Source organism: Phocoena phocoena, chromosome 7 (assembly GCF_963924675.1).
Source record: "Phocoena phocoena chromosome 7, mPhoPho1.1, whole genome shotgun sequence".
NCBI lineage: Eukaryota > Metazoa > Chordata > Mammalia > Artiodactyla > Phocoenidae > Phocoena > Phocoena phocoena.
This window is the reverse complement of record NC_089225.1, coordinates 33,007,530-33,079,618: the sequence shown is the minus strand read 5'-3', so window position 1 is coordinate 33,079,618 and position 72,089 is coordinate 33,007,530. Positions and strand designations below refer to the sequence as shown.

The following is a 72,089-nucleotide window of genomic DNA, read 5'->3' as shown; positions in this document are numbered from 1 at the left end:
TGTTTTTGTTGCTGAGTTTTAAGAGTTCTGTATATATTAATTGTCATATATGTATTTTTAATCCTTGATTGGATAAATGATTTGCAAATATTTTCTCACATTCTGTGGGTTGTCGTTTTACTCTGTTAATAGTGTCTTGTAGTGCACAAATTTTAAATTTTTCATGAAGTCCAATTTATCTCTTTTTTTCTTTTGCCTGTGTTTTTGGTGTCATATCCAGGAAACTATTGCAAAATTAAATATCATGAAGCTTTTACCCTATATTTATTTATCTTAAATTTCTTCTAAGGGATTTATAGTTTTAGGTCATTTATTTAGCTCTTTGATGAGTTGATTTTTTTATATAGTGTTCATAAGGATCCAACTTCATTCTTTTGCATGTGAATATTCAGTTTCCCCAGAATCATTTGTTAAAAGACTGTCTTTGCCCCATTGAATAGCCTTGGCACCATTGTCAAAAATCATTTGACCGTGTGTGTGTGGGGGGGGGTATTTATTTTTTTATTTCTAGGTTGTCTATTCTGTTTCATTGGTCTGTATGTCTGTCTTTATGCCAGTACTATGTTGTTTTGATTACTGCAGCATTGTAGTAAGTTTTGAAATCAGAAAGTGTTAGTCCTCCAGCTTTGTTGTTCCTTTATCAACCTTGTTTTGGCTATTTAGTGTCCTTTAAGACTCCATATGAACTTTAGCATGGGTTTTTCTTTTTTTCCAAATACATCGTTGGGATTTTGATAGAGATTACATTGAATCTGTAGATCAAACCAGGTCGTGTTGACATCTTACAATATTTTAAGTCTTCTAATCCATGAACATGGGATGTATTTCCATTTATAAGTTTATTTCAGTAGTGCTTTGTAGATTTCATTGTACAAGTCTTTCACCTCCTTGGCTAAGTTAATTTGTACATATTGTATTCTATTTGATACTACTGTAAATTGAATTATTTTCTTTTTTTCTTTTACTTTTTTTTGGGGGGTGGAGGGTGGGTAGTTAGGCTTTTATTTTATTGTTTTTATTTTTATAAATTTATTTATTTAATTTTGGTTGTGTTGGGTCTTCATTGCTGCGTATGGGCTTTCTCTAGTTGTGGCAAGCAGGGGCTACCCTTCATTGTGGTGCAAGAGCTTCTCATTGCGGTGTCTTCTCTTGTTGCGGACCACAGACTCTAGGTGCATGGGCTTCAGTAGTTGTGGCTCTCGGGCTCCAGAGTGCAGGCTCAGTAGTTGTGGTGCACGGGCTTAGTTGCTCCAAGGCATGTGGGATTTTCCCAGACCAGTGCTTGAACCCGTGTGCCCTGCAGTGGCAGGCGGATTCTCAACCACTGTGCCACCAGGGAAGACACTAGACTTTTATTTTAAATTGAAGTATAGTTGATTTTAAATGTGTTAGTTTCAGATGTGCAGCAAAGTGATTCAGTTTATATATATAATTCAGTTTATATATATATGTAAAACAATATATGTATACATTTCAGCTTCCTTTCCATTATAGGCTATTATAAGATATTGAATATAGTTCTCTATGCTATACAGTAGGTCCTTGTTGTTTATTTTATATATAGTAGTGTGTATTGGAATTGTTTTATTGATTTCCCTTTCAGATTATTTTAGAAATGCAGCTGAATTTTTTACATTGACTTTGTATCCTACTATTTTGCTGAACTCATTTATTCTAACAGTTTCTTCATGGAATCTTTATGGTTTTCTACATACAAGATTATGTCATCTGTGAACAGAGACAATTTTACTTCTTCTGTTCCAATTTGGATACCTTTAATTCTTTTCTTGACTAATTGCTTGGATTAGAACTTCCAGTACTATGTTGAATAGAACATAGAAGGGGTGAAAGCAGTCATCCTTGCCTTGTTCCTGATTATGGAGGAAGAGTTTTCAGTCTTTCACCATGATGTTCACTGTGGGTTTTTAATATATGGCTTTTATTATGCTGACATAGTTTTCTTCTGTCCCTAGTTTGTTTATTTGAACTTTTAATGCTGCTTCTGCATCACTTGAGATAATTATGTGTTTTTTTCCCTTAATTACGTTAATGTGAAGTGTTACATACATCAATTTTTATATGTTGAACCATCCTTGCATTTCAAGAATAAATCCCACTTGGTCATGATGTATGATCTTTTTAATATGATGCTGAATTCAGTTTGCTAATATTTTGTTGAGGATTTTTACATCAGTGTTCATAAGAATTTAGGTCTGTAGTGTTCTTATAGTGTCTTTGGTACCAGTGTAATGTTGACCTCAAAAAATGAATTAGAACGTGTTCCTTTTTCAATTTTTTGGATAAGTTTGGGAAGAATTGATGCTAGTTCTTTAAATGTTTGGTAGAATTCCAGGGCTCTTCTTTGTCAAGAGATTTTTGACTTTTGATTCAATCTCTTTACTAGTTATATGTCTAGTCAGATACTCTATTTCCTTGTAATTTAGTCTTGGTAGATTTTGTGTTTCTATGAATTTGTCCATTTTATCTAGGTTTTTCAATTTGTGGGCATGCAATTTATAGTATTCTCTTCTAATTTTTCTTTATTTCTGTAGAATTGGTAGTACTGTCCCCACACTGACTTCTGATTTTATTAATTTGAATCTCTTCTCTTTTTTTCATAGTCCATCTAGCTAAAGATTTGTCAATTTTGTTGATGTTTTCAAAGATACAACTTTTGGTTTCTCTGTTGTTTTTCTATTCCCTATTTTTAAGAAAAATCTCTGCTGTAATCTTTATTATTTCATTCCATCTGCTGTCTTTAGGCTTAATCTGTTTACACTTTGTTTAGTTTCTTAAGGTTGTAGAGTATGTTATTGATTTGAGATTTTTCTTCTTCTTCAATTAAAGAGTTGATAGCTCTGAATTTCTCCTCTAGCACTGCTTTACCTGTGTGCCAGGAGTTTGGTAAATTGTGTTTTCATTTTCATTTATCTTTGGGTATTTTCTAATATCCCATGTGATTTCTTCTTTGATCCATTGATTGTTTAAGAATGTGTTGTTTAATTTCCACAAATTTGTGAACTGTTTTCTTTTTCTTCCAGTATATCTAACTTCATCCCAATTTGGTTGGAGAAGGTACTCGGTATGGTATCTATCTTTCAAAATCTGTTGAGACTTAATTTGTGTCCTAATATATGGTAGATCCTGGAAAATGACCCATGTGCACTTGAGAAGAATGTATATTTTATTGTGTAGTGTATTTTGAATAGGTCTGTTATATCTGGTTGGTATATTATGTTTTTCATGTCCTCTCTTTACTTATTTTCCGTATGGTTCTATCCAGTGAGAGTGGGGTATTGAAATCTCCAACTGTTATTGTAGAACTGTATTTCTCCCTTCAGTTCTGTTCATTTTTTTCTTCATATACTTCGAAGGTTTGTTATTTGGTGTGTAAATGTTTATAATTGTTATATCTTCTTGTTGTGTTGAACCTTTTATTAATGTATTTATTTGTCTCTTGCATCCTTTTTTGATTTAAAGTCTATTTTGTCTGATATTACTATAGACACCTCTGCTGTCTTTTGGTTATTTGTATGGAATATCTTTTCCCATTCTTTCACATTCAAACTATATGTGCCTTTGGATTTAAAGTTGAATCTCTTGTAGCTATCATATAGTTGCATCATATTTGTTATCTATTCTGCCAGTCTCTTTTGACTATAGAGTTTAACTCATTTATGTTAAAAACTACTTATGGGGCTTCCCTAGTGGCGCAGTGGTTGAGAGTCCACCTGCCGATGCAGGAGACACGGGTTCATGCCCCGGTCCGGGAAGATCCCACATGCCGTGGAGCAGCTGGGCCCGTAAGCCATGGCTGATGAGCCTGTGCTTCCAGAGCCTGTGCTCTGCAACGGGAGAGGCCACAGCAGTGAGAGGCCTGCGTACCGCAAAAAAAAAAAAAAAAAACCTACTTACGGATAAGGAATTTTTTCTTTCATTTTGCTATTTTCTGTATGTCTTATAGCTTTTTTGTACCTCATTTTCTGTATTACTGTCTACTTTTGTGCTTAGTTGATTGGGGGGGGGTGGTAAGGAAACATTTAAATTCCTTTGTTATTTCTTTTTGTGTATATTCATAAATATTTTCTTTGCAGTTACCATAGGGATTACATTTAAAATTCTGAAATTGTAACACTAGTTTGCTTGTTATTTAAATAACATATCAAAATCTCTGCTCCTTTACTACTCCATCCCCACCCTTTTAAGTTGTTCATGTCACAGTTACATCTTTATACATTGTGTACCCAGAGACATAAACTGTTATTTGAAATGCATTAGTCATTTAAATTATGTAGAAAACAAAATGTGGAATTAAAGACCAAATTAAAATAATACTGGCTTTTAAAATCACTCATGTATTTTTATTGAGACATTTATCTCCTTATGTGGTTTTGTGTTCCTGTCTTGTGTCTTTTTATTACACCTTGCAGGACTTCCCTATGCATTTCTTGCAGTGCAGGTCTAGTAGTAACAGATTCCTTCTGTTATTTACCTACGAATGACTTAAGTTCTCCCTTGCTCTTAAAGGATAGTTTCTTGGGATATGTGCTTCTTGGGTGACAGGTTTTATTTTTTTATCTTTTTGCACTTTGACAATATTGGCCCACTCCCTTCTTGTCTCTAATGTTTTTGATGAGGACTGATGCTAATCTTATTGAGGATCTCTTGTATGTGAAGTGTTGCTTCTTTCCTTCACCTTTCAAGACTTTCTCTGTCTTGAAAATTTGATTATAATGTGTCTGTGTAGATCTCTGTGAGTTCATCAAATTTCTAGTTCATTGAGCTTCTTTCATTAAATTTGGAGTTTCAGCTATTATTTCGTTATATATTCTCTCATCCCTTTTTTCTTTCTCCTTCTGGGACTCCCACAGTGTATTTGTCGGCCCATTTGATGGTGTCCCACAGGTCCCTTAGGCTCTGTTCACCTTTCTTCAATCTTTTTTCTGTTTGTTTCTCTGACTTGGTAATTTTCATTGTCCTATCTTCATGTTCACTCATTCTTTCTTCTGCCTGATCAAATATGCCTTATAATTCTTGTAGTAAAGTTTTCACTTTACTACAGAATTTCCTTTTCAGTTTTCTTTATTAGTTCAGCTCCAGAATTTCCTTTTCAGTTTTCTTTATTAATATTATTTCCATTTTGTTCATATTTAATTTTCTTGACTTTTTGTAAATTTTACTTTAGTTCTCTGAGAATCTCTAAGACAGTTGCTTTAGAAGCTAGTAGATCTGCCATCAGGTCTTTTTAAAGAACATCTTCTGTTTATTTATATTTTTTCTTTTTATGGGCTATACTTTCCTCTTTATACTTCTTGATAATTTTAATTTGAAAACTGGACATTTGAATTTAATCATTTGGTAACTCTGGAAATCAGATTTCCCCATTCTGCAGGGTTTGCTGGGTTTTTGTTGTTATTTTTGTTTATTGTTTTGCTTTCTTAAAATTGTGTGTTCTGTTTCTTTACCAAAGATCAACTGAGGTATATACTTAAGGTCTTCTTAGGTGCTTTTGAGCCTGGTCTTTTCCCTGGGCATGCATGGTGACTTTCCAATTTCCCTCATATGTGCAGTTTCTTTTAAATGTCCTAGTATTTGATGTCTGTCTTTCCAAAAGAGAATAAGAGTAAAATGAAGGGAGGGTGAAAGGGCGCTGGCCCCCTAGCATACTTTAGCAGGAACGAGAGGGACTTGCAACAGTCAGGGGAGATGGAACAGCAGTGTCTACCTGTCTCTGTTCCTCTGAGATGAGAAGCTGTGATCGGATCACAGATCCTTGACATATGGACAGCAGGATCCTTTTTACCCACCCTGTCACGACAAGCTATGTGTAAGCTGCTCCAGGAACATGTGCATACAACTGCCACCCATTGAACTGGGTAATGGGGAATGGGTAGCTACTACTGTGCTAAGAGCTGAAATTGACGAAAATTAATGGCAACTTGCTTTCCTAGCCTTCCCTTGGAAATTTCAAACCTTTAATATACTATTTTCTAGAGTTCAAAATAGTTTCATCAGACAGATCGTGCAAGTGCAATTGCTCTCTTGGTGTAGAGACAGATTCCTGTTGCTTTCTACTCCACCATCTTCTCATAATCTACCTAGGACATTTCTTTTTAACTATTTGTTTGTTTTATTAGATATTACAAGTACAAAGAAAGGCTCCACACAAAAACTACTAGAACTGATAAACGAATTCAGCAAGGTAGCAGGATACAAGGTTAACATAAAGGAATCTGTTGCATTTCTTTACACTAACAGTGAAATATAAGAAAGTAAAAAAACAGTCCCTTTTAAAATTGCAGCAAAAAAATAAAATAGGAATAAACCTGACCAAGGAGGTGAAAGACTTACATGCTGAGAACTATAAAACATGATAAAAGAAATTGAAGATGATTCAGAGAAATGGAAAGATACCCCATGTTCTTGGAGCAGAATTAACATTGTTAAAGTGGCCATACATCCCAAAGCAATGTACAGATTTAATGTGATCCCTATCAGATTACCTATGACATTTTTCACAGAACTAAAACAAATAATCCTAAAATTTATAGGGAACTATAAAAGACCCAGAATTGCCAAAGCAATCCTGAGGAAGAAGAACAAATCTGGAGGTATAAACCTCCCAGACTTCAGACAATACTACAAAGCTATAGTAATCAAAACAATGTGGTATTGGCACAAAAACAGACATGGCTCAATGGAACAGAATAGAGAGCCCAGGAATAAACCTACAGTTAATTAATCTTTGGCAAAGGAGACAAGAATATACAATGGAAAAAAGACAGTCTCTTCAGCCAGTGGTGTTGGGAAAGCTGGACAGCTGCATGTAAATCAGTGAAGTTTGAACACACCCTCATACCCTACACAAAAATAAACTCAAAATGGCTTAAAGATTTAAATATAAGACCTGACACCATAAAACTCCTAGAAGAGAACATAGGCAAAACATTCTTTGACATAAGTCATAGCAGTGTTTTCTTAGCTTATTCTCCCAGGGCAATAGAAATAAAAGCAAAAATAAGCAAATGACACCTAATCAAACATATAAGCTTTCACACAACAAAGGAAACCATCAACAAAATGTAAAGACAGCCTATGAACTGGGAGAAAATATTTGCAAACAAAGTGACCGACAAGGTATTAAACTCCAAAATATACAAACAGCTCATGCAGCTCAATGACAAAACAAAAACAAAAACAAAAAAAACCCAATCAAAAAATGGGTGGAAGATCTAAATAGACATTTCTCCAAAGAAGACATACAGATGGCCAAAAATCACACGAAAATATGGTCAACATCACTAATTATTAGAGAAATGCAAATCAAAACTATAATGAGGTACCACCTCAGAACAGTCAGAATGGCCATTATCAAAAAGTCTACAAATAATAAATGCTGGAGAGGGTGTGGAGAACAGAGAACCCTCCTACAATGTTTGTTGGTGGCAATGTAAATTGGTACAGTCACTATGGAGAGCAGTATGGAGGTTCATTAAAAAGCTAAAAATAGAGTTGCCATGTGATCTAGCAATACCCCTCCTGGTCATATATCCGGAGAAAACTAATTCGAAAAGGTACATGCACCCCAGTGTTCACAGCATCGCTATTCACAATAGCCAAGATATGGAAGCAACCTAAATATCCATCGATAGGTGAATGGATAAAGAAGATGTGGTATATGTACACAATGGAATACTATCAGCCATAAAAAAAATAATGAAATAGTGCCATTTGCAGCAACATGGATAGACCTAGAGATTATCATACTAAGTAAAGTAAGTCAGACAAATACCATATGATATCACTAAGTAGAATCTAAAATATGACACAAGTGAACTTATTTACAAAACAGAAACAGATTCACAGACATAGAAAAAACTTATGGTTTCCAAAGGGGAAAGGGAGTGGGAGAGGGATAAATTAGGAGTTTGGGATTAGCAGATAGAAAATACTATATATAAAATAGGTAAACAATGAGGTCCTACTGTATCACACAGGGAACTGTATTCAGTATCCTGTAATAAATGGAAAAGAATATGAAAAAGAATATGTGTATATATGTATATCTGAATCACTTTGCTGTACACCAGAAACTAAAACAATGTTGTAAATCAACTATACTTCAATTTGAAAAAAAAGATGTTGCAGAGTCTCTTATTCCATTTTGCACCACAGTTCTTATCTACATGATTCCTTATTGGCTTTCCAAAGTTTCTATGATAAACGTGTTACTTTCTAATGAGTAAAAAAAGTAAGTTTATGGTCTTAAAAATATAGATGCCTATAAAAAACATAAATTGTACAGATACACATTTGAAGAAATGGATTATCATCCTTGAACTTCTGGAATACTAGCAATTTTCTTTCAGAATGCTTCCTTCCACTGTTTTTATTCCCCTAAAGAAAAGTCCAGTGATGATTTTGATGGCTTTTCTGATGTTTACAGGGTTTTTTTTTCTCCCTTCCTCTTGAGACTAAATGACCATTGTGTTGGTGTCACTAGATCTAACAGCTGCTGCTTATAAGTTGTGATCTTGGGCAAGTCATTTGAAACCTCTCTGTTCAATTTCCACTCATATAAAAGGTAGACTATATGTTCTTTATGGTTTCTTTCACCACTAAGTCCATGAGTTTATCCCTTGTTTTATACTTGTGTTGCCTTTTCTGCTTTTTATATTCACATGTCTTATTCCAATGAGATTTTAAGCTTCTTGAGGATAGAGACCAACTTTTACATTTCATCTTTCCTGTAATGCTTGCCACATGGCCTTGTAATAAGTAAACATTCACTAAATACTTGTTAGATTGAGTTGATTGAGAAACTTTGAAATCAACTTGGAGCCCATTGGTTGTCTCGTTTAATAAAAGGAGGTGTTTATATAGAATAAGCATTTATTTAATTCCTTTTCAAAATGCATTTATTTTTTATGTCATTTGAAATGTCATTCTCAGCAACAATTTGTGTTTCAGTGTAGCAAAAATGTTTCTTTAAGCAGTATCTGAAACTGAAGCCATAAGCTCACATATATGTATATATGTCACCTATACATGTATACATAAACACACACACACACACACACACACATGACAATCAATATGCCAAAGGTATGTTGTGTGGCCCTGTTATTTCATGTTATTAACTTCTTGGGCCAAAGGGACTTAATCATTAAATGTTATCACCACATAACAATATCACCAGAAATTTTATATCTAGTTTATGTAACTGGCAACAAGTTGAGTGCCTAAAATCTGTGGCATGAAAGGACTTGTGACTTAACAGTATTATTTTGGTGAAGCAATAATTTGCTTTTGACTTAAAAACATTATCATATTAATTCAGTGATTTGTTGAGCAGCTCATTCTTAGATATAGCTGGTGGTATTCCAAAGTAAGTTCCATGATCTGTGCCCTTGTAATATTTGATAATTCTAAGTTAAGACAGTAATATTCAAAATTAGGTTGACTTTTGTCATAATATAAAGGTTGCGTTGTGAGTCAGCAAGCTGAGAGGTATTTGGTCAGTTGACTAGACATTAGAAAAAAATCTGATTTGAAGGAGTGTGTCAGGAGTCTATCCACATATGTTTTCCTTAGTTCGTTTAGTACTGTTAATCTGAAAGACAATGACTCGAACTAGCCTAAAATGAAGAGGTCAAGTTAATTGTGCATACCAAGTAGATTTTTGTTTAACATCTGTAGAGTGGCAAAACACTTTGACATCTGACTGGATATTGAACTATATTTGTAAATAAGTTATTAGTGACATTTATTTTCTAGTGTTTTTAGAAGTTAAGTGATTTCCCTAATTATTTTTATTGTTGGCCGAATAGAGTTAATCTAAAATATATGATGTAGAAACAATGAAGTAGAAATAGAGTACAGGCTTTGAACTGAGGAAGTCACCATTAGAAAAAAAAGATCTATAACTGCTCATGAAATCCCAGGAGTAGAAAAAGACATGCTTCATAATTCTCAGGGATTTATCAACATGTAGGTTTCGGAAAGCATAGGAATGGGTAATTATCATGATAAATACACCACATCAGTTGATAAGTGGGAGCCGAATATACACGTGATTGAGTCTTGAACTTATTTGTTTAACCATCCTGCTTTGGTTAACATGTTTTTAAAAGTCTGAAATTCCACATATAGTTATGGTAAGTAATGGTCAATGAATATATCTCAATATTTCACCTTTATCATCCTTTCAGTGGTAAGGGTGTAAGTTGCAGGGATCTTACTGTCATGGGGAATGTAAATAGACTGTTATGAGCAGGCAGCTTCAGGTGGCATATTTTAATAATTACTGTCATTTTTGTCCTTTGTCAGTGCAGGAATAAATTCTAAATGGTCAGTACCTTTATGGTTTATAATATATAAGTGCTCTGGAATTGGTATAGCAAGAATCTTCTCAACCATATATAGGTGTGCACCTTTATGTGTGTGTCAGAACTGAGTATCATCTAAGACAGTACAAAAGTCAGAGCTACAATGCCACTCACTTACTTGAGCCCATAGTGTAGGACACTGGTTCCTAGACCTGGTTGTATAGAAGAGTCAATCAGGGAACATTGTGTAGATTACAGATTTTTGACTGAGACCCAGAAATCATATTTTAAAAGCATTTTCCCAGGTGATTACGATGATATTTGGGAAACTGATATAGAATAAAACAAATACTCGGTTGGTTCTTTGTGTATGTTTTCTAATTAGAGTTTAATGTTACCCTTGTGTCCAAAATTTCATGAATGTTTGCTGATTTTTATTTGCCTTTTAAAAATGAAAAGTGTAATAATTCGTGAGTTTGTACTCTTGTTTTATGAGGAAGAATTCTTTCATTGGACATACCACATTAAAGGTATTACCTTGCTAGGTGCACTGGGATTTATAATAGTGGAATTCTATCATCGATGAATTGACTATAACCTAACTGCTGTACAGTTTGTCTCTTTACCATTTTACTACATAGTCCCTAAGAATGTTATAATTAGAAAGGTGAGAAGAATAATTAGAATTCAGAAAAATTTTAAGGATGCCTGTTAGTTTTCTCTGTAGCTTTGGCCATTTCTCTATTGACAACTTCACGATGAAGATAAAATATTTGAGTAGCATAGCCAGGATGCCTTTCAGTTTAGTTCCTTAGATCTGGACATTTTGAACATCTAAGGGAAAGATCATTAATGTAAAACAAATTATATCTGCTATTTATAAGTGTATGTGTGCATATTCAGCAAATGGTTTGCTTTACTTGGCTATTGTATAAATGAATATACTGGCTTGGGTAGTTCTGTGTATGCATATTTATGCATGATTAAAATGCCATTGTTCATTTTTAGTTGTCTGGTTAAGAGTTTTTAATTCTTCCAACTTAGTTTTTTAAAAGAATAGTCACTGCCATGTTTGTATTCTGAACCATTTGGTCTGGTGGTAGTATATAGAGAAAAGGTCACATAACTCAGGAGTCAACTTTAAATGTCACATAAACACATATAAAAGCAGATTATTGGTTAAATACATATTAACCATGACCAACACATTGGAACAATAAAGGGGAAGAAAAGTCATGTTTTTTGTTTTCCTGCTTTACTGCTCTTAATAGACTATCTGTGGTGGTCTACTTGGATTTTCTGTGCAGTAGTCTCATTCCGGGCAGTATTTGAAACACCTAGCCTTTGACAAAGAAAAGTATCTCTCGTCTGTGAATCTCAGTAAGTTTCTCCATTCCGTTTTCACTTCAACTGCGAGGATTTCATATGTGACACTTACTGCTCAAGAGATCAATGTCCAGAGGAAGTGGCAGACCAAAGCAGAATGAAGTTGGCTCAGGTTTTACAAAAAAGATTCCACTAACATTTACCAAGAACTCTACAGGCATGGTCTGTGATGTTAATCCTTTTTTTTTTTTTTTTCCAACTTTGACTGTATGTCAGAATTTAACATTTACTGCTTTAAAAGGGGGAGGGGGGTGTTTTCTACTCCTGAAGATTCAAGAGTGTTGCCCAGGGATTTTTTTTTTAATGAATATTCATCCATTTTGCTTATGTCTTCCTGGATACTACGAACTTTGCATCATAGTGACTGACACAGCCTGTCCCACAGTGTTACAGCATTAGTGCTTAACCAGTTCCTCATTCATCTTGTAATTCGGACAATGAGACTGTAATTTTCCGTTAGCTCCATAGAGCAAATGCCTGTCCTCCTCTCCTGAATCAAGCACATGTTTTTTGGCCTTTTTGTGTTAAAAGTCTTTCATGTTGTTTGATACCAGTCTTAGACTGGTTGATAACTTTTAAGTTTTTATTTTTTAGGTACTAATTTTTACTTTTAATTATTTTAGCCTAGGCATATTTAATTTGTCCCAAGAAATATTGTTGAATCAAAAACTGTTATTAAAACATTGTCTTCTATGCTGTTAAAATATACATATCAAAAAACAATTTAAAAATTCTTTGCAGGAAAGAAAGGACTTTTTTTTTAAATCAGGGGATGACATAAATATAAAATATCCAGGCAAATGTTTTTTTCTATCTTTCCACTCTTTTATTTTAAAAGTTTATATGAATATTTAGACAACCAGAAGAATCTCCCAAGTAGATCACAGAACTGTATACTTTTTTAGAATATCCTCAGAAGGCTCTCTAAATTATCAGCTGCTAAAACAAAAACCTTTTGTTACTTTTCAGTAACAGGAGGAAAGAGAAACTCTTTGTTTCCTCTTATGGTGTATGATTTGTGATCTCTTTATCTATCTACTAAGAAGCCTTCTAGGGCTTCAAAGCTTATTTGTTTATTTACCGTGATGAAAGTCCGTTGGCCCCCTGATGCCTGTTTTATTCCACATTCTCCTCTTTTCCCTTCACGATCCTCAAATACTTACGTTAAGCTTAGCTTGGTTTGAAGAGATGCTGTCTATACCCGTGGATTTCTTCAGCCTCTTAGCAGTTTTATCAGCTTTGATGTGGAATGCACAATAATCAAGTCAGTTTTCTCAATAGCTCACAAAGTGTGGTTCCAGGACAGGCAACAGGAACATCCTCTGGGAATTTATCAGAAATGAAATTCTCAAGGTCTACCCTAGACCTATTATTAAATCAGAAACTCTGGGGATGAGGCCCAGCAATCTTAATCACTTCTAGGTGTTGAATAGCTTTGGGCACTAGTGATTTGAAGTCTTTAGGGTCCATGTAACTCTATATAGATTGATCTGCCCATAATTTCTTATTATTACTAGTATTAAAATGTTTTTTTATATTGAGGAATACTTAGTGAATTTATACCATTGAAGTTGCCATCATAGTTCTGGTGTACCTTAGTTGGAGTTGTACTCGATACTTCATTGCACGGTCAAAGTACCCTCAAAGAAATTGTTTAATGGGAACATATGTATATGTATAACTGATTCACTTTGTTATAAAGCAGAAACTAACACACCATTGTAAAGCAATTATACTCCAATAAAGATGTTAAAAAAAAAAGAAATTATTTAGAACAAGAGTCTAATTCTGTGCTTCATTCCCCCCCAGCCCACAGCTCTAATTGTTTCTAATCTTGGTTCTTCTCTCCAATGTAATATAATAATTTATAAAGGGTATTCTGTATCACCATGCTTGGCATTTGACAGCATGGCATATCAGGTAAAACATTTCATTTAATCCCCACAGTAATCCTGTGAATTAAATAATGCTTTTATCTCAGACTTTACAGAGGAGAACACTGGGGCTTAGGAAGGTTAATTTGCGAAGGTCACACCACAGAACCAAGAATTCAAATCTATGCTTGATGACAGAACTCTTAGGGACAGTTGATATTACCATCAATCTCAGTTTTCAAGTTCTGCTTCTCCTTGACTTTGTCTGAATTTGCATTTATCTTAAATTTGATATATAAATGGCCTTTTTTTAGACTTCTCCTTGCTTACAGTTCTGATTTCAATAATATCCTCAAATATTTCTTTATTTCATTGCATGTGACTTTCTAAGAAAAATCAAAAATTTCTAGAAAGATTCTAGTGTCTTCATCTTCACTTCTTCTGCCTTCACTTTTCTGGTTTAACTTCAGAAATGAAAACCTTGAACTCTTTTTTCATATGTTCAGTATTACTATATATTAGGTTTAAAATCTGTGTTGCCTATATTTTAGACAAGCTAAAACTGGCATTCAGTAACTGCAAGTTTGAAATGAGTAGGGAGAGTATTCCAAATCACAGCAAAATTAAAATAATGAAGTTGAGGATGGCTGGAGTACTTGTAAATATTAATAAAATACGTAAAAGTGTAGATTTTGACTAGTAAATTTAATATTAATTTCAGATATTCCTTTTAATCCTCCAAGTCTTAATTGAAGGCAGTGTAAATAAGAATGAAATATGGTAGCCTAATTCCAGAAAGGAGAATATATTACTAATCTTTTTTTAATGTGTTACTAGCAAACTGTCAACCCATTATAAAAAGACAGAAATAATTGATAATCTTTTTCTAAAGATAATTGACTTTACCTTCTCTTACATCATCAGACTTATAGCTTTATAAGGTATATCATTTGATTTAAAAATTATTTGTTAAAAAACATGTGTACTTTATCTTTTGTTAATTTGGGGACTTCTCTATTAAAAGAAATTAATTTCTTAACCAAATTAACTATATTTTAACCAATTTGAATTTCCATTGATGTGACACTACCATGATAATATTATACTGCATGTATTTTACTTGAAGTATAAATCATTCTGTATTTATTTTATATAAATATTTATATAAATATATATTAGTATATATATAATTTTTCTTTCATGCTTGGCAGGGTTTTTTTGAGGGTCATGGCATGTAATTATTCAAAACTTTTAAATTTAGCTAAACAGTGATTTAAACTAACCTGGCTTCTTTTTAGCGGCTAGTTTACCTGTGGACATTCTCCACTGCCTAACATTCATTCACTTATCAAATATTTTCTTGAAAACCAACTGTATGCCATTTTTGCACTACTTGATTTGGATACAATGATAACATGATTTCTGAGTCTTTCAAGGAGCTGTGATCCAGTGGAGCAAACATAAGTAAACACAGAGTTAGTTACATCACTGTATGCTAATTAAGTTCTGTGAAAGGGGAAGATAGCACTTGAGGGACACATAACCCTCAGATTTTGCCCAGACTAGGAGTGTTCAGGGGTGTCACAGAAAGTATTCCAAAGGAAATAATATCTCAACTAAGGCCTGAGTTTGGAGTGAGTCAGGGTATAGAGAATTGTTGATTCTCCCAGGCATATTAAGAGAAGGAGCCATGAGATAAACTGGGAAATTAGTCATTCAGAACCTTCCTTTTAAATGATGTTAGGGAATTTGGAATTTAGAACTTTGGGGGTTGAGGATGGAGTTGAAGGGTTTTTACATGAAATTGGGAGTAAGAGTTGGAGGCAATAAAGAAGCTGGCATAGATTTCCAGTCAAGAAATAATGGTGATCTAAAGTAGGATGGAGGCAGCTAGTGACAGGAGTGGATTGGGTTCAATTTTTTTAGGCTATAGAATAGACCAATTGTTACTTGAAACTCTGAAACTGAAAATTAGGTTTATTCACCTTAGAAAGCATAAGTCGAGAGGAGGATTTACTGGAAACCAATAATATACAAAGTATAGGTGCTAAAGAAATACTGTGAGGGTAAGCCATTCTTTGGGATTACCCATTTCACTGCTCGTCTTAAGAGTATAAATAAAATAGTAGTTTCTACCAAAATTTCTACAACTAAATAATCTTAGTCACCTATTGTATTTGATAACAACGTGACTTAGTCATGCATAGACGTTCAGCTCCTTTTACACTTTATGTCTAGTCCTGCTATTTAGAATAGCAAGTAAAATCATGGTATCAAAAGCACAGTAGGAAGTGGAAGGAGGTGTCCCATGATCCACTGGTAAATTTGAGGAGAAATTCAATGAGTCTATTTGCAGATAAAGAAGATTTAGTTATACCACTTATACTCTCATTTTTGTCATTAAGCACTTAAAAAAAAACTATAAAATTAGAGTTTAATTTTGTTTTAACTTTTTATTTTGACATTATTATAGACTCACAGAAGTTGCAAATATAGTTCATAGTGTCCCATGAACCCTTCACCCACATTCTCTTAAGGGTGACATCTTATAAAATGATACTGCATGTCAAAACCAGAAAACTGACATTGGTATAACACTGTTAACAAGACTACAGACCTTATTCAGTTCTCAGCAGTTTTTACTAGCACTCATTTTTGTGTGTCTGTCTAATTCTCTGTGATTTTATCCCATGGTTAGATTTGTTTGAACACCATTGCAATAAAGATGCCGAACTGTTCCATCATTACAGAGAACATTCTTCATGTAACTCCTTTTTGTAGTCATACTCACCCCTAAGTTCTGTCTCCTCACAATCATGAATCTGTTCTTCATTTTCATAATAGTTTTGTCATTCCAAGAATGTTTTTTAAATGGAATTGTAAAATATGTAATTTTTTTGAGATCGGCCTTTTTTTTCTTTTTTCTGTTTACTAAGCATGATGCCCTTGAGAGCCATCCAAGTTATTTCACACATATCAGTAGTTAATCTCTCTTTTTTTTTTCCTCAGTTACAGTCCCCCTGTATGTATGGATGTTTCAGTTTCTTTAACTCCATTGGCTCTTTGAAGGACATCTGTATTGTTTTCAGTTATTTGGCTATTACAAATAAAATTGTTGTGAAGATTCACATTTACAGGTTTTTGTTTGAGGATAAATTTTCATTTCTTTGGTATAAATACCAAGTACAATTGCCATGTTACATGGTAAGTGTTCGTTTATAAGAAACTGCCAAAGCATAGGAGAGCTTAAAACGGGTTCAAGATGGTGGAGTAGAAGAACGTGCTCTCACTCTCTTTTTCGAGAACTTCAGAATCACAACTAAGTGCTGAAGAGTCGACAGGAAGACACTGGAACTCATCAAAAAAGATACCCCACATCCAAAGACAAAGAAGAAACAACAATGAGATGGTAGGAGGGGTGCAAACACAATAAAATCAAATCCCATAACCGCTGGGTGGGTGACTCACAAATTGGAGAACAGTTTTACCACAGAAGTCCACCCACTGGACTGAAGGTTCTGACTGCCACTTCAGGCTTCCCAACCTGGGGTTCTGGCAATGGGAGGAGGAATTCCCAGAGAATCAGACTTTGAAGGCTAGCGGGATTTGATTGCAGGACTTTGACAGAACTGGGGGAAATAGAGACTCCACTCGTGGAGGGCACACACAAAGTAGTGTACATATCAGGATCCAGGGGAAAGGAGCAGTGACCCTATAGGAGACTGAACCAGACCTACGTGATAGTGTTGGAGGGTCTCCTGAAGAGGCAGGGGCTGGCTGTGGCTCACCACAGGGACAAGGGCACTGGCAGCAGAAGTTCTGAGAAGTACTCCTTGGCATGTGCCCTCCTGGAGTCTACCATTAGCCCCACCAAAGGCTCCAGTGCTGGGTCACTCAGGCCAAACAACCAACAGGGAGGGAACTCAGCCCCACCCATCAGCAAACAAGTGGATTAAAGTTTTACTGAGCTCTGCCCACCACTAGTCCCTCCCATCAGGAAGCTTGCACAAGCCTCTTAGATAGCCTCATCCATCAGAGGGCAGACAGCAGAAGCAAGAACTACAGTCCTGCAGCTTGTGGAACAAAAACCACATTCACAGAAAGACAAAATGAAAAGGCAGAGGACTATATACCAGATGAAGGAACAAGATAAAACCCCAGAAAAAACAACTAAATGAAGTGGAGATAGGCAACCTTCCAGAAAAAGAATTCAGAATGATGATAGTGAAGATGATCCAGGACCTCAGAAAAAGAATGAGGCAAATATAAAAAAAATGCAAGAAATGTTTAACAAAGACCTAGAAGAATTAAAGAACCAACACCTAGAAGAATTAAAGGACAAACAAACAGACATGAACAATACAATAACTGAAGTGAAAAATACAATAGAAGGAATCAATACTAGAATAACTGAGGCAGAAGAACGGGTAAGTGACCTGGAAGACAGAAAGGTGGAATTCGCTGCTGCAGAACAGAATAAAAAAAAAAAAGAATGAAAAGAAATGAAGACAGCCTAAGAGACCTCTGGAACAATATTAAATGCACCAACATTGGCATTATAGGGGTCCCAGAAGAAGAAGATTGAGAGAAAGGACCTGAGAAAATATTTGAGGAGATTACAGGCGAAAACTTCCCTAACATGGGAAAGGAAATAGTCAAGTCCAGGAAGCACAGAGAGTCCCATACAGGATAAACCCAAGGAGAAGCATGCCAAGACACATAGTAATCAAATTGACAAGAATTAAATACAAAGAAGAATTATTAAAAGCAGCAAGGGAAAAACAACAAATAACATACAAGGGAACTCCCATAAGGTTAACAGCTGATTTCTTAGCAAAAACTCTACAAGCCAGAAGGGAGTGGCACAATATATTTAAAGTGATGAAAAGGAGGAACCTACAACCAAGATTGCTCTAGCTGGCAAGGATCTCATTCAGATTCAACAGAAATCAAAAGCTTTACAGACAAGCAAAAGCTAAGAGAATTCAGCTTCACCAAACCAGCTCTACAGCAAATGCTAATGGAACATTTCTAAGTGGGAAACGAGAAGAAAAGGGCCTACGAAAACAAACCCAAAACAATTAAGAAAATGGTAATAGGAACATATATATTGATAATTACCTTAAATGTGAATGGATTAAATGCTCCAACCAAAAGACACAGGCTTGCTGAATGAATACAAAAACAAGACCCATCTATATGCTGTCTATAAGAGACCCACTTCAGACCTAGGGACACATACAGACTGAAAGTGAGGGGATGGAAAAAGATACTCCATGCAAATGGAAATCAAAAGAAAGCTGGGGTAGTAATACTTATATCAGATAAAATAGACTTTAAAACAAAGATTGTTACAAGAGACAAGGGAGGACACTACATAACGATCAAGGGATCAATCCATGAAGAAGATATAACAATTATAAATATCTATGAACCCAACATAGGAGCACCTCAGTACATATGGCAAATGCTAACAGCTATAAAAGAGAAAATCGACAGTAACACAGTAATAGTGAGGGATTTTAACAGCTCACTTACAGCAATGGACAGATCATCCAGACAGAAAATTAATAAGGAAACACAAGATTTAAATGACACTATAGAGAAGATAGATTTAATTGATATTTATAGCACATTCCATCCAAAACCAGCAGATTACACTTTCTTCTCAGTTGCACACAGAACATTCTCCAGGATAGACCACATCTTGGGTCACAAATCAAACCTCAGTAAATTTAAGAAAATTGAAATCATAGCATGCATCTTTTCTGACAACAATGCTATGAGATTAGAAATCAGTTTCAGGTTAAAAACCGCAAAAAACACAAACACAGGCTAATCAATATGTTACTAAATAACCAAAAGATCACTTAAGAAATCAAAGAGTAAGTCAAAAAATACCTAGAGAAAAATGACAACGAAAACACAATGATCAAAAACCTGTGGGATGCAGCAAAAGCAGTTCTAAAAGGGCAGTTTATAGCAATACAACCCTGCCTCAAGTAGCAAGAAATATCTCATACAATCTAACCTTACACCTTAAGGATACTAGAGAAAGAAGAACAAACAAAACCCAAACTGAGTAGAAGGAAAGAAGTCATAAAGATCAGAGGAGAAAGAAAGTAGAAACATAGAAAACAGTAGCAAAGATCAATAAAACTAAAAGCTGTTTCTTTGAGAAGATAAACAAAATTGATAAACCTTTAGCCAGACTCATCAAGAATCAATAAAATTAGAAATGAAAATCAAGAAGTAACAACTGACACTGTAGAGATGCAAAGGATCATGAGAGATTACTACAAGCAACTCTATGCCCATAAAATGGACAACCTGGAGGAAGTGGACAAATTCTTAGACAAGCACAACCTTTCAAGACTGAACCAAGAAGAAATAGAAAATATGAACAGACAAATCAGAAGTAATGAAATTGAAACTATGCTTAAAAATCTTGCAGCAAACAAAAGTCCAGGACCAGATGGTTTCACAGGTGAATTGTATTGAACATTTAGAGAAGAGCTAATACACATCCTTCTCAAACTCTTCCAAAAAAATTGCAGAGGAAGGAACACTCCCAAACTCATTCTACGAGGCCACCATCACCCTGATACAAAAATCAAAGATACTACAAAAAATGAAAATTACAGACCAACATTACTGATGTGTATAGATGCAAAAATTCCCAACAAAATACTAGCAGACAAAATCCAGCAACACACTAAAAGGATCATACATGATGGTCAAGAGGGATTTATACCAGAGATTCAAGGATTCTTCAATATACACAAATCAGTGTGATACACAATATTAACAGATTGAAGAATAGAAACCATATGATCATCTCAATAGATGCAGTCAAAGCTTTTGACAAAATTCAACACCCATTTATGATTAAAAAATCTCCAGAACATGGACACAGGGAACCAACCTCAACATAATAAAGGCCATATAAGATAAACCCACAGCAAGCATCATTCTCTATGGTAAAAAACAAAGCATTTCCTCTAAGCTCAGGAACAAAACAAGGATGTCCACTCTTGCCACTAGTATTCAGCATAGTTTTGGAAGTCCTAACCACGGCAATCAGAGAAGAAAAAAATAAAAGGAATCCAAATTGGAAAAGTAGAAGTAAAATTGTCACTGTTTGCAGATGACATGATACTATACATAGGTAATCCTAAAAATGCCACCAGAAAACTACTAGAGCTAATCAATGAATTCGGTAAAGTTGCAGGATACAAAATTAATGCACAGAAATCTTTTACATCCTTGTACACTAACAATGAAAGATCAGAAAGAGAAATTAAGGAAACCATCCCATTCATCATTGTAACAAAAATAATAAAATACCTAGGAATAAATCTACCTAAGGAGGTAAAAGACCTCTACTCAGAAAGCTATAAGACACTGATGAAGGAAATCAAAGATGACATAAACAGATTGAGAGATATACCATGTTCTTGGATTGGAAGAATCAATATTGTGAAAATGACTCTAGTACCCAAAGCAAACTACAGATTCAGTGTAATCCCTATCAAGATACCAATGGCATTTTGTACAGAACTAGAGCAAAAAATCTTAAAATTTGTATGGAAATATAAAAGACTCCAAATAGCCAAAGCAATCTTGAGGGAAAAAAGCGGAGCTGGAGGAATCAGACTCCCTGACTTCAGACTATACTACAAAGCTACAGCAATCAAGATAACATGGTACTGACACAAAAACAGAAATATCGATCAGTGGAACAGGATAGAAAGCCCAGAAAACCCACACACCTTTGGTCCGCTAATATATGACAAAGGAGGCAAGGATATGCAATGGAGAAAAGACAGTTTCTTCAGTAACTGGTGCTGGGAAAACTGGACAGCTACATGTATAAGAATGAAATTAGAACACTCCCTGACACCATACACAAAAATAAACTCAAAATGGATTAAAGACCTAAATGTAAGACTGGACACTATAAAATCTTCGAGGAAAACATAGGAAGAACACTCTTTGACATAAATCACAGCAAGATCTTTTTTGACCCACCTCCTAGAGTAATGGAAATAAAAACAAAAATAAACAAATGGGATCTAATGAAACTTAAAAGCTTTTGCACAACAAAGGAAACTATAAACAAGACGAAAGTACAACCCTCAGAATGGGAGAAAACATTTGCAAACAAATCAACAAAGGATTAATCTCCAAAATACATAAACAGCTTATGCAGCTCAATATTAAAAAAACAAAGCAACCCCCTCAAAAAATGGGCAGAAGACCTAAATAGACATTTCTCCAAAGACATACAGATGGCCAAAAGGCACATGAAAAGATGCTCAACATCACTAATTATTAGAGAAATGCAAATCAAAAGTACAATGAGGTATCAACTGATACTGGTTACAATGGGCATCATCAGAAAATCTACAAACAAATGCTGCAGAGGGTGTGGGGAAAAGGGAACCCTCTTGTACTGTTGGTGGGATTGTAAATTGATGCAGCCACTATGGAGAACAGTATGGAGGTTCCTTAAACTAAAAATAGAGCTACCATGTGTCCCAGCAATCCCATTACTGGGCATATACCCAGAGAAAACCATAATTTAAAAATACACATGCACCCCAGTGTTCATTGCAGCACTATTTACAGTAGCCAGGTCATGGAAGCAACCTAAATGCCCATAGACAGACAAATGTCTAAGGAAATTGTGGTACATATATGCAATGGAATATTACTCAGCCATAAAAAGGAATGAAATTGTGTCATTTCTAGAGATGTGGATGGACCTATATACTGTCATGCAGAGTGAAGTAAGTCAAAGAGAAAAACAAGTATTGTACATTAACTCATATGTGGAGTCTAGAAAAATGGTACAGATGAACTGGTTTGCAATGCAGAGGTGGAGACACGGATGTAGAGAATTAGCGTATGGACACCAAGGGGCGAAAGCGGGTTGTTGGGTGGTTGTGGGATTAATTGGGAGATTGGAATTGACATGTATACACTAATATGTATAAAATAGATAGCTAATAACCAGCTGTATAAAAAAATAAAATTAAGTTAAATTAAAAAAAAAACTGCCTAAAGGAAACTTTGCAGAATGGCTATAACATTTCACTTTCTTACCAGTAGTTGTATTAGAGATGTGGATTCTCTGCATCCTCACCAGCATTTGCTGTTTTCACTTTTTAATTTTTGCTGTTCAAATAGGTGTGTACATATACCTCGTTGTGGTTATAATTTGCATTTTCCTAATGACTAATGTGTTTCATGTGTTTATTTGGCATCCATATACCCTCTTTGGTTGAAGTGTCTATGCCCCTTTGTCCATTTTTCTAGATTTCTGTATTGTTGAGCTTTGAAGCTTCTCTGTATATAAGTCCTTTGTCAGATATGTGGTTTGCATCTATCATTCCAAAGCTTGTCGTTTCATCTATAAAGTTAGAATTGTCTTTTAAAATATTCTTTGTAATAGAGTGGAGACTTGACTGTTATTTGGAGGGGCTAGATGTATTAAAATCAATGTCAATTAAGACTCAATTTGCAGTAAAAATTTATGTGGGTTAGGAACTGAAGTAGTGTGTATGTGTATGTTTCTTTCATGAATGATCACCAAATGAAGAATATGTTTGTTTTTAGTGGCTTACCTGAATTATATTTGATGCAAAGAGGCAGATTAGACACCTACCCTGCAACCTCAGGCATTTTACTTACCTCTTCTGAGCATGTTTTTTCAACCCATGAAATGGGGAGAAATATGTTTTAATTCCATTAATACTGTGAAATCGCTAATATAGCTCTACAAAGATAAGGTATATTGTAAAAGCTCTCCTCCATTTTTTAAAAATTCACTTTTTTTTTTTTTAACATCTTTATTGGGGTATAATTGCTTTACAATGGTGTGTTAGTTTCTGATTTATAACAAAGTGAATCAGCCATACATATACATGTGCTCCCATGTGTCTTCCCTCTTGCGTCTCCCTCCCTCCCACTCTCCCCCCGCCACCCCTCCAGGCTGTCCCAAAGCCCCGAGCTAATATCCCTGTGCCTTGCGGCTGCTTCCCCCCAGCTATCTACCTTACTACGTTTGTTAGTGTGTATATGTCCATGACTCTCTCTCGCCCTGTCAAAACTCACCCTTCCCCCTCCCCCATCCTCAAGTCCGTTCTCCAGTAGGTCTGCGCCTCTATTCCTGTCTTATCCCTAGGTTCTTCATGACATTTTTTCCCCTTAAATTCCATATATATGTGTTACCATACGGTATTTGTCTTTGTCTTTCTGACTTACTTCACTCTGTATGACAGACTCTAGGTCTATCCATCTCATTACAAATAACTCAATTTCATTTCTTTTTAAGGCTGAGTAATATTCCATTGTGTATATGTGCCACATCATCTTTATCCATTCGTCCGATGATGGGCGCTTAGGTTCTTTCCATCTCCGGGCTATTGTAAATAGAGCTGCAATGAACATTTTGGTACATGACTCTTTTTGAATTTTGGTTTTCTCAGGGTATATGCCCAGTAGTGGGATTGCTGGGTCATATGGTAATTCTATTTGTAGTTTTTTAAGGAACCTCCATACTGTTCTCCATAGTGGCTGAACCAATTCACATTCCCACCAGCAGTGCAAGAGTGTCCCCTTTTCTCCACACCCTCTCCAGCATTTATTGTTTCTAGATTTTTTGTTGATGGCCATTCTGACTGGTGTGAGATGATATCTCATTGTAGTTTTGATTTGCATTTCTCTAATGATTAATGATGTTGAGCATTCTTTCATGTGTTTGTTGGCATTCTGTATATCTTCTTTGGAGAAATGTCTGTTTAGGTCTTCTGCCCATTTTTGGATGGGGTTGTTTGTTTTTTTGTTATTGAGCTGCATGAGCTGCTTGTAAATTTTGGAGATTAATCCTTTGTCAGTTGCTTCATTTGCAAATGTTTTCTCCCATTCTGAGGGTTGTCTTTTGGTCTTGATTATGGTTTCCTTTGCTGTGCAAAAGCTTTGAAGTTTCATTAGGTCCCATTTGTTTATTTTTGTTTTTATTTCCATTACTCTAGGAGGTGGGTCAGAAAGGATCTTGCTGTGATTTATGCCATAGAGTGTTCTGCCTATGTTTTCCTCTAAGAGTTTGATAGTTTCTGGCCTTACATTTAGGTCTTTAATCCATTTTGAGCTTATTTTTGTGTATGGTGTTAGGGAGTGATCTAATCTCATATTTTTACATGTACCTGTCCAGTTTTCCCAGCACCATTTATTGAAGAGGCTGTCCTTTCTCCACTGTACATTCCTGCCTCCTTTATCAAAGATAAGGTGTCCATATGTGCGTGGGTTTATCTCTGGGCTTTCTATCCTGTTCCACTGATCTATCTTTCTGTTTTTGTGCCAGTACTATACTGTCTTAATTACTGTTGCTTTGTAGTATAGTCTGAAGTCAGGGAGCCTGATTCCTCCAGCTCCTTTTTTCGTTCTCAAGATTGCTTTGGCTATTCGGGGTCTTTTGTGTTTCCATACAAATTGCAAAATTTTTTGTTCTAGTTCTGTGAAAAATGCCAGTGGTAGTTTGATAGAGATTGCAGTGAATCTGTAGATTGCTTTGGGTAGTAGAGTCATTTTCACAATGTTGATTCTTCCCATCCAAGAACATGGTATATCTCTCCATCTATTTGTATCATCTTTAATTTCTTTCATCAGTGTCTTATAATTTTCTGCATACAGGTCTTTCGTATCCTTAGGTAGGTTTATTCCTAGATATTTTATTCTTTTTGTTGCAATGGTAAATGGGAGTGTTTTCTTGATTTCACTTTCAGATTTTTCATCATTAGTATATAGGAATGCCAGAGATTTCTGTGCATTAATTTTGTATCCTGCTACTTTACCAAATTCATTGATTAGCTCTAGTAGTTTTCTGGTAGCATCTTTAGGATTCTCTATGTATAGTATCATGTCATCTGCAAACAGTGACAGCTTTACTTCTTCTTTTCCGATGTGGATTCCTTTTATTTCCTTTTCTTCTCTGATTGCTGTGGCTAAAACTTCCAAAACTATGTTGAATAAGAGTGGTGAGAGTGGGCAACCTTGTCTTGTTCCTGATCTTAGTGGAAATGCTTTCAGTTTTTCACCATTGAGGATGATGTTTGCTGTGGGCTTGTCATATATGGCCTTTATTATGTTGAGGAAAGTTCCCTCTATGCCTACTTTCTGGAGGGTTTTTATCATAAATGGGTGTTGAATTTTGTCGAAAGCTTTCTCTGCATCTATTGAGATGATCATATGGTTTTTCTCCTTCAATTTGTTAATATGGTTTATCACATTGATAGATTTGCGTATATTGAAGAATCCTTGCATTCCTGGAATAAACCCCACTTGATCATGGTGTATGATCCTTTTAATGTGCTGTTGGATTCTGTTTGCTAGTATTTTGTTGAGGATTTTTGCATCTATGTTCATCAGTGATATTGGCCTGTAGTTTTCTTTCTTTGTGACATCCTTGTCTGGTTTTGGTATCAAGGTGATGGTTGCCTCGTAGAAGGAATTTGGGAGTGTTCCTCCCTCTGCTATATTTTGGAAGAGTTCGAGAAGGATATGTGTTAGCTCTTCTCTAAACGTTTGATAGAATTCACCTGTGAAGCCATCTGGTCCTGGGCTTTTGTTTGTTGGAAGATTTTTAATCACAGTTTCAATTTCAGTGCTTGTGATTGGTCTGTTCATATTTTCTATTTCTTCCTGATTCAGTCTTGGCAGGTTGTGCATTTCTAAGAATTTGTCCATTTCTTCCAGATTGTCCATTTTATTGGCATAGAGTTGCTTGTAGTAATCTCTCATGATTTTTTTTATTTCTGCAGTGTCAGTTGTTATTTCTCCTTTCTCATTTCTAATTCTATTGATTTGAGTCTTCTCCCTTTTTTTCTTGATGAGTCTGGCTAGTGGTTTATCTATTTTGTTTATCTTCTCAAAGAACAAGCTTTTAGTTTTATTGATCTTTGCTATCGTTTCCTTCATTTCTTTTTCATTTATTTCTGATCTGATTTTTATGATTTCTTTCCTTCTGCTAGCTTTGGGGCTTTTTTGTTCTTCTTTCTCTAATTGCTTGAGGTGCAAGGTTAGGTTGTTTATTCGAGATGTTTCCTGCTTCTTAAGGTGGGCTTGTATTGCTATAAACTTCCCCCTTAGAACTGCTTTTGCTGCATCCCATAGGTTTTGGGTCGTTGTGTCTCCATTGTCATTTGTTTCTAGGTATTTTTTTATTTCCTCTTTGATTTCTTCAGTGATCACTTCATTATTAAGTAGTGTATTGTTTAGCCTCCATGTGTTTGTATATTTTACAGATCTTTTCCTGTAATTGATATCTAGTCTCATGGCGTTGTGGTCAGAAAAGATACTTGATACAATTTCAATTTTCTTAAATTTACCAAGGCTTGATTTGTGACCCAAGATATGATCTATCCTGGAGAATGTTCCATGAGCACTTGAGAAAAATGTGTATTCTGTTGTTTTTGGATGGAGTGTCCTATAAATATCAATTAAGTACATCTTGTTTAATGTATCATTTAAAGCTTGTGTTTCCTTATTTATTTTCATTTTGGATGATCTGTCCATGGGTGAAAGTGGGGTGTTAAAGTCCCCTACTATGAATGTGTTACTGTCAATTTCCCCTTTTATGGCTGTTAGTATTTGCCTTACGTATTGAGGTGCTCCTATGTTGGGTGCATAAATATTTACAATTGTTATATCTTCTTCTTGGATCGATCCCTTGATCATTATGTAGTGTCCTTCTTTATCCCTTTTAATAGTCCTTATTTTAAAGTCTATTTTGTCTGATATGAGAATTGCTACTCCAGCTTTCTTTTGGTTTCCATTTGCATGGAATATCTTTTTCCATCCCCTTACTTTCAGTCTGTATGTGTCTCTAGGTCTGAGGTGGGTCTCTTGTAGACAGCATATATAAGGGTCTTGTTTTTGTATCCATTCAGCCAATCTGTGTCTTTTGGTGGGAGCATTTAGTCCATTTACATTTGAGGTAATTATCGATATGTATGTTCCTATTCCCATTTTCTATATTGTTTTGGGTTCGTTATTATAGGTCGTTTCCTTCTTTTGCATTTCTTATCTAGAGAAGTTCCTTTAGCATTTGTTGTAAAGCTGGTTTGGTGGTACTGAACTCTCTCAGCTTTTGCTTGTCTGTAAAGGTTTTAATTTCTCCATCAAATCTGAATGAGATCCTTGCTGGGTAGAGTAGTCTTGGTTGCAGGTTTTTCTCCTTCATCACTTTCAGTATGTCCTGCCACTCCCTTCTGGCTTGTAGTGTTTCTGCTGAGAGATCAGCTGTTAACCTTATGGGGATTCCCTTGTGTGTTATTTGTTGTTTTTCCCTTGCTGCTTTTAATATGCTTTCTTTGTATTTAATTTTTGATAGTTTGATTAGTATGTGTCTTGGCGTATTTCTCCTTGTATTTATCCTGTATGGGACTCTCTGTGCTTCCTGGACTTGATTAACTATTTCCTTTCCCATATTAGGGAAGTTTTCAACTATAATCTCTTCAAATATTTTCTCAGTCCCTTTCTTTTTTTCTTCTTCTTCTGGAACCCCTATAATTCGAATGTTGGTGCGTTTAATGTTGTCCCAGAGCTCTCTGAGACTGTCCTCAGTTCTTTTCATTCTTTTTTCTTTATTCTGCTCTGCAGTAGTTATTTCCACTACTTTATCTTCCAGGTCACTTATCCGTTCTTCTGCCTCAGTTATTCTGCTATTGATCCTATCTAGAGTACTTTTAATTTCATTTATTGCGTTGTTCATCGTTGCTTGTTTCATCTTTAGTTCTTGTAGGTCCTTGTTAACTGTTTCTTGCATTTTGTCCATTCTACTTCCAAGATTTCGGATCATCCTTACTATCATTATTCTGAATTCTTTTTCAGGTAGATTGCCTATTTCCTCTTCATTTGTTAGGTCTGGTGGGTTTTTATCTTGCTCCTTCATCTGCTGTGTGTTTTTCTGTCTTCTCATTTTGCTTATCTTACTGTGTTTGGGGTCTCCTTTTTGCAGGCTGCACGTTCGTAGTTCCTGTTGTTTTTGATGTCTGTCTCCAGTGGCTAAGGTTGTTTCAGCGGGTTGTGTAGGCTTCCTGGTGGAGGGGACTAGTGCCTGTGTTGTGCTGGATGAGGCTGGATCTTGTCTCTCTAGTGGGCAGGTTCACGTCTGGTGGTGTGTTTTGGGGTGTCTGTGGCCTTGTTATGATTTTAGGCAGCTTCTCTGCTAATGGGTGGGGTTGTGTTCCTGTTTTGCTAGTTGTTTGGCATAGGTTGTCCAGCACTGTGGCTTGCTGGTCGTTGAGTGAAGCTGGGTGCTGGTGTTAAGATGGAGGTCTCTGGGAGATTTCCACCGTTTAATATTATGTGGAGCTGGGAGGTCTCTTGTTGATCAGTGTCCTGAAGTTGGCTCTCCTACCTCAGAGGCAGAGCCCTGCCTCCTGGGCTGGAGCACCAAGAGCCTTTCATCCACACGGCTCAGAATAAAAGGGAGGAAAAGTAGAGAGAATTATTATTATTATTGTTTAGGGGACATTTGTTCCATTGTTTCCTGTGATTTCAGATTTTGGCTTGTAGACCTTCTTCACAGTCAAGAGTATCTTAAACCAGAATGAGGATATCATTTCATGTTGCTAAAATGGTTTTTTGCCCACACACAACTCTGATTTAAGGGAAAATTTTTAAATAGAATAAAATTAAAATAATTAATGTAAAGTTTCTCAAGCAAGGTGCCTCATACAGAGAAAAAGCTGCTAGAAGGGCTCTAACGGTGACTGAGGAAACCACTTTTCTCCTAAGAAAGAAGCTTCTTAAGGGACCAAGACATCAGTAGAGTACTCTGTTCTTGAGTTTCCAATTTGAGTGCCTGGAGCCAGAAGCCCTTTGGGGTTTAAGAAGGGAGGGACAGATTTGCTTGTTATCTGTTTTTCAAAGCATTTCTCAACTGCTGTCCTGTTAGAAACAGCATTCCAAGGGTTGGCATCTGTCAGTATATGAAATTAATAAATATGAATATGAAATATGTCACAGAGGTTGATCTTCCTTTAAGTTATTGAAATGTGTACTTTTTAAAAGCAGTTGAGGGCTTCCCTGGTGGCGCAGTGGTTGAGAGTCCGCCTGACAATGCAGGGGACATGGGTTCGTGCCCTGGTCTGGGAAGATCCCACATGCCGCAGAGCGGCTAGGCCCATGAGCCATGGCCGCTGAGCCTGCGTGTCCGGAGCCTGTGCTCCACAACGGGAGAGGCCACAACAGTGAGAGGCCCGTGTACCGCAAAAAAATAAAACAGTTGTCTAAATAGCAGTTAACCAAGTATATACAGTTATAGCTATATATAATAGTTATATATAATCAAGTATACCGTGACTGGGTTTAAATCTTGACTCTGTAACTTACACACTGGTTTTGGTCAAGCTACTTAACCTTTCTGTGTCTTCTAATCTGAAAGCAGTGTTAATGATCATATTTATACCACAGGGTTATTCTTAGGATTAAATGAGTTCATAAAATCAGAGCACTTGTAACAGTTACTGGCTAAGCTATTATTACCTGATTAGTAAAGTAATTATATAGGAAATTGTTGATGAGAAAATTAGATCTTTTAGCCAAAGGTGTTTATCTATGAGTATATTGCCCTCAAGGAGAATTTTACAGAACTTCTTTTTTTTCGTTAGTATATGTATTTTTCATTCCAGTTACCATTGCCAATTTTATTTTGGACATTATGCTAAAATGCTTGGAACTTTTAAATATCCTCAGTTTGGGGACACTGACAGTTAACCAAATTTTGTTTAGTGTGATTTGATTATGAAAAAGAAGTACAGGCAGTTCTGTATGTTTACAGAAGAGACATTTTACCTAGTCTGTAATGAGTGTTTATGACTGATGAGTAGAACAAGAAAGTGAAAGCTTTCTGGAAGGGCTGATCCTGTGGGATGGATGTGGGGAGAAATATTGTATGTAAAGGAAGCATATAGATTGGTTTTTGTTTTTGTTTTTAAAGGCAAGGAAGGGAAGCTGAATAGTAGATTGAAAAGAAAGGTAGGAGTAATTGTGCGTGAGAACCATCTAAATTGTGGAATGGAGTGTCAATTAAACCTGTACTTAGACAAAGAGGAGCCATTGAGATGTTTTTTTTTTTCTGTTTTTATTGAGAAACAATTTACATACATCACTGTATAATTTTAAGATGTTTAGCAGGATGGTTTTATTTACATATATTATGAAATGATTCCTACAATTAGGTTCAACTGAGAATTTTTAAAGTGAGAAATTTGAATATTTTTCATGTTTTAAAACTTGTTTATTTTGATTCTATAATAGTACATTCTTAAATAATCTCTATAAGTCAATAGTCTTTATATTCATGCTAAAATTTTTTTTTCTTTTTTTTAAGGATTTCAGTTTGTTGAAATGAGCAGTCGAAAATCAAAGAGTAACAACTTAATACAAGCAGAATACCTTTCACAGGTTGGTATATGTTTTCATTACTCTGAAGGTCTGTTACCATACAAAGGTGATAAGAGAATTAGTCATCTTCTTAACTTGAATTCTTCCCTCAGCATGTATGAAGAACCACTCTTTTCATTCTCAAGGGAAGAGTATGTTTGCTACTTCCTAATTTCAACCTCTAAGTCTTTGGATAGATGGAATCCTAACTTTACTCATGTCTTCCTAAATGTGCTCTAGTTCAGTTTAGTTTAATATTATCTTTAGAGTTTTGTACTTCTTTTGGTAAATTTATTCCTAAGTATTTTATTCCTTTTGGTACTATTGTAAACGGAATTGTTTTCTTAATTTTATGTTTTATTTATTGCAAGTGTATCTAAATGAAATTGATTTTTCTATATTAATCTTGTATTCTGTAACCTTCCTGAACTCGTTTATTCTAATATTTTTTTAGTTTATTCCTTAGGATTTTCTTTATATAAGATCGTGTCATCTGCAATAGAGATAGTTTTAATTCTTTCTTCTCAATCTAGATGAATCTCATTTCTTTTTCTTGTCTAATTGCCCTAACTAGAACCTTCAGTATAACACCGAATAAACTAGCAAGAGCAGACAATCTTATTTTGTTTTTGATATTGGGGAAATGCGTTCAGTCTTTCACCATTGAGTATGATGTTAGCTGTAGGTTTTTGTGTGTGTTCTTTATTAGGTTGAGGAAGTCCCTTTATATTCCTAGTATGTTGAGTGTTTTTATCATGAACATTTAATGTTTTCTTAAGTGCATATATATCTCTTTTGAGGAGTCTAGTAGGGAATGTGCATGATATTTCTACACTGGCATTTCTTTTTTAAAGATTTTTTTTGATGTGGACCATGTTTAAAGTCTTTATTGAGTTTATTACAATATTGCTTTTGTTTTATGTTTTGGTTTTTTGGCCATGAGATATATGGGATCTTAGCTCCCCAACCGGTGATCAAACCCACACCCCCTACATCGTAAGGTGAAGTCTTAACCACTGAACTGCCAGGGAACTCCTTACACTGGCATTTCTATTTATCTGGCTTGACCAGAACTACATTTCTTTTAAACAAAAACTAAATGTTGGGCTTCCCTGGTGGCACAGTGGTTGAGAGTCCACCTGCTGATGTAGGGGACACGGGTTCGTGCCCCGTTCCAGGAAGATCCCACATGTCGCGGAGTGGCTGGGCCCGTGAGCCATGGCCGCTGAGCCTGTGTGCCGGAGCCTGTGCTCCGCAACGGGAGAGGCCACAACAGTGAGAGGCCCGTGTACCGCAAAAAAAAAAAACAAAAAAACTAGATGTTATTGGCATTCCTTTGTGAGACCTTACCTTCCTTCTTTTAGAAGGAAAATGTTTAATTCTGTTTTTTAATTTAACTTTTACATATCTTTGTAAAGTGAACAAGTCTTCCATGTGCAGCTTAATTGATTTCTACACATGTATACACCTGTTTAACTTTCATCTCAGATCACTTTAGGATTTTTGAACCTCTGACTATTCACTACAACTTCACTTTATCTCTCACTTTATTTTATACATAGTTGTCTCTCTAATAGACTTTAATGAAGTTTAAAAAAAGAAAAGGACTGAGGGTTGTCTTTTGACTTCTAGTGATCTTATCTAGGGGGCGGAATACACACTGTGATTCGTTGAATCTATATATGCCCCTTTAATTTTTTTACAGATATCAGCTATTACCTGTATAATACCTATATTGTGTTATAGATAACTGCCTCTTTTAATCTTCAAAACAGGCCTGCCAGAAAAGTGTTATTGTCTCTTTGGCACCAATCTTCCTATTCTTTCCACTTCCTCTATAACTATAAGTATGGATTATTTTATCCCCAGTGAATAATTTGCTTTGCTCGTCCTCTGGTACATGTAAAGAGAACTCAGATCTATTTCTTTGGTATGTGAAGGATCAGTCCCATGCTGTCAGTCTGGGAGAAGCAAATAATCCTGGAGGCTTCTTGTTTCTGCTGATGGGGCTAAATCTGAAACAGCCTCCTAAGGTTTTTGTCACTGAGGACCTCTGTATTAGCAGCAGAGCAGAAAAGGAATGATTTTAATGATCCATATTTTTAAAGATTGTGATAGATTGGCTTTTTTTTTTTTTTTTTTTACAACTGAATCTAAGCCCTTTGTTCTAAGGCAAACTCAAAATTTAGGTCTTTAGAAGAATTTTTTCTTAATTCCAATGATTTCGTATTTTATGTCCTAGGTGAATATAATTTCTTCCATATAATTGAACAAATCCTTATATGCTGTTACTGCTATTTTGCAGGTTGTTTCTTGAATGTGTCATTTTTTTTTTCCAAATACATTCATTTCTTTCCAATATATTTGCAGTGTTTTTTTTAGGCATAGATCATGTTCTTTTAGTAGTATGGTGCTCTGCATCTAATAGGCCCTCAATAACTATATGGACTTTTAAATTTCTTTTTTTTTTTTTTTTTTTTTGTGGTACGCGGGCCTCTCACTGCTGTGGCCTCTCCCGTTGTGGAGCACAGGCTCCGGACGCGCAGGCTCAGCGGCCATGGCCCACGGGCACAGCCGTTCCGCGGCACGTGGGATCCTCCTGGACCAGGGCTCGGACCCGTGTCCCCTGCATTGGCAAGCAGACTGTCAACCACTGCACCACCAGGGAAGCCCTAAATTTCTTTTATTTCCTCGGAATCCTGACTTCTGTGACAGGTAGAGATTGATAAGGCTTGAGGTAAACCAGTTTAGATGTGTTGGTCTCTAGAGACTGAGGTGTGGTTCATGAGCATTATTAAATTAGATTACATTATTAGATTCTCTCCTGTCTTTGTTTGTTGGCTGATATGTTACGCAAAGTGAGGTATTCATTCATTCACATGGATTAAAACAGCCCTCAAATTGCTGATGTAGCTAAAGGAACTAATTCTTTCTCTTGTTGAAAGCTTCAACTAAGTTCTCATCCTTTCTCTGGGCCTTGAGATAGGTAAAAAGAATTGTAAATTTTACAACTTAGGAAAATGCCAGATGTCATGATGATAAGTTATTTAGGGAGGGTTGAATTGATTCATTAATACCTAATTCTGACTGCTATAAATGTATATTCTTGTTCTTTTTTGATTGTATATGTAATATTTTCATTTATATTTATTCACTTTATTTTTATCAGGTACAAAGAATTTTACGTGAAAGATTTTGTCATCAGAGTCCACATAGTAACCTATTTGGAGTACAAGTACAATATAAGTAAGTTTAGCTATCTGCTTATCTGTTATGAAACTACTTACAGATGCCCTTTAGGTTTTGCAAAAATTGTCATACACAGATTTTATTAAACAAGGCTAACAGACATTTTATAGAGGTAAAAAATTTGGCTTTGTATATAAAAAAATGACTGTTGTGAAGCAAGAGTAGATATCAATATTTCCATAGTGAAAAAAAACCTTTTAACTTTCAATCTTGTATCATTTCTATAATCTGGTATTATGGAGAGAATTCTGAGCTTGCACCTAATACTCAGCAGCCAGCTGTGGAGTGAAAGGTCCTAAGAGTTGCCACTGTTGTCCCTTGTCCCATACTATCATAAAGACCAAGATACTTCAGTGTTACTTGGTTTCTCTTCTTGAGGTTTCCAGAGAATCAGTATTTGTGTTCTTCTCTGTAGGACTATTTAGAGCATAAGTCAAGTGCCCAGAAGAAGAGAAAAAAGGAATGGCTGTTTTTTGTTCAAATTCAGCTTTTAAAAAGTATTACCTAGCAAATTATTTCACCTTTTTAAATTTTGACCTATTTATATCATTTCAGACACTTAATTGAGCTGCTAAAAAGAACTGCTATTCATGGAGAAAGTAATTCTATTCTCATTATTGGACCCCGAGGATCAGGAAAGACCATGGTAAAAGCTGTTGATTTCTGATGTTCCTTTGCTTTGTAGGCATGTGATGATTCTTAGGGACAACACTGGAAACGTTTTTCATTGTTTTCATCATTGTGTTACTAATATTTTGCTTTTTTTTTTTTTATTTAAATCATAGAAGACATGCAAAGCCTGTATAGAGTGGTATATTTGAGTTGAACAATGTTTTTTACCTTTTTCTCCCTCACAGTAACAAATTTTCAAATAATGTTTGTTCCATCATGGTCTTTTATCCTTGAAGAATTTGTGATTGACAATGGACAAAGCAGACTAGCAGCTATTGAGCCTGTACCTTGTGTCTTTTATTTATGTTCTGTCATTTATTCTTTACATTAACCCTGCAAGGTAGGTTTGGTATTGTCTCTATTTGTAGATTAGGTAACTATCATACCATGCATTCTTTTTTTTCCTCTTATTGTTTAACCCTAACTCAGGCGGTTTTTTTTATATGTACACTCACGTCTTCTAGAATTCTCTTCTACTTTCCCTTTTTACTATATTTGCTTAGTCACCTTCAAAAGATACTGTTGCTTTTTTCCCTCAGTTTCTCTTTCTTCATTCATTATATAAGACAAATTATGGCTGTTATATTGCAAGTATTACTATTTAATTATAAAATCTGTTTTCTGCTATATTCCATGCAATAAATTTAGATTTCTCACTAATATGCTTTTTATATTATATGTATAAGTAAAATTATGTATTATTTTATATTAAGTAAAATTATGTAAAATAGAAATAAAATTACGTTTTTATTTTTTAAGCAGTATGTTTTCACTGTACATTATGTAAGATGAGGAAATTAGGACTTTAGGATTTTACTGTTATCACCCATTTCCAGTATTGTTTGAAGTACATCAATTGGGAAATTAGATCTAGATAATTTCTTTTCTTTTTTAATCTTTTAAGAGTTTTTCATTTATTATAATCACATTTACGATAGTATTTTTTTTTTTTTTTTTTTTTTTTTTTTTTGCGGTACGTGGGCCTCTCACTGTTGTGGCCTCTCCCGCTGGGGAGCACAGGCTCCGGACGCACAGGCTCAGCGGCCATGGCTCACGGGCCCAGCCGCTCCGCGGCATGTGGGATCTTCCCAAACTGGGGCACGAACCCGTGTCCCCTGCATCGGCAGGTAGACTCTTAACCACTGCGCCACCAGGGAAGCCCTAGTATTTATTTTTGATTGTTTAATTTGGTTCAGTCCTTGGGCTCAGTCCTTGTATGTAACCACTGTTTCTTTATTCTTGTTTTTTTATTATGATTTTCCTTTTTGTGTTTGACTTCAGTGCTATTTGGGGTAGTTTTTACAGGAGAACCATGTGACTAATATGCTTTGGAATTATTAGACTATTTAAAATTATTAACAATAGAAAAACTGAGCAAAGATATGCACAGAAAGATCATAGGAAATTAAATACAAAGCGATCTTAAACTTATAAACGTGTTCAATTTCACTCATATTTAGTAAATTAAATAAAAACTATAGTAATTTTCTCTATCAGGTTGACAAGAAAATCTGTAAGATTGATAACATACTGATGTTTTTGCTGGTGGTATAAATTAGAATTAGACAAAATCTAACCACACTACAAATGTGTATACCCTTTGACTCAGCAACATTTCTAGGAATTTACTGTTGTGAAATGATGCGTGTACAGTTACTTATTTCAGCACTGTTTGTTAATAGTGAAAGATGAGAAACAATATAAATGCCCATCAACAGAATACTGGTTGATAAATCATGGTACATCCATCCATATAATGGACTATGATACAGCAGTAAAAAAGAATAAGGAAATATTTGTAGACAGTACATAAAGAAAAGGAAAAAAATGCTCATATTTCTGTTGGTTCATCTGTGAACCAAAAATTCCCTGAAATGTGTATATATTTTTAAAAATTTTTATTGGAGTATAGTTGATATACAATGTTGTGTTAGTTTCAGGTATATATCAGAGGTGAATCAGTTTTACATATACACACATCCACTCTTTTTTTAGATTCTTTTCCTATATAGGCCATTACAGAGTATTGACTAGAGTTCCCTGTGCTATACAGTAGGTTCTTATTAGTTATCTATTTTATACATAGTAGTATGTATATGTCAATCCCAGTCTTCCAATGTATCCCTGCCCCCTTTATCCCCTGGTAACCATAAGTTTGTTTTCTACATCTGTGACTTGTTTGTAAATAAGTTCATTTGTACTCTTTTCTTTAGATTCCACATATAAGTGCTATCATATGATATTTGTCTTTCTGTGTCTGACTTACTTCAGTCAGTATGTCAATCTCTAGGTCCATCCATGTTGCTGCAAATGACATTATTTTGTTCTTTTTTATGGCTGAGTAATATTCCATTGTATATATGTACCACATCTTCTTTTTCCATTCCTCTGTTGATGGACATTTAGGTTGCTTCCATGTCCTGGCTATTGTAAACAGTGCTGTAGTGACCATTGGGGTGCATGTATCTTTTCAAATTATGGTTTTCTTCAGGTATATGCCTAAGAGTGGGATTGCTGGGTCACAAGGTAGTTCTATTTTTAATTTTTTAAGGAACCGCTTTACTGTTCTCCATAGTGTCTGGAGAACAATTTACATTCCCACCAACAGTGTAGGAGAGTTCCCTTTTCTCCACACTCTCTCCAGCATTTATTATTTGTAGATTTTTTTGATGATGGCCATTCTGACCGGTGTGAGGTGATACCTCATTGTAGTTTTGATTTGCATTTCTCTAATAATTGGTGATGTTGGACATCTTTTCGTGTGCATTTTTTTAAATTAATTTAATTTATTTTTGGCTGCATTGGGTCTTCGTTGCTGCCCACAGACTTCTCTCTAGTTGCGGTGAGTGGGAGCTGCCCCTCGCTGCCGTGCGCTGGCTTCTTGTTGCAGTGGCTTCTCTTGTTGCGGAGCACAGGCTCTAGTCACCCGGGCTTCAGTAGTTGTGGCACGTGGGCTCAGCAGTTGGCTCACGGGCTCTAGAGCACAGGCTCAGTAGTTGTGGCGCACGGGCTTAGCTGCTCCGTGGCATGTGGGATCTTCCCGGACCAGGGCTTGAACCCGTGTCCCCTGCATTGGCAGGCAGATTCCCAACCACTGCGCCACCAGGGAAGTCCCCATTTTTTTAATATATAAATTTATTTTTATGTTTGGTTGTGTTGGGTCTTCGTTGCTGTGCAGTGGCTTTCTGTGCTTGTGGCGAGTGGGGCCTTCTCTCATTGCGGAGCATGGGCTCTAGGCACGCAGGCTTCAGTAGTTGTGGCTCACAGGCTCTAGAGCACAGGCTCAGCAGTTGTGGCGCACGGGCTTAGTTGCTCCGCGGCATGTGGGATCTTCCTGGACCAGGGCTAGAGCCTGTGTCCCCTGCATTGGCAGAAGGATTCTTTACCACTGCACCACCAGGGAAGTCCTTTCATGTGCTCTTTGGCCATCCATGTGCCTCCCTAAGATATTAAACAAATATAGTGAGTTATTTGTTGAGGCGGGGATATGGGAACAGAGGTAGGAATCTTTTCACTGCATATCTTTTTATACTTTTTGAGGGGTAAACTATATGACCATACAGTCTATTTTAAAAACTAAAGAATGGAAAGTTGGTTGAAGGCAAGGGTAAAAACCCCAACAACCTGCTTAACAGAACAAATCACTAAAGTCATTCAGACCACAGAAATACAAAAGAGAAATGAAGTTTAGTAATATGGGGAAATGTAAAAAATATTTTAAATACATCAAAAATTATTTTGCACATTATTTACAACATGGCTGGGATTGAATTCTTCGGTCACAGTTTTTTCTCCTTTGGAATTATATAGATTTTATTCAATTTGTATTCTGTGGGAAAACTCCAAGGGTGGGCTTTTCTTTTTTCCTTTATAAATTGCTGTTTCAATCTGAATAGTTTAGATTATGCAGTCATAACAACCCTAAATTTCAGTGTCTTGACACAAAAGAAGTTTATTGTTTACTTTTGCTCTATGCATAGTGTGGATCAGCAAGGGGACACTGTTCTCTGTAGTCACTCAAAGGAAGTGGTGGATGTTATGTCAGCATTTCTCCACAAACACCCCAGTGGAAGAAAGGGAGCATGATGAATCATGGACACTCTTAAAGTTCCTACCCAGAGGTGATACAGAACACATCTCACAGTTCATTGAACAGAGTGAGTCACATGGTCACACCTAATTTCAAGAGAGCAAGGAAGTGCATTTTTCCTAGGTGCCTAGAAAGGGAGGTTAAGCAGAGGTATGGTGAACATCACTGATGACCACCACAGCTAACATGTTTTGAGTTTGTGATTTTTCCTTGTCTGGATGCTTTTAGAATTTCTCTGTCTTAGCAGTGTGAACATTTCACAGGCTATTTCCAAGTGTGGGTCATAAAAACTGAAGTTCTGCAAACCCTCTTAATGTGAATTTAAGTCTTTCTTTAGTAAAGGATAATTTTCCTTTCTTTCCAGTTTTCATTATTTTACTGTCTTTGGAAAACACATTATCCTATGTATTTTTTATTTATTTAATTTAATTTATTATTTTTTTTTGCGGTACATGGGCCTCTCATTGCTGTGGCCTCTCCCGCCATGGAGCACAGGACCCTGACACGCAGGCCCAGCGGCCATGGCCCACGGGCCCAGCTGCTCCGCAGCATGTGGGATCTTCCCGGACTGGTGCACGAACCCGTGTCCCCTGCATCGGCAGGTGGACTCTCAACCACTGTGCCACCAGGGAAGCCCTATCCTATGTATTTTTGAAGAACATTTTTACATAATACTTTAATTCTTCAAGGAGCTCCATAGTGATACTCTTGTATCAGTACAGGAGAAAATGAGATCTAGGAAATCAGTACATTAGACCTGTTATTCTGTGGTACACTGCACATCTTGAAGCAAAGTGACAATACAACAGAGAAGTTGAATCTCAGTGATTTATACATCAAAGTGTCAAGCCTAAAAATATAACTTGAACAGCTAATGACTGAATTTATTCTGAACTTTCATCTTGGAAGTTTGTCCCTAAAGGCATGGAGAAAGTTCAGAAAAAAGGAAACAGAGCTAGTAAACGCTTACAAAGTTGTATAAGTAAATACAAATTAAAGCTATACTCCATTTCATTAGTAAATTGGCTAAAATAGATATATTTTTTACAGAAAAAGTAAGCAGATAGTACAGAGTTCCCATATAATCTCCACATACATACATGTACACACGTGCACACAGTTCCCCCTATCATTAATATCTTGCTTTAGTGTGGTACATTTGTTAACATTAATGAAAGTGATAGTGAGACATCATTACTAACTAAAATCCATTGTCTACATTAAGGGCCACTCTTTGAATTCTACAAGTCTGTGGGTACAACACACTGTTCTGGTGTTTTGATGTCATTTATCTAATGTGAGTTAACTGGAATATGGAAGAACCCATACCTGATATTCCATTTTGGTACAATTTAATTTATTCCTACTGTACAATATTGAGAGGTCAAAAAGATAAGGAGTATTGTTTAACTCGTGCCACTTTTGTGATTTGTTGTATGTGGGAGTATCCTGAGATATAAAATAAGCTATTCTTAGATAAGAATTTTATTATGTAATATAATTAGTATAATTATGTATATCATAGCATTAGTGCAATCATGTGTTAGTAATATTATTAGTATAATCATGTAAATTTGAACTTAAAAAATAAGATTACAGTATATTTAAAACACTATCCTTGGCCAAACTATCCAAAATACAAAAATTCAAAATCTATAGTTAAGCGATAAAGGTAACATATTGTGGTTTGTTGTATTTCAAACATTTATTTTAAAAATAGATATGGTTCCAAATGACAGATTGGACCCTGGAAAATACTCTTCTATATAGAGATAACTGTGGACAAAGAAACTTGCTAGATGGTTAAGTAGAATGTTTCTTCTAGTTGATATTTCTTCTAGTTGCATATTGTTGAATCTTGTGTTCCATAAAGTATTTGGGAATAGTAATAGTAGGTAAGCATAAAAATCTCTGGATGTTGGCAGTTCTAAGCAAGCTGTGCTACTATGTTGGTAAAATTAATTTTTAGCTACAAAGAATGTGGAAATGGGGTAGCCAAATTCGTTATGATAGTTAGTGTAACATAACCAACTAAGTTTTTTTAGTACATAATATAGTTTAAAATATTTGAAAAGATGACATTGTTTCCTTGATAAAAAACGGGCATTATGTGATTGGTAACCTAGCTAATTACACAGTAAATTTTAGCAATATCCAGAGTGGAACTAAAATTATTATTTGAAGACATACTTGCTAATATGATCATTTCAGATGGTCACACCTCATAAAAAAATTGTGAGCTGATTCAAGCAAATCATAGTAACCTGGTGTTAAAGTAAATTCAGTGGAAAGAGGCTATAAACCTGTTACAACTCTCTCTATGCATATGTGAAATGAAAGTATTATTATTAACCCTGTTTCATTTTGCAAAGAATTTGAAATGGTTTTGAACAATTCATCAAATGTAAAATGATTTTAAACATAAAATCAGAGCCAGGGAAATATAAATATTATGTAAGTAAAATATCAAGAGGTGGGGGCAAGAACACAGCAGGTTACTAAGAGAATACAGCATAAGAGACCCGAGTTTGTATCATTTGGGGACTAACTCTTGGATAGGGTCTGACTTGATCCAAAGACAGAAAAGTACCACCTCATCTTCTGACAGTTTTCTGTAAAGAATGTAACATCTCAGCTGGGCTTTTACTCATAGTATGACAGTTGACATTTTGAGATTGTCTTTTTTTAAGAGGCCTTTTTTAAGAAGACTACCTGTGATCTGAGGTAGAATTCCATATGCTTTAGAAACTATACAGATATACCAGGAATAGCTAGTATGTTTGATATACTGTTGTGAAACGTAATAATTTAAAATGAGGGTATTTGTTTTCTTTCTATTGCACAAAGATATTACAGTGACAAATAGAGGTAGAATATTGCAAACACAAATAGTATTTTGTTTTTCAAAATAGCTTACCAGTTGTCTCAGTGACCTTGTTGAATAATCCTTTTTGTCCTCACTAAATTTTGATGCCATCTTTATTGTATACATAGCCTAATTTCCTGGACTATATATTTTGGGATAGTACCATTCTATTTCTATTTTCATATTAAAAAGAATAATCTGCCATTACTCTTCCTTTTAAAAAGCTTTATGTTTTTTCTTCTATTTATTTTCAAATTTAAGGAAATATGTAGTATTAATATGAAGAGATATATATGATAGTGCAATATGAGTGATAAGATGTCACAAATCAAAAAATATAAAGAATGTAAGTATGTGGCATAGAAACCTGTAATTATAAAAATGTGAAGCTTTATAATTGAACAGTTTAAGGTGGCATAACACTTTCTGGGTATTTTTAGTAGTAATTACTATTATATTTTATTAGTATTAATAATTTTTTTTTAATTGTGAGCTCTAAGTTTAATAAGGGCTTTCTTTGCTTACCTAGCAGCTAACAAAGGCAACATCTCTTTTTTCAGCTTAACCTCTTGGTATTTCTTTTTTAATTTTCATTTTAAGGTAACATACAAAGTAGTTCACAGTATTTCATAAAAATTGCTGTATTGGGGGCAGATGTTTTGCTATCATTTAGCATTGTTCTTATTTTCAATAGCTTTTAACTGATTTCAATGATAATTTTGTAGAGTAAATGGTGGAGACATATAATGAACTGACTGAGACATGAAGTTCTTAAGTGGCCATAGTTTTATGTGACTTCTACTGTAGAGAAGTATTTCTTTGAAAACTTAAGGGTTATTTCTGAACGTTTATTAGAAGTTTGGGTAGCTGATTGAGAGAGTGTGGCATCAGTCCAGGCTCTGGCATCTTAAGAGTCAGACTTTAGGAGTTCAGTTAAACCTTCTATCTACAGAGAATCTGCAAATTTAATTGTTGATTTTTAAATGACAATCTGTTTATATTCTGTTCCTATTACTGATAGTCTAAAAAAGAATATGGGCTTATCATCTTTTACCTATTATTAAATATTTCATAAACTTTTTAATATTATTTAGTTAATAAACCATGCTTTGAAAGAACTAATGGAAGTAGAAGAAGTGAATGAAAATGTATTACAAGTTCACTTAAATGGTAAGTATGTCCTCATTTTGTTACTGGAAATGATGTAAGCCATGTGAGCTTTTTATATTATGAACCTTAATTTACTAGTGTGTTTTAAATCTGCATTAATAACTATATTTTAAAAACTAAATCCTTGTTTAACAACTTTTACTTTAGCACACTGTACACAGTATTTTTAGAAATTAAAAAAATATTAATAAAGGAGACACATAAGGTCTCTTGTTTTTTTTTAAATAATACTAATCCCAAGGAAGATGGTTCTTTGAGTCTATTAAATGTTTTCACTGTTGAGTTTTTAAAAGGAAATAATGTACACTAACAGGCTTTGACTTTTTTCTTTCTAGTTAAATTTTTAAAAGCATTAGAAAATTTACTTGAAAATAATCTGCATTGTATCAAATACATATTTCATTTTTATTAAATACTTCAAAATGGGCTTTATTTCAGGACTGCTGCAGATCAATGATAAAATTGCCTTAAAGGAAATCACAAGGCAGTTAAATCTGGAAAATGTAGTTGGAGATAAAGTTTTTGTAAGTATTATTTTCATTATTTTATTAAATAGTCTTCAAATTAAAGTCTGTATAGCATAGATATGTTTATATTTTTGGAAGAGTAGGAAGAGTTCAGAGATTCTAAATTGAAATATGTAAGATTCTTATAAGAATGTACAATGTACTAGGATGCATTTATTCATCAAATCTTTATGTTTAGATTTTTTTGAAGTAGGTTATACTAGTTATTAAATACTTCAAGAAATCCAGGTTTGTGTAGATATTATCTGAGTTTGTTTCTTTATCTGTAAGGTAAATATTATGATTCTCTACCCTTGGAGATAGATTAATATGTTTTTAAAAATACTACACTCTAGCAGTCTATTTCTAGTCTTATGAGACTTGGATAGCATGGGAGTAGTGGAAAATGTATTGAATTTGAAGCTACAAAAAGTGGATTTGAGTCTTGCCCTATAACTATTGACTACCTGGTAATCATGGCTAATAAATATCTTTGAATTACAGATTCCTCACCTGTTAAATTGGCATTATCTTATGATACTTACCTCACAGATTTATTCTAAAGAAGAAAAGAAGTATTAAACATCATTTATGTTTGTTTTTTTTTAAATAGGATGGTAATATGCTGTGCAAATGTCAGTTATCTCTTATTAGAGAGATAACTCATCTCATTATTGTAGCTTGGAATCTCAGGACAGTAAACATCAATAACTTAAACTGATAAGAAATGTTTTGGAACTTTTATTAAACTTTTTACCTACCACTTGATTTATAAGCCTCAAGGGAAACATGATTAACTTCAGCTGCCTTAATTTTCATAATGAAATGACTCATCTGCTTAATGCAATTGAAGCAGGTTGTAGACGTTCCAAGTTCATTTTCTGGTCACTGGTGATCATTCAGTGGTGTCACTCTGATCTCTAAACTGTGTCTCTGTTCTGCAGTAACACTGACATAGTTGTGTAAGCCTCCTAACATTTAGTAATTTTATTCTTTAAAAATTACCTATAACAAGTTGAGCCAATCATGTGTTACCCTTCCATTATCTACAGGTCTTTTTTTTTTTTGGCTGCATTGGGTCTTCATTGCTGCACGTGGGCTTTCTCTAGTTGTGGTGAGCAGGGATAATCTTCATTGCGGTGGGCAGGCTTCTCATTGCTGTGGCTTCTCTTGTTGCGGAGCACGGGCTCTAGGTGCGTGGGCTTCAGTATTTGTGGCACATGGGCTCAGTAGTTGTGGCTCGCGGGCTCTAGAGCACAGGCTCAGTAGTTGTGGCATGCAGGCTTAGTTGTTCTGCGGCATGTGGGATCTTCCCGGACCAGGGATCGAACCCGTGTCCCCTGCATTGGCAGACGGATTCTTAACCACTGCACCACCAGGGAAGTCCCTATCTACAGGTCTTTGAAGTGCAAGTTCAAATGCTTCTTCTGTAAATCTGTTGTTCTACCTCCTGTCCAGAATGTAATGTAGAAGATAGTGGCCTACTTGGCAAAGGAGAGTTACTATTATGTAGACTCTGTTTGGCTTTTGGTTTCCAGTAGATACGTGTTTCTGACTTTTCTAAATAGAGCTATTTGCATTGGATTCATATGAAATAATACAAGGCACAGTTGGTTATCATCCTAGTCATCACTATTGTTATCATAATCCCCACATATACAGATTATTAGTTTAACTTCTACATTGTATAGATTAGGCATGTGAGGCTAAGAGAACATAATTAGTGTGCCTAAAGTCATAAAATGACAAAGGCTGGGCATTAAGAAACTAAGTGATTTAACCCAGACCCTTTCTATTTTGATGTACTTAGAGCAAACTTGTATATTCATTTATATATATATATATATATATATATATATATATATATACACACACACACACACACACACACACACACACATAAATGTGTATATTTATATAAATATATACTCATATAAGTAAATTCTTATAATATGTGCATATGAATTTAAGTATATACTTACACTTAATGTCAGGTATAATAGTCTTTAAAAAAATAGCAAAATGTAAGCAACCTTTGAGTAACTTTGACCACTGATTTTCCAACAGATTGTCTCTGAGCCTTTGTTTATGTTACGGTAAATACCTCTTGCCCTGCCTACCTTGGAAATAGTATTACTTGACAGTATGTAATCATCACAAAATATGTAGAAGCTCTTTAAAACCTGTTATGCTATTTTATATTAGTTCTCTCTACTGGGAAACAAACAAGTGGCTTTCTTTTTTCCTATATATCTCTTCAAATTTAAAGTTGGCTGTTTCTTTAAATTAAGAAATCTGAATGAAGTAAAAATTAAGGACTTAAGTGAAAAAATATTTTAATGAGGCCTTTATCCACAAGCTGGAACATCTGGATAATGCATCTGCTACTCTATTAATTTCCAACCAGAATATTTAAGTTGTATCCAAAAATGTTTTGGCTGTGCTCCAAGTAAACATAGCCAAATTTGATATGATATATACAAATTCTATAATATTCTCTTGAATAGAGAAACACTGTTGCATTGTCTGATGTTTGAGGCAAGTTTCTTCTCCCTTTTCCTTTTGGATCTCATTTAAATTCATGGTAATTTTTTTAGTGGTACAAGTTTGAGACTTGCAAGAGACTGATGTGTTTCAAGATACAAAGTGCAATGGATTTCTTGTTCTCTGACTATTCAGAATATAACAACTCTTAAAAATTACCTTTAAATAAAGTTAACAGTTTTACAGATTTTATCCAGAAAATATAAAATTTTGAACATGGCATAATAATGCCATTTTCAGTGCTATGCCATCTCTACTTTTGTATTTAAGTTTTAGGTTGTAAGCATAGAGATATTCAGCTCAGAATCTGGCCAATGACTTTGGCCAGATACACGGTGTCTATACAGTATATAGAATCATATAGCCCTCTTTTATTCTTTATTTCACTAAACTTCTAGTCATGGTATCTTTTTCTGTTATTCAGGGAAGCTTTGCCGAAAACCTTTCATTTCTTCTGGAAGCTTTAAAAAAAGGTAAATATTAGTATGTTTAACAATATCAAAAGATAATTGTTTAGCTTTAGTTTTCCCTTGATCATATGCTTTTACAAAAATAAATAAAGAAATATAAAAAAGAATAAAATAATGACCATTGAAATCCCTAATAATAGTGATTATTCCAACTAATATTTGATTTCATATCTTTATTCACCTGTAGTATATCATTGGTATAGATATAATTTTCAATAAGAATAAAATCTTTTCTATTTTGTTGTGTGATATACATCTTTTCACTTACTCATGGTATGTCGTAAGCATCTTTCCATGTCAGTAAATATTGAGGTGCATCATCATTTTTATGGTTCTCATATATTTCATTTTAAAAATATAAATTAACTATAATTTAAAATTCTAATATAATGAATTATAATTTATTAATCACCAGCTATCAACTTTTATTCCTAATTTTGTATAATTAGGAAGAAATGCTTAAATGATCATCCAGATTTCCTGGGGTAAATTTCAATGAGTAGAATTCTATATTAAAATGTTCTACATTTAAAAGAATAAATATTAATTACCAAACTACCCTAGAAGGTCCATTTTCTAAACATATTTAAAAGTACTTTTTTCCTACAGGACCTCAAAAACAATTATTTTCATGTTTGCCTATTTAATAGAAAAAAATTTTTATTTTAGTTTAATTTGCATAATTTGTATACTGATGATGCTCATATCAAATTTTAATTGGCCACTGATATTTCCTGGTTTGTGTTTTTCCTGTTGGTTCTTTGCCTTATTTTGGTGGTTTATCTCATACTTATTATGTGAATTCTTGCACTTGTTTCTTTCTAAGTTTGGTTTGGACTTTTCTGCTGAATAGAAGTTTAAAATTTTTTACATAGTCAAAATTTTCTCTCCTTCATACTTTGACATTCACTTATATTTTCATCCAGTACACATAATTCATCATTTGGCTGGAATTTATTTTGGTAAGGTGTAAAGTAAAGATCTAATCTTGAATATACCACTTTTTCCATTGTTATGTAATGCTATATTTTATCAAAAACTAAAGTACTATATTATGTAGGTCTAGACTTCTGAGTGGTCCCTGTGGTTTTAATATCATTTAGGTTAATGCATATGTTTTATTATCTATTGGATAATATTATCAGATATTATCTAACAGATAATAGTAATTATTAATAAATCTGTTTATTATCAGTTTTTTTCACTTTTTATGCAGATATAAAGCCTTAGACCTTAAGGTAATAGTGATTGTTCTGCTAAAGTAGTTTCCATTGTTGTGAGGAGAAAAACAAATCCACAGAGTCATGTTGAACTTTTCCCTATTGTAGAAGTGTTAAAATTGTCATTAGTAGGAGTTAAAGTAGCTTTGGTTAAACGTCACAGTACAATGGTTATTTATAAAAATTATTTCTATGGGAAGATTTACTTTGTATTTCTACTAACTAAAAATAAGTCTCTTTTGAAGTAATAGTTTTATGTCCCTCTGTATTTAATCCCAAAGTGTTTTGGTCTCTGTAGGTGTTAAAAGATCCTTGTCAATTTTCTGATGATAGAAGAATTACGTTTACATAATTTAAAAAACAATAATCTTCAGTCATTTAAATGATTTTCTTAACATCAGTAAAGCTACTAGAGTCTGGTGATTAGACTGAATTACCTGAGGGCCATAGGGGCTATTTTGTCCTTTGAATAATTTTTTTTGTTGAATAAATGTACAAGCATTGGTAAGTGCCCCACCCAAAGTAGGTTATCAATATATATTTTTTGAATTGAGTTTTAAAAAATGAAATGTAATAAATAGTTTGGAAATTTAAGAAAGGCTGATATAATTGCTTGTTAATATAAAACTCTTATTTTTTCTTAGGTGACCGGACTAGTAGTTGCCCAGTGATCTTCATATTAGATGAATTTGATCTTTTTGCTCATCATAAAAACCAAACACTCCTCTATAATCTTTTTGACATTTCTCAGTCTGCACAGACTCCGGTAGCAGTTATTGGTCTTACATGTAGATTGGTAAGTGTTTCTATTTTAAAAATTGATTATAATATTTAGAAAATTAAAGTTTAATTACTGACTTAGTTACTATGTAGGTCATTTTTCAAATGTATTTCATCAATACTTGGCACATTTATCCCACTTTTCAACTCAAATTGAGGAAAACAAGGAAATATTTATCACATATCCTGATAGACTAATACCTCCTGCCATCTAATCAAATCACTGAATAAAAAAATGTGAAGTGAGATTATGCTAATAAATATAATTTCTACATTAGCAAATAAAGAGAAAGTTAAATTACCTCACTACCATTTTATAAAAATTGCTAATAGTTTCTACTTTTTACATTTAAGATTCTTTCCATATTTTAAAAATGCTTGGAATCAACTCAAAATGATACTGTCCCAACTTTGTAAGTATACATCTCCAGAAATGGAAGGGATTATCTCTATCAGGCTGTCACTGTAGATAGTGGCTTCTTTGCTCCTTGGAGGATTTTAGAATGATTTAACCATAGTGTTAATGTCACTATCACATTACTTTGTGAAGACTCCATGTATGTTGAACCTTGTGTACCTTCAGACAGCTTTTGTAGGTCTTTTTGCGTTTACCTTATCTATCTCTTTTTCTTTTTTTTTAAAATTTTTCCCCGAAGTGGGTGCACCATTCTTGGAAGTACTGCAGTACCAGGTTGATGCGTGGAATGGATGGAGCAAGTTCCTATTCCATCTCCTAGTTCCAGAAATCCATTTAATTCATTGTCCTCGGATAGAGCACATATCGATTATTAAACTGATAAGAACAGATACTATACTTGATCTTAGCCGAAAGGCCGAGAAGCAGTGTTTTTATGTTCTTTGACTCTCCTAGTATGAACTTTCTAATTGAATTCAGGTAAAACTGGTTTTTAAGAGTCACCCGCTTCTTATACTATGGCTGCCATGCATCTGTAGCTTTCATCCTTTTTCCTCCTTCATTTATGGCAGGCTTATGTCAAGCCCTCATTCTCCTTTTGTACAGCTCGTTCCCTTTTTTAGAAATGTGAAACTCTTTACTAAGTCATCTTTCAACAGTCTTGCTAGTGCTGTTTCTCAAAGGAGTGGCTTTCTCTGTCCTCCTTCCCCAGTGCTCTAGAGCTTACAATGTATGCTTTCATAATAAGCCTCTCTCACAGAAAATCTGGCTGGTTCTCCACATATCTTTATTCCTCTTTTCAAAATGTAGCAATCTAACAGAGTGGTTAAGGAAGCACATTCCTCCTTGCTAAAAGCTCTTCCTTTGGGTGGAAGTGGCAGTGGCAAATGCTTTTGACCCAGTGAGGGACCAAATAAAGGGTTTAGTAGCTCCTTAGCCATATTATCAGAGGCTCTTTTTTATTCTGTATGTATAATTCTCCAACTGTGTAATTCAAGTCTAAGTATATATCTCTGTGTCCATGTTTATAGGGAAAGAGCAAAAGGAATGATGGAGTAGTGATTTTGTTAGCAAATAACCTCTTCCTTGTGGCAGTAATGTTTTTTTTTCTACTATTCCCTGTATCCCCACATTACCAATTTCTGTCATTACTGCCCACCACCAAACTATCAGTTACTGTTCACCTCTAAAATTCTTTTACTTCCATCTCTTTCCATTCCCAAGTTCAGGCTCTTAATTATTGCTTACCTGTATGGGTGATCTAGAACTGCTCCTTAGTAGAAAGTAAATGTATAATATTTCTGTCTCTGAACATAACTTTTAATTGTCTTATGCTGTCACTATATTTTTCTATAACCTGTAAACACATCTCAGGTTTTTCATTCACCCTCCTCCACTCTAACCCCAAGCTATTAATCTTTCCTGTCTTCCTTCCCACACTAACCATGATGCCATGATGCCTTTTTGGTCGCTTTAATTCTTTCCTGTGTATCATTGGTTTCTTAACCTAGAATCATCTGGGTAGATTTGAAAATCCGTATTTCTGGGCCTCACCACAGCTTTTTGTTTTTCTTTTTTTTATAGAAAATTGACACTAAACTTGCTCCCTCACTTCTCAAGGAAAAATAGCACTAATACAAGTAGTTTCTCAAATATTGTTATAAAAAAGCCAAAAGACAGAATAATTTACCAGTGTCACACTGTGTTCCTGCCAGTTTCCTCTTCTACAGTTTGTTCCTTAAGTCCAGCGTGGCTTCAGCTTAAATTTGTATAGTTTAGTGAATTGAGTATTTCTCCATTACACATGCTGCTTCTTGAGTCTTTGTTACATAAAACAATGAAGAAGATGTTTAAATTTTCATGAATGTTAATAAGTCTAATTACATTTTATTATATTAATTTTTTATCTGAATTCTTCATAGAATGTATGAAATTGTTTATTGATAGCTATAATTTTTTAGTAGTTATTGTTGGTCTTGCAATGTTAAAGATAAGCTGAGAAAAACATGGTTGGAAAAAGGCTTGACATCACCAGGCTTACAAGTGCTTAGAAGGGGATTAAAAGTAGCTTGGATTAAAAATACTTTTAGAGGCTTGGTTTATTTCCAAGCCGCATTCTCTTACCTCTACTACCTTGTGGCCCTAAGTAGATCAAGGGAATAATTAAATTTTTTTTAATGCTTAATTGTGTATTACAGGATAAGCATTTTTAATGCTTAATTGTCTATTACAGGATAAACATTGCTGATTATAAGTGATAGTTCAAATAGTTATACCTCTAACATTGGTATGGTTATTTTAAATATGCATCTTACGGAGATTTTTGTTTGTTTTTAAGGATATTTTGGAACTCTTAGAAAAGAGAGTGAAGTCACGATTTTCCCACCGGCAGATACACTTAATGAATTCATTTGGTTTTCCACAGTATCTTAAAATATTTAAAGAACAATTATCTCTACCTGCAGTATTTCCAGGCAAGATTTTTGCTGAGAAGTGGAATGAAAATGTTCAGGTAGTTTGGAAAAAAGACAATAATATTAAAGTAATATTTGTGTCTTGCTATACCATTTGAAAGCAATTAAAACTTGAAAATCTTTAAAATCTGTAAGTTAGCATAAAATTTCTAATATTACTGTGGCACAGAACTGCATTAATACAAATTATACTCTTTTGTTTGTGTATTTTCTTTTAAAAAACAGTTGAAATGTCATACTTCTAATTTTTTTTTCTCAAAGGAACTTTTATGAGATTTGTTTTATTTGTATCTGGTTTATATTTTAGATTACTTTGTTAATGAACTTCATCATTAAATATTTATTTTCTTTATTTATAAGTTTAGCAATATATTAATTTAGTAAGGTTCATACCTACCTATCCAGTGTGGATTTTTCTTTTCCAGTTCTCATGAACAACTTAAGCATTTTTCTCCTTGGGTCTATTAAGAGGCAATTCAGGCTGTGGCAACTTTGGTTATATTATCTATATTGACATATCCCATCTTCGAGTCCTTGGAGCCCTGAGGGTCTTAAGTTGCAAATGCACACTCACTTGTTGTTTTAAACATCTGCTGAACCTTGTGGACTCTAAATATACTTAAGTTGAACAGCCTAATTTGTACAGACTGTTGTTTTATCAGCTAAGCATACTAGCATCAGTTTATCTTATACTGACAAGTTTTAGTTGGCAGGGAAAAGGGAGAGAGTGTATGTGTGTGAATGTGTGTTTAATAATGTGTTTGAAACAAAATATTACTGAATAAATCTTACATGTCAAAAATATGGACCTTGTGAAAGTGGAAAATAATATAGAGTCCTTGGTTATGAAAGAATTAGGAAAAACTGGTCTATAATATTAAATACTAATGAGTGAGGATGATTAGATCTGCTTAGAATTAAACAGTCTATATTCTTTGGCTCTAAAAGATTGTTTTATGTTATAGCAATAATGATAGATTATATTTTTTTACTGTAAAATCTTAAATATCAATACCAAATTAAAAGTGAAAGTTTGCATTTATTTTGCTCTTTAACGATTCTTGGTTTTTTCCCATCTTTGTTGAGGTATAATTGACGAATTAGAAATTGCTTATATTTAAGGTATACAACTTGATGTTTTGGTATACATTGTGAAATACCACAATCAAGCTATAATATTTAACATATCCATCACCTCATATAGATTTCTTTCTTTTCTCCTTTTTTAAAATTTTGTGGTAAAACAGTTAAGTTCTATCTTCTAAGCAAATTTCAAGTATATAGTACTGTATCGTTAACTATAATCACGTTGCTATCCATTACTTATGCAGAACCTAACTTGTGTAACTGAAACTTGATTCTCATTTTGATTTTAAAATAGAGTCAGCTTATGTGAGCATTATTAATTTTGACACAGTTTTTTAAAATTAAAAGTTACGAACAAAATTTAATCAGTGCTTAAGAATACATGGTAAAAGGTAGAATTTTCCCTTATGTCCATGCCCATCTTCCCTCCTTTCACTACAAAGTAATTATTTGGTTCATAGCATTTCAGACCTTATATATTGATACATGTCAAATTTGTTTTTACATAAAGGATTCAAACCTTAAATATTATTCTTTGGTTTACCTTTTTTACTTTGTTGTAATCGTTAATCTCATACTTTTTTCATAATATAACTGTACAGAATTGTATATCAAAATGATTGACTTTATCCTTAAATCATGATACTGTGTCATGATATAATTAGGTGTGGGTCCTTCCTTCCACCTTCCTCCCCAAATTAACTTTTCCTGGGACTCAGATATTTACTAGCTCATGCAAGTTTTTCTTGATACTATGTCTAATTATAAGAGTCCATGCTATCAGAACACTTTATAGTTGGTGCTCTCACATTGTCTTTTCCTTTACCTGGATCTGGAGTGGGTCAGAGCTCTGAATCTTTGGCCTCTGAATCCACTTTTGAGTGCGTCACAGACTTTCACCTTTTACAACTCCTGAACTGATTGTCTTGTTGCAACAGTGTGTTTTTCTGATTGCTTTAGTGATCAAATGCAGTCTTAGTATTTAAATGTCTGTGCTTTCCCAGGGCTTTTATTATTCTTATCCCTGCTCACTTTCTTTTCCTAAGACGACTACGTAAGCCCAGATTATACTGTACTGTCATCCATCTTTCTGTCCCTCCCAGCTATGTTGTATTCTGAGATCCTAAAATGGGTATATAAAGGAAGTAGATGGTGACAGTTACTGTGAAGCATAACTCTGGATGACTCAGAAGATGGTAAGCATGTGATGTAGAGTGGCTAACCCTAGGTTTTTGGTCCTTCTTTGCTGATCACTGAATTTAGAGGCAGGATGATAGGAATGAATGTGAACACTCTCCTGTCATCTTTTTGATAATCTTACAGTTCTTTCATAAGGTAGAACTAATACCACTGGAGTTTGTGTCTCTTAGTTCTAATATTTTCTTGCCCTATCCTAATCATCATTTGCCACCTCCCTTTAGGGTATGCTCATAAATGAGCTTCACTTGAAAAAAATATGTCAGCACCATGGCCAGAGGCCCTGTCTGAAAAGGGGGGGTGTGCACTGAAGGAGCTATCCTTTCACTCAGTGCTGACTATCCAGCAAGTTTTTCTAATTCCAAGCTTAAACAAAAGCAGTGGTATAGATGACAGGTCACCTAGGGAATCTCATCCAATAAATATCTTCAGGATAGACTTGAACCTGGACATCCTGCCTAACTTGAATGTTTGTTTTAGCCCTATCCCAAATATGTAAGCAGGGTAAATACCATCTCAGCATGGCAGTATAAGAAAAATCTGTATAAAAGAGCATTTAAAAGGACCATAGCTCAGAATGACCATCATCAAAAAATCTACAAACAGTAAATGCTGGAGAGGGTGTGGAGAAAAGGGAACCCTCTTGCACTGTTGGTGGGAATGTAAATTGATACAGCCACTATGGAGAACAGTATGGAGGTTCCTCAAAAAACTAAAAATAGAACTAACATATGACCCAGCAATCCCACTCTCAAGGCATATACCCTGAGAAGACCATAATTCAAAAAGAGTCATGTATCAGTGTTCATTGCAGCTCTATTTACAATAGCCAGGACATGGAAGCAACCTAAGTGTCCATCGACAGATGAATGGATAAAGAAGTTGTGGTACATATATACAATGGAATATTACTCAGCCATAAAAAGAAACGAAATTGAGTTATTTGTAGTGAGGTGGATGGACCTAGAGACTGTCATATAGATTGAAGTAAGTCAGAAAGAGAAAAACAAATACCATATGCTAACCCATATATATGGAATCTAAAAAAATTAAAAAGGTTCTGAAGAACCTAGGGGCAGGACAGGAATAAAGACTCAGACATAGAGAATGGACTTGAGGACACGGAGGGGGGAAGGGTAAGCTGGGAGGAAGTGAGAGAGTGGCATGGATATATATACACTACCAAATGTAAAATAGATAGCTAGTGGGAAGCAGCCGCATAGCACAGGGAGATCAACTGGGTGCTTTGTGACCACCTAGAGGGGTGGGATAGGGAGGGTGGGAGGGAGACGCAAGAGGGAGGAGATGTGGGGATATATGTATATGTATAGCTGATTCACTTGGTTATACAGCGGAAACACACCATTGTAAAGCAATTATACTCCAATAAAGATGTTAAATAAATGAATTAATTAAATAAAAGGACCATAGCTAATTCTCCTCAAAGGAAATTCCCACAAAGTGCTATAGCTAAGTTCAAGAAAGATCTACCAACTTTCTTAACCTTCCCTGTTAACAGAAGGTAAGAATGTTTGGCAGGAAGACTAGGAGATTTAGTATATATACTGCTGCCACTAAGTTATCCCTGGAGCAGCATGAGCCCTCAGGTACTAGTGTAATCCTGCCGGTCAAGCACACTGCAGTGAGCACATTAAGAACTTGTTTCTGCAAGTGCTTCTCCTGTGCTCATCAGTGACAAGGGAATGTGTCAGCTTCCCTGAATAGGGCAGAGAAGACTAAAAACAGTAGCAAGGGAATGGGGACTATAACTAGGATAATATATTTACTGAGAGCATAAAACTTCATCCCATTCGACTAGAACTTATTCATGAATCTGGATCTTCTCACAGTGGAAGAAGTAGAGACATACAGTTTCAGCTCTAGGAAATACAGAAATACTTAGTTTTCTGGGCCTTTTTGGTTTTTTTGGATAAAGAATCGTTATTCTTTGCAGATGAGTTTTGAAAAATTATGTCAGTCTTATCCAAGCCTTTTTTGGCTCTGCCAACTCTGATTTTACTGTCCTTTCATCTAATCTTTTCTTTGGTGCCAACTGAACCTCACCTTTCATTAATCCTAATTCACTGCAGTCACTGTTTTTAGTCTTCTCTTTCTCTCTTAAAGGGCTTGCTGTTGCTATATATATATTTGTATCATAAACAGGGTTGAATACCCTTGGAAGCATACCAGATGAACATAAAATAATAAAGCAAAGTAATACAAATAAAAAACTTTGGGAAATTAACCGTAGTCCTTGCTTCTGCAGTTGTTGACCTTACCAAGTCACTTATAAAGTTGATATATTAAATATATATTTAGATATTTCTTTTTCAAAGGGCCCTATTGAGCTCTAAATTTCCAAAGCCATCAACTTCTCAAAATACATCTTAATTTAGTTATACAAAGTATGCAGTTTACATTGTTGATCACCACTTCCCTCTTGAAGTGTTGTCCCTGTTTTCTTCCCCTGGTTTTATTGCTCTCTCTTGGATTCTATTCCAGTCTTCAACATCTTTCTCAGTCTCTTACTTTGCTCCTCTTTTTCCATTTACTTCTTTTTTTTTTTTTTTTTGCGGTACGAGGGCCTCTCACTGTTGTGGCCTCTCCCGTTGCGGAGCACAGGCTCTGGACACGCAGGCTCAGCAGCCATGGCTTACGGGCCCAGCCGCTCCGTGGCATGTGGGATCTTCCCGGACCGGGGCATGAACCCTTGTCCCCTGCATCGGCAGGCGGACTCTCAACCACTGCGCCACCAGGGAAGCCCCTCCATTTACTTCTTAAACATTTATAATACAAGTTTTACTTCCTGACCACATCTCCCTCTTCACTTCTCCTGGGACATTCTGTTCCCCATAGTTTCATCTTTGATTTTTTTCTAACCCCTCTCCAACCCTTCATCGCTGCTCCCCAGCAGTTGATTCTCCATCAGACATATCTTCTATAAATGTGTTTAATTCTTTCTTGTCTTCACACCACTGTGTTAATCCAGACTCATTTTGTTTCTTACATGGACAATTGCAGTTGCCTCCAGTTAGGTTTTCCTGCCTTTGTCTTTCCGTACAATCACTTAGCCAAAGCTGAAACTCAGGATGACATGACTACTCATCTTCTGTCCATATGCCACAATCTCCCTGCGTTGTTCATGATGTTCCCTATAACTGGACTGCTCTTTGTAGCATATTGACTCATACAGTTTAAGCATTCTTTGTATAGTAAGTATACAAAGTATACTAGTATAGTAAATAACCCTTATTCTCTGTTTCATTTAGTGGTGCATTTTGATCATCCCATTAGTATGACTGTATAGTTTCCCTCTTTAGACTGGAAATTTTGTGGTAGCAAGGGTTATGTTTTATCTTGGTGTCTTTGGAATTAACGTAAAGGGATAAGAAGAAAAACAATAGAGTGGAAATTTGATTTTGATTTTTGTTTTTCACAAGTAAGACCAGCACCTGTTTAATAATGGATAAATACCAGATAGAGTTCATGAGATACACCAGCCAGTGAGGCACAAGATTATAGTTAGGTTTTAAACTGCATTGTTCCTTAATTCTGTTTTGATTTTTTTCCTCTAGAGTCTCTCAGAAGATAGGAATGTGCGAGACGTGCTGCAGAAGCATTTCAATGTCAGCAAAAGCCTGCGGTCATTACACACGCTGCTGGTTTGTATTAGTTTTATTTTTATCACTCATTTCTTTCACCAGGTAATTATGTTCTGATGGGAATTGGTTAAACCTCTAGATAAATTTTGGGAAAATAAACATGTCTACTACATTAGGTCTTCCAATCCATGAATATGGTACGTCTTTTCTTTTATTTAGTTCTTCTTTGATTTCTTTCATCATCATTTTATAATTCTCACCTCACGGATGCTGTACATGTTTACAGTGTATACCTAAGTGTTTAGTTTCCTGTGGAGCAATTTTAAATGATATTTTGTTTTTAATTTTGGTTCTAGCATGCCCATTATTAGTGTACAGAAATGTGACTGATTTTTGTGTTGATGTTGTATTCTGCAATGTTGCTGAACTAATTTATTTTAGGACTTTTTTAAACAAATTCTTTGAGATTTTCTATGTAGATAATCATATCATCTGCAAATAAAGAGTTTTATTTTTTTCCTTTCTAATTTGTATATCTTTTCTTTCTTTTTCTTGTCTTGTTTGCAATGACTAGAACTTCTTATACTATGTTGGATAAGAATGGTGAGGGTAGATAATTGCCAGTCTTAGGGGGAAAGGATTTAGTCTTTTACTGTTAAGTATGATATAAGCTGTAGGTTTTTAATACATGTTTATTATCAAGTTAAGGTAATTCCCATCTATTCCTAACTTGCTGAGAGTTTATTATGATTGTGTTGGATTTTGTTAAATGCTTATTCTGTATCAATGAATATGATCTATGACTTTTCTTCTTTAGCCTGTTGATATGTTGAATTACCTTGCTTGATTTTCAAATCTTGAACTAGCTTTACATGCCTGGACAAATCCTACCTGGTCATGGTCTTTCACCCAGTAATCATATCTTAAGCTTAAACAGTATCAAGAAAGGGGTACTTAATTGTTCTGAAAAGTAAAGTTTTTCCTTCTCTTAGAGTATTTGATACTAGTCTAATATTTCTAGAAAATTATTTATTCATTATTACAAAAGGTATGGCAAATACCTTTCAAAGAGAAAATAATTTTGGTTTCCTGAGTTTCTTCTTGATCACTTCCATTTATAAAAATAATGGGTATCATTTATTAAAGAGCACATGAGTCAGGTGACCTAGTTACTTTGCCAGCGTTATGTCTAGTTATTTTAATCCTGTTTTTTAATCTTTGGATGTATTTTATCCTTACCTTTGAGGAAACTGATGCTCTTTGAGGTTAAGTAACTTACCCCAGGTCACACAGCTAGTAGATGGCAAACCCAGGACTCAAATCCAAGGCTGTCTGGCTTCAAGCTTATCATAACTGCTTTACTATATGGTTCTGCCACTTTTTACAGATTCTCCTTCTCCATTTCTGGTCTTGCTTAGGAAACTTAAGAGTGTTTTCCTCTCTATATACGTTCCCTCTCGTTAGCACATCCCCCTCCCATTTATCAAAACCACACTGCCATTTTCAGCAACAGCAACAGCTGTCTTTATCACAGAAGTATTACAGGGACTAAGAATTTTTAGAGTAGAGATTTTAGTTATTTATGGACCAAAATTAAACTTTATTTACTAGCTTACGGTATATGCAGGATACACACACACATGTATATACATAAACACACACCTTCATTATTCTGGGAAAATATCTCTGCCTCAGAATTGTCAACATGCCAGTTTCCTATATTCTTAATTCAAGGAGATGACTCAATTTTTGTTTGGGGTTTTCTAATTTAAGAAAACTTTTAGAATTGGTGGAAATTATAAAGAAAAGAGAAAGACCTGACTGAGATTAAATACAGTTTGGATAATTTTTCAACAAAAATAGATCAGTTATACACATAGAAAAAACACCATCATTGCATAGCCTAAAGTAAATTTCAGGTTGATAAACCTAACTTTATGTAGAAAAACAAAACTTTTTTTTAAATTACAAGAAACATATAAGAGAATACGTTTGTATTCTTGAGGTAGGGAAACATTTCTTACAGAAGTTACACAGAGCACAAGTCATAACAAAAAAGATGGTTAAAGTTAATTACATTGAATTTTTAAATGTCTAGACACTGAAAAATACCATGAAGTGAAGACTGATAAGGAGAGGAAAAATGGAATGTGTATAATCATCAACACTGTCCATAATATATAAAGAGCTTCTACAGTAATCAATAAAGGAATGAACTGACCAGAGGGCAGACAGCAGAAGCAAGAAGAACTACAATCCTGCAGCCTGTGGAACAAAAACCACATTCACAGAAAGATAGGCAAGATGAAAACGCAGAGGGCTATGTACCAGATGAAGGAACAAGATAAAACCCCAGAAAAACAACTAAATGAAGTGGAGATAGGCAACCTTCCAGAAAACGAATTCAGAATGATAGTGAAGATGATCCAGGACCTCGGAAAAAGAATGGAGGCAAAGATCGAGAAGATGCAAGAAATGTTTAACAAAGACCTAGAAGAATTAAAGAACAAACAAACAGAGATGAACAATACAATAACTGAAATGAAAACTACACGAGAAGGAATCAGTAGCAGAATAACTGAGGCAGAAGAGCAGATAAGTGACCTGGAAGACAGAATGGTGGAATTCACTGCTGCAGAACAGAATAGAGAAAAAAGAATGAAAAGAAATGAAGACAGCCTAAGAGACCTCTGGGACAACATTAAAGGCAACAACATTTGCATTATAGGGGTCCCAGAAGGGGAAGAGAGAGAGAAAGGACCAGAGAAAATACTTGAAGAGATTATTATAGTTGAAAACTTGCCTAACATGGGAAAGGAAATAGCCACCCAAGTCCAGGAAGCAGAGTCCCATACAGGATAAAACCAAGAAGAAACATGCCAAGGCACATAGTAATCAAATGGGCAAAAATTAAAGACAAAGAAAAATTATTGAAAGCAGCAAGGGAAAAACGACAAATAATATACAAGGGAACTTCCATAAGGTTAACAGCTAATTTCTCAGCAGAAACTCTACAAGCCAGAAGGGAGTGGCATGATATACTTAAACTGATGAAAGGGAAGAACCTACAATCAAGATTACTCTAATCAGCAACGATCTCATTCAGATTCAATGGAGAAATCAAAAGCTTTACAACAAGCAAAAGCTGAGAGAATTCATCACCACCAAACCAGCTCTACAACAAATGCTAAAGGAACTTCTCTAAGTGGGAAACACGAGAGAAGAAAAGGACCTACAAACACAAACCCAAAACAATTAAGAAAATGGTCGTAGGAACATACATATCGATAATTACCTTAAACATGAATGGATTAAATACTCCAATCAAAAGACACAGGCTTGCTGAATGGATACAAAAACAAGACCCATCTATATGCTGTCTACAAGAGACCCACTTCAGACCTAGGGACACATACAGACTGAAAGTGAGGGGATGGAAAAAGATATTCCATGCAAATGGAAATCAAAAGAAAGCTGGAGTAGCAATACTCATATCAAATAAACTTTAAAATAAAGAATGTTACAAGAGACAAGGAAGGACACTACATAATGATCAATGGATCAATCCAAAAGAAGATATAACAATTATAAATATATATGCACCCAACATAGGAGCACATCAATACATAAGGCTAACAGCTATAAAAGAGGAAATCAACCGTAAAACAATAATAGTGGGGGACTTTAACACCTCACTTACACCAAGGGACAGATCATCCAAAATAAAAATAAATAAGGAAACAGAAGCTTTAAATGACACAAAAGACCAGATAGATTTAATTTTATTTATAGGACATTTCATCCCAAAACAGCAGATTACACTTTCTTCTCAGATACGCACAGAATATTCTCCAGGATAGACCACATCATGGGTCACAAATCAACCCTCAGTAATTTTAAGAAAATTGAAATCATATCAAGAATCTTTTCTGACCACAGCGCTATGAAATTAGAAATCAATTACAGAGAAAAAAACATAAAAGACCACAAACACATGGAGGCTAAGCACTGAGTTACTGAGTAACCAAGAGATCACTGAAGAAATCAAAGAGGAAGTTAAACAATACCTAGCGATGAGTGACAGTGAAAACACGATGATCCAAAACCTGTGGGATGCAGCAAAACCAGTTCTAAGAGGGAAGTTTATAGCTATACAAGCCTACCTCAAGAAACAAGAAATGTCTCAAATAAACAATCTAACCTTACACCTAAAGGAACTACATAAAGAAGAACAAAAAAAAAATCCAAAGTTAACAGAAGGAAAGAAATCATAAAGATCAGAGCAGAAATCAATGAAATAGAAACAAAGAAAAAATAGCAAAGATCAATAAAACTAAAAGATGGTTCTTTGAGAAGATAAACAAAATTGATAAACCGTTAGCCAGACTCATCAAGAAAAAGAGGGAGAAGACTCAATAAAATTAGAAATGAAAAAGGAGAAGTTACAACAGAAACCGCAGAAATACAAAGCATCCTTAGAGACTACTACAGGCAACTCTATGCCAATAAAATGGACAACCTGGAAGAAATGGACAAATTCTTAGAAAGGTATAACCTTCCAAGACTGAACCAGGAAGAAGTAGAATATATGAACAGACCAATCACAAGTAATGAAATTGAAACAGTGATTAAAAATCTTCTAACAAGCAAAAGTCCAGGACCAGATGGCTTCAGAGGTGAATTCTATGAAACATTTACAGAAGAGCTAACACCCATCCTTCTCAAACTCTTCCAAAAAGTAGTGGAGGAAGAAACGCTCCCAAACTCATTCTGTGAGGCCACCGTCACCCTGATACCAAAACCAGACAAAGATACTACAAAAGAAGAAAATTACAGACCAATATCACTGATGAATATAGATGCAAAAATCCTCAACAAAGTACTAGCAAACAGAATCCAACAACACATTAAAAGGATCATACACGATGATCAAGTGGGATTTATCCCAAGGATGCAAGGATTCTTCAATATACACAAATCAATCAATGTGATACACCATATTAACAATTTGATGAATAAAAACCATACGATCATCTCAATAGATGCAGAAAAAGCTTTTGACAGAATTCAACACCCATTTATGATAAAAACTCTTCAGAAAGTGGGCATAGAGGGAACCTACCTCAACATAATAAATGCCATATATGACAAACCCACAGCAAACATCATTCTCAATGGTGAAAAACTGAAAGCATTTCCTCTAAGATCAGGAACAAGGCAAGGATGTCCACTCTCACCACTATTAGTCAACATAGTTTTGGAAGCTTTAGCCACAGCAATCAGAAGAAAAAGAAATAAAAGGAATCCAAATTGGAAAAGAAGAAGTAAAAGTGTCACTGCAGATGACATGATACCATACATAGAGAATCCTAAAGATGCCACCAGAAAACTACTAGAGCTAATCAATGAATTTGGTAAAGTTGCAAGATACAAAATTAATGCACAGAAATCTCTTGAATTCCTATACACTAATGATGAAAAATCTGAAAGAGAAGCTTAGGAAACACTCCCATTTACCATTGTAACAGAAAGTATAAAATACCTAGGAATAAACCTACCTGGGGAGACAAAAGACCTGTATGCAGAAAACTATAAGACACTGATGAAAGAAATTAAAGATGATACCAACAGATGGAAAGATATACCATGTTCTTGGACGGAAGAATCAATATTGTGAAAATGACTATACTGCCCAAAGCAATCTACAGATTCAATGCAACCCCTATCAAATTACCAATGGCATTTTTTACGGAACTAGAACAAAAAAATCTTAAAATTTGTATGGAGACACAACAGACCCTGAATAGCTAAAGCAGTCTTGAGGGCACAAAACAGAGCTGGAGGAATCAGACTCCCTGAGTGCAGACTGTACTACAAAGCTACAGTAATCAAGACAATATGGTACTGGCACAAAAACAGAAACATAAATCAATGGAACAAGATAGAAAGCCCAGAGATAAACCCACGCACCTACAGTCAACTAATCTATGACAAAGGAGTCAAAGATATACAATGGAAGAAAGAGAGTCTCTTCATAAGTGGTGCTGGGAAAACTGGACAGCTACATGTAAAAGAATGAAATTAGAGCACTCCCTAACACCATACACAAAAATAAACTCAAAATGGATTAGAGACCTAAATGTAAGACCAGACACTATAAAATTCTTAGAGGAAAACATAGGAAGAACACTCTGACAGAAATCACAGCAAGATCTTTTTTGATCCATCTCCTATAGTAATGGAAATAAAAATAAAGAAATGGGACCTAATGAAGCTTTTGCACAGCAAAGGAAACCATAAACAAGATGAAAAGACAACTCTCTGAATGGGAGAAAATATTTGCAAATGAATCAGCAGACAAAGGATTAATCTCCAAAATGTATAAACAGCTCAATAGTAAAAAAAAAAAAAAACAACCCAATCCAAAAATGGGCAAAAGACCTAAATAGACATTTCTCCAAAGAAGACATACAGATGGCCAAGAAGCACATGAAAATTTGCTCAACCTCACTAATTATTAGAGAAATGCAAATCAAAACTACAATGAGGTATCACCTCACACCAGTTAGAATAGGCATCCTCAGAAAATCTACAAACAACAGATGCTGGAGAGGGTGTGGAGAAAAGGCAACCCTCTTGCACTGTTGGTGGGAATGTAAATTGATACAGCCACTATGGAGAACAGTGTGGAGGTTCCTTAAAAACTAAAACTAGAACTACCATATGATCCAGCAATCCCACTACTGGGCATATACCCAGAGAAAACCATAATTCAAAAAGACACATGCACCCCAATGTTCACTGCAGCACTATTTACAATAGCCAGGTCATGGAAGCAACCTAAATGCCCCTCAACAGATGAATGGTTAAAGAGGATGTGGTATATATATGCAATGGAATATTACTCAGCCATAAAAAGGAACGAAATTGGGTCATTTGTTGAGGTGTGGATGGATCTAGAGACTGTCATACAGAGTGAAGTGAGTCAGAAAAAGAAAAACAAATATCGTATATTAATGCATATATGTGGAACCTAGAAAAATGGTACAGATGAACCGGTTTGTAGGGCAGAAGTTGAGACACAGATGTAGAGAACAAAGGTATGGACACCAAGGGGGGAAAACCGCGGTGGGGTGAGGATGGTGGTGTGCTGAATTGGGTGATTGGGATTACCATGTATACGCTGATGTGTATAAAATTGATGACTAATAAGAACCTGCAATATAAAAAAATAATATAAAATTTAAAAATTAAATTAAAAAGACCACCTAAGGCCAGTTTAAAGGAGCGCAGGCCCTGCATACACCCTGATCCTTATCACCAACCCTGGCCTTGAACCATTGTTATAAAACTACTCACTAAATCCTCCCAGGTTGGGACCCACAGTTTTCAAGGGCAGGAGTCTGCTGTCTCCCCCTTTGCCTGGCAAAGCAATAAAGCTATTCTTTTCTACTTTATCCAAAACTCTGTCTCTCAGATACAATTCAGCACCAGTGCACAGAGCTCAAGTTTTTGCATCCCGACCATAAAAAAAATAATAATAATGAAAAATAAAGGAAAGAACTAAGAATATGAATGCAAGCAATCCACCATTGTAGAATCCCACATGACTTATAAATTGCAAAGATATTTAACCTCTCCAGTAATTAGGGAAATGGTACAATTTAAACTTTACAGTTAAACCCTTTTTTCTCCCAGTCTGGTGGGTGTCAAAAGTTTGTCTGGGGCTTCCCTGGTGGTGCAGTGGTTGAGAGTCCGCCCGCCGATGCAGGGGACACAGGTTCGTGCCCCGGTCCGGGAGGATCCCACCTACCACAGAGCGGCTGGGCCCATGAGCCATTGCCGTTGAGCCTGCGCGTCTGGAGCCTGTGCTCTGCAACGGGAGAGGCCACAACAGTGAGAGGTCCGCGTACCGCAACAATAACAACAACAAAAGTTTATGTCTGATGCTATGGTGACTGTTACGTTTATTGCTGCTAGTAGTGTAAATATGTATAGATACTTTGGAGAGCAATATGGAAAATTAGGTATCTAGAGAGACTCAAATACACAAGAAGACATGTACAAGATTGTTTATTGCAGCCTTGTTTATAGTCCCTCCCCCAAAATGACAATTACCCATCAATAAGGGAAAGAATAATTAAATTGTGCATATATACAAAGGAATATAACAAAAAAAAAGAATAAACCACAATTGACATCTGGACATAGATGAATTCTCATGACAGATGTTTAGTGAAGAAAGAGTAGCATTAAGTACAATATGGTATTTATATAAAAGTTGAAAATTACTTTATATTGTCTAGGAATACAAAGATATGTAGTAGAAGGATGAAGACTTGCATGATTTTTTTGCATGGAGAAGAGTAGAGAGTCCAACCAGGGCAAGAGACAGGAGCTTCAACTCTGTAAGTTTATATTTTGTAAGCTGAGAAAGTGGTCATGGATATTCATTATATTATTCTCTTGCCTTTTTATATGTCAAAAATATTTCATAATAAAAGGAAAAAGAAAAGGTAAGAGAAAGGGAAGGAGCTACTGGGTACCTGGATCCTTCCCAGTATGGAGAATGAAGGACAAGGATTACCAAACTTTTTTGTTCAGTTAAAGACCCTGGGCCCTGGTTAAAAAAGGGAGAGAGTTCAAGGCAATAGAAATAAAAGGAAAAATAAACAAATGGGACCTAATCAAACTTACAGGCTTTTGTACAGCAAAGGAAACCATAAACAAAGCAAAAAGACAACCTAAGGACTAGGAGAAAATATTTGCAAATGATGTGACAGACAAGGGCTTAATTTCCAAAATATACGAACAGATCATACAACTTAATAATAACAACAATTAAAAAACCCAATCGAAAAATAGGCAGTAGACCTAAATAGATACTTCTCCAAAGAAGGCGTACAGATGGTAACGGGCACATGAAAAGATGTTCAACATTGCTAATTATTAGAGAAATGCAAATCAAAACTACAATGAGGTACTGCCTCACACTGGTCAGAATGGCCATCATTAAAAGGTCTACAAATAATAAATGCTGGAGAGAGTGTGGAATGTAAATTTGTGCAGCAACTATGTTGGTGGGAATGTGAATTCGTGCAGCTGCTATGGAAAACAGTATGGAGGTTCTTCAAAAAACTAAAAATAGATTTGCCATGTGATCCAGTAATCCCACGCCTGGGCATATATTTGCACAAACCTATAATTCAAAAAGATACATGCAACCATATGTTCATAGCAGCACTATTCACAATAGCCAAGACATGGAAACAACCTAAATGTCTATCGATAGATGAATGGATAATGAAGATGTGGTACACATATATACAGTGGAATACTACTCAGCCATTAAAAAAAAAATGAAATAATGCCATTTGCAACAACATGGATGGACCTAGAGATCATCATACTAACTGAAGTAAGTCAGAAAGAGAAAGACAAATACCATATACCATCAATTATATGTGGAATCTAAAATATGACACAAATGAACTTACCTACGAAGCAGAGACAGACTCACAGACATAGAGAATAGACTTGTGGCTGCCAAGGGTGAGAGTGGGGTGGTGGAGGGATGGATTGGCAGTATGGGATTAGCAGATGCAAAATATAGGTAGAATGGATAAACAACAAGTTCCCACTGTATAGCACAGGGAACTATATTCAATATCCTGTGATAAACCATAGTGAAAAAGAGTGTATATATATGTATAACTGAATCACTTTGCTATACAGTAGAAATTAACACAACATTGTAAATCAACTATGGTTCAATAAAATAATTTTTTTTTTTAAAAAGGGAGTTTCTAGTGTTAATGTCCCAAATATTACATGGTATAGACTTACACTAAGAAATTACTCATTGTTTACCTGGAATTCAAATTTAATGAGATGTCATGCATTTTTACCTGCTCACCCTACTTATATGACTAAATTTAAATGCTGAGTCAATTATATTTCAATGAAAAATAAATTTTAAAAAAATTATAATTTAGATGTTAGGGAAGTTACAAATAAATAAATGCAGAAGTTTTTGTTAGTTGTTGGACAGAGAACTTGCTACATGGAGGCAACTTGTCCTTGCTTTCAAGGAGAGTTGTTTCTTGGTATAATTTTTTTTTTTTTAATACAATTGAATATAAAGTAGCTTACCTCTATCACTTAAGACTAATAACCTGGATTGGTCGATTGGATGGTAAGAAAGTTTTTACAAGTCACACTTCTGCCTTTTTGGTTTGGTTTAGTCTGGGGCTTTAAATAGTAGTCTTACTTATTTTTGGTCTCTTCTCCTCACCCTACTCCTTCTAAAGTATTTTTCTTTTGACGAGTTGTAAACAAACAAGATATGCAAATGGAAAGGGGTAGAGAGAGCAGCAAGAAATTTTTAATGCTTTACATTTATACAGTTACATGACATATGAACTGAAATACTGTATTTTAATAGAGCTAAATATGAGAATACCTTTCCCAGGCATTACTGTTTACTCTTTCATAACTCTCTGAATTAAGAAGTTTTGTTCAGTAATACCTCCAAAGTGCCTAAGTAAATATGCAGTTGTTTTTCTGATCTGCATTTCCTTAGATGCTTGCTTTAAATCGTGTAACACCATCACACCCATTTATGACTGCAGCAGATCTGATGGAGGCAAACCAGCTGTGTAGCATGGACTCTAAAGCAAATATTGTACATGGTGAGAAACCTGCTTAATTAGTAGTTTTTTAAATGTGTGAGTTTATATAATGGTATGATTTTCAAAATTATAATTAACATTGGGTATAATATTTTATATACAGAATACTTTTATATCCATACGTCCTTTAACTCAGCCCTTTAAAAGGTATTGTTCCTCCCATTTAAAGTGAAAGGAACTCGAGGCACTGCCTCACTTGCTACATTGTAAATCCAGCTGAGACTGTACTGCAGGCGTTCTCATTGCACCAAGTGCTAATGAAGAGCACTGGCTTTTAGCCATTTGGGGTTCACTATCCCTTTTGAGAATCTAATGAACCTTCTCCTCTCCAGGAAATAAAAAAATTAGATATAATTTCCAGGGGATTAGAGATTCTGAATAATCGAGGGCCCTGTGTAATTTTAAAGTTACATCATAATTGCAGCTCTGGTTTATGTGGTTAAGTGTTAGATAGTATTGTCTCGAATCCTTGTACCATCTCTGGAAGTTTAGAAAGATCCTCTTTTACATATATGAAAACTGAGCTCAGGGAGGTTGAGTAACTTTCTTAAGATTATTCAGATAATAGTGACTGAAACACATTTGAACCTAGAGGAGTGTCTTGACCTCCCTCCACCCCTCAAAACCATAATCTTTCACTTTATCCTTCTATTTGAAGGAAAGTTATTTCAGTCTTATGTATCAGTAAATAAACTATACCTCATAGTTTGTTCCCCTTTTATTATAGGTCTGTCAGTCTTGGAAATCTGTCTTATCATAGCAATGAAACATTTAAATGACATATATGAAGAGGAGCCCTTTAATTTTCAAATGGTTTATAATGGTGAGATGAGACATTGGTATTTTCTAACACTACTACCCCCACTGCTTATTTGAAGCTACTAATGCTGTCATTGCTTTCTGTCCAGAGTTTCAGAAGTTTGTTCAAAGGAAGGCCCATTCTGTTTATAATTTTGAGAAACCTGTTGTCATGAAGGTAAGATTTTTAATTTTTAAAGGCTTATTTTTACATCTGATTTGATTGTATATATCATAGTTGCACTTTCATTAATTTTGAAACATTAGGTATTATCATAGGAATTTTATTCAAAACAGACCCAAAAAATCAATCTAAAAATGAAATGTTTGAATCATTCTGAAGAATGCAGCCAGTTCTTTTTACAGTTTTGGGGGTATACTGCCCTCTACTGTCTCTTCCTAGAACTGGCATCGTGCAAAGGATCTACTCGTTACAGTCATAACCCTATCCCTTTATACCTCTAAGGTTGGCTTTATAATCTCAGCAGTAAAGAGACCGAATGGGTCATTAAGAAAACAAAAAAGAATCTCATTGGCTGGTGAGGCTATACAGAGAAAGTTTTGTTAGGGGTGAGGCATGAGTTTTAAAACTTGAGGAACTTTATTCTAGCATACCATTGTCCACCAGAAATATGAGCCACATAATGTAATTTTAGATTTTCTAGTAGCAACAAAAAAGTAAAAAAAAAAAAAGGTGAAATTAACTTGGACAGTAAATTTTATTTACTGTACCAAAATCTTTTGATCTATAGTCAATATAGAAAATTATTAATGAAGTTTTAAATTTTCTTTTGTGTTAAATCTTTGAAATTCTATGTGTTTACATTTAAAGCACATCTTAATTCACTGACTATTCATTGGAAATAATTGCTCTTTAGATTCCTTCAATTTTTTTTTTAGATTCCTTATTTAGCTGAAGTAGATTTACATTATGAAATTGTTTCAAACATACAAATTTTCTAAGTGTTAGTTTTTTAATTAAACTTAATAAAAATTAAATAAAATTAAAAATATTGTCCCACATTTCAAATGCTCAAGAGCCCCGTGTAGCTAGTGGTTACCTATTGGACAGCACAGCTCTAGAGGACTTTATGGGAAGAAACACCTTTTTTGATTTTTTTTAAGCAGTGGACCCATAACTTCTTTAGCATCCTTTATAAGGGATTAGTAGTCAATTTTATTTCTTACAGCAACCAAAAAATGTGAGATCAGGGCATTGCCATTTCTTCAAAACAATAGGAAAAGTATTTAGAATACTGGAGGTTGGTTTTTTCCTCCCTTCCTAATGTCCATATTTGTCTGATAGTCATAGCTTGTGGGAGTTGTATAAGTGGAAAGGTTTAGCTGAGCACTTAAATTTTTATGAGTAATTTGAAGCTGCTCATTTCTACCTTTTAATTAAATAAGAAAGTATTTTGCTACCTAGAAATACTTTAAATCTCCTCAGTTTTATTCAGCCAGTACCTGCAGCCTCTAGTATTTTCTCATTTTCAGAAATTAATGGTGTCTGAACTGTTTCTCTTTTCATCAGAAGAATTTTTATAGTACATAAAGAATATATCCCAACAGTATTTTTCACAATGAGGCTTAAGAATAGAAAGCTCATAATCTATTTCAGTGTCTCAGTATTTAATGGTTAGTAGTTTTTTTTTTAATACATTAATAAAATACCTAAAACAACAAACATGGTTAGAAAAGACATAATACATGAATGTTAGAGGTGAGAGGAAGCAGACAGTAAAGAGCCCTGTTAAGGTGGGGAAGATGAAAGAAAGGGACTTTCTGACGGGTTGTAGTGGTCTCTGTCAGACTTCTTAGGGAAACAGGAGCCTGTCTTTCCCTCCATACCTGTACCACTCTGCTGAATCATTTATTTATAGGGTTAGGTGAACAGGTGTACTCCTACAGGTCTTTCCTGGCTCCCTCTCTTTTTACAGCTGTATTAAATTTTTACACAGCAAAGTCTTACAAAGGTAGAAACAAAATGTAAAGGCGAATTTGAGTAACCTAGGCAATTAGTCAAAACGTACTGGTCTTATCAGATCTTAGGTTTTTATAGAGAACTAGAAACTGTTAACTTAAGTACTAGGAGGAGATATGACATAGAATGAGGTTAGGAACAAAAACCACGTTGTACAAACTGAATTAAGTTTGCCCTGTTTATATTCAGTGATGCAGGGACGGATAACTGTATATAGACACTGCCTCGTGTGATGTGTGAAGTTTTTATGAGGTTGATGAGAGTTGTTTCTGAACTTTACTGGTATCTATTAAGTTTTGTTTCCTGGTACTCTATTCCACAACTGACCAAAATCCTGACTGTTCTCTGAGTTAATGTTGTTTACTTTACTTACCCTATTCAACCTAAACTATTTCTTTCATCTTTCAGGCCTTTGAACATTTACAACAATTAGAATTAATAAGGCCCATGGAAAGAACATCAGTAAATGCACAGAGGGAGTACCAGCTGATGAAACTACTTTTGGATAATACGCAAATTATGAATGCTTTGCAAAAATACCCTAACTGTCCTACAGATGTTAGGCAGTGGGCAACATCCTCCCTAAGCTGGTTATGAATATAACCATGGCTTCAGTTGTGGAGTTTCAGGCATACTTCTCTAAAGAATGTTGTCCTTCAACAAGATATGTTATTACATTTTCTTATATTTATAAAAATGTATTTTTGTATTTATGGGAGACTGTTACACATGTAGCATCGTGGCTGTGCCTTGCCTTTGAATCACGGCACATGAGCAGTTACATGATTTATAATTCCAGTAATTTAGATTATGTTGTAGGTAGTTGTTCAAAAAAATAAATATGACTATTTTAGGGGTTGAATCATATGCTTATTTAACACTTGTGAAGTATTTATGTGGTACATTTGAAGAGTTCATTTCAACCCAGCAGCCAGATGTTTTTACAAACCTTAAACAAAGCAGTAAAGAAACAATGGTAAGAGTTGAGGTGTAATGAGTAATCTTTTGGTCCTTTGGGAGGTGCTGCAGTTTTTCTGTATTCATGGAAATTTGGGATTCTGTCCCAGACCCAGGTCTTCTAGTTCAGGAGACTGATCAGTTTGGCTAGAAGATGGTTTACATGGAAGAAACAAGCAAAAGGTTTGAACATTTTCTTCCAGGCTTCTTATAATATGGTACTCATACCATCTACAGAAGAATCTTTTGTAGCATGTTTTAAAATGCAGATTCTGGGGC

The 72,089-nt window shown here is 35.0% G+C and overlaps 1 protein-coding gene and 1 non-coding gene across 2 annotated transcripts; one reads left to right on the top strand and one right to left on the bottom strand.

Annotated features, from left to right (window-relative positions):
* Positions 1-30,993: 30,993 nt before the first annotated feature.
* ORC4 (origin recognition complex subunit 4) lies at positions 30,994-71,837 on the top strand. The gene is made up of 13 exons (XM_065880522.1): positions 30,994-31,063; positions 34,212-34,288; positions 34,847-34,937; positions 43,014-43,089; positions 43,528-43,613; positions 46,564-46,612; positions 48,474-48,625; positions 51,363-51,536; positions 57,357-57,443; positions 67,966-68,074; positions 68,802-68,897; positions 68,983-69,050; positions 71,262-71,837. The coding sequence occupies exons 1-13, from the start codon at positions 31,007-31,009 to the stop codon at positions 71,448-71,450; spliced, it is 1,311 nt and encodes a 436-aa protein (XP_065736594.1). The 5' UTR covers positions 30,994-31,006; the 3' UTR covers positions 71,451-71,837.
* LOC136126150 (U2 spliceosomal RNA) lies at positions 49,264-49,454 on the bottom strand. The gene has a single exon (XR_010656049.1). It is a non-coding gene; the product is annotated as a U2 spliceosomal RNA (small nuclear RNA).
* Positions 71,838-72,089: the final 252 nt, after the last annotated feature.

What these genes read in the sequence shown, in the direction of transcription:
- ORC4 (XM_065880522.1), top strand. Translation starts at nt 31,007, where the DNA reads ATGAGCAGTCGAAAATCAAAGAGTAACAACTTAATACAAGCAGAATAC. An exon ending in TTGGTCTTACATGTAGATTG is followed by an intron (nt 48,626 to 51,362) that starts GTAAGTGTTTCT and finishes TTTGTTTTTAAG; the next exon opens with GATATTTTGGAACTCTTAGA. An exon ending in GGTCATTACACACGCTGCTG is followed by an intron (nt 57,444 to 67,965) that starts GTTTGTATTAGT and finishes GCATTTCCTTAG; the next exon opens with ATGCTTGCTTTAAATCGTGT.